A 72,089-nucleotide genomic window follows, 5' to 3' on the forward strand; every position below is an offset into this window, starting at 1 on the left:
AAAAAAAAACTATTATGAACGTCATGTATGAAATCAAACCCTTTTCATTTGTCTCCTTCGAGACTCACAAATTTAAATGTAAAATGCATAGGTAAAAGAAAGACCTTATGAATGTCCCCTTCGGGATTTAGACATCTTATGGAATCGCACAACTTGAGAATGCCCCTTCGGGCTCAAGAGGTCAAAGAACTCAAGATATCCTACATCTATGAATGGATTCATTATGGGTATCGTTACGCTTCGTACTTGTCACAGATCATAAACACGTTTCGGGTCAATCCGACTTAGTATAAGAATGTTATGAGCGTTTGAAGTACAGAACCTTCTACGAACGTTTTAGAAGCTATTTGTTTTTGGAAAATTAGAGCAACAATCATACCAAGTACCTTTCAAGTATCGTTATTCATTATAGAAACCTCTACGACCACTTTCAAGCAATCCGAGACCGTCTACGAAAGTTAGGGACATTACCACTTACAGAACTCTTTAAACTTTTCTTGTTATTCAATCATACAATAAGCTCGGCTATACTAAGTATACTCACATCAAGAAGTGAATAAGAAACATTAACAAGCTCGGAATCAAGAATAGAGTTACCCCGAGATAAGTATCATAGCTTACTTAGCTCTAGGACATGCCAAGAGAAAGAAAAGGTGAGCTTTACATACTTGTCCCACGTCCAATTAGCTACGCTCATTCGTCCAAACTTGCTAGTCTACATTCAAGAGAATTGGCATAATCATTAGACTCATCGACATATGCTTGTCTTAGTCCATCAAATGAATTCATTTATATTCTGCCGAAATTTCGGCAGCATTTCCCCTGTAAATACACCATCCCCGAGAATCTAACTCGGCCAATTTATCAACAACAAATCCGAGAATTCAACTCGGCCAAATTATCAACAAAAATACCAACAATCGTATCTCCAACATCAACAATTATTTCAAATGCATTCTATCACTCGCAATCCTTTCTACACAATTCAACGTCATTCCTCTTATATTCAATTCAACCATACCTAGTCAAGCTAACATCAATGATTTCATATTCAAGTATTAATCCAAAATCATTCTAACATGATTCAAGAACACTTCAAACAATGCAACCAACATACCAGTTCACCCGAAACCTTCCAAATTCAACAAGAACAATGACAACATATTTTCTTTCCTTCCAAATTCATAAACTACATCAACAATTCACATGCTAGCAACATTATTCTCCATAAATAAAAGAAACTACATTCAAATCACATTAACTTCTCCAACAAACCACAAACAATTTCAATACCAATTTGAAGCATTAAACCTTCATTTGGACCATAGAATCTACAACAACAACCACTAAAATACTAAGTAAAATTAATTCATCCCTTTTACACAAAACAACCATCCACACGGCTTCAACCCGACACTCATATTTTCTTGAATTTCATTCATATCTACACTCTACAACACATACAAACCATCCATAACATATAAAAGAGGAGTAAACCTTACCTTTTCCACTTAATTTCCCACTTGGCTAGAATCATGGTCTTGCAACAAATAGTGGTTTACTTGCTTCAACAACTCCTCCATGTTAATAAGGACCTTCCAATTGGTAGAAAAGCTAGAAGAAAATATTTTTTTGATCAAGATTTCCAAGAGTTCATTTTTTTGCTCCATGGCCGAATGGCCTTCTCCATTTTTCTCCAAGTTTCTCCAATCTTCTAAGGTGAAAACGATGAGTAATATGAGTAATAAGTCATCTTTTGGGGCTATTTATTTTAATTCCATGTGGGCCAAGGCCCACACCCTATGGACGGCCCACTTGGCCCCTTTTGCTCCAAGACCCTTTTTTTCTTTTTTTTTTCTTTTGGAATTCATGAAAAATTATTTCCAAATTCCAAATTTGCCCTTAGCCTTCCTCCATTTTTCTATGAGTCATCTTGCGAATTTTCCTTTTTGCCCCTAGTCTTTCTTAACATTTCCACATCAAAACTTTCATGAACAACTTGTGTGCTAAACAAGGTCAAAAATATATCCTTGCCCTTAACTTCCCGAAATTATCTTGAATTATCCGAATACGCAAAATACGGGATATAACAGTGCAACCCGATCCATGTATGATACATGTCTCTCTCTATACTCTCGCATGCTTAACCATATCTATGTACAGTACTGTGCTTTTATCTTACTAATCATCCTATACTAACTGGCCAACTGATCAGTGGTAACTGCCCGACCGGCTGCAGTCCGGTGGTAATAACTGCCCATCCGATTATCGCCCGACGGTAGAGCGCAACTGCCTGACTGATCAGCGGTAACTGCTCCACCGGCCATAGCACGGTGGTAACTGCTCGACTGGCTGCAGTCCAGTGGTAAATATATACATACATACATACATACATACATCTGCCCAACCGACCATAGCACGGTGGTAATAACTGCCTAACTGGTTGTAGACCATTGGTAACTATGATCGACATCATAATCAAACTTCTACAAGTAATCTATATGCACTTCTCATGGTCTTCGCTTAACCCGTAGTGTCTACACACTACTACAAAAAGGTCCTTTAGAGGCAATTAAAAAAGCATTTGGCGGCAATTATAATTGCCGCTAATACCTTTTTACCGGCAATTAAACTTTTGCTGCCGTATCTGGGGTCGCTAAAGGTTTTAGCGGCAATACCGAAAAATGCCGGTAAATGTTGATTTAATTGCCGCTAAAGATCATATCCTTTGGCTGTAATTGTTTAGCGACAGTTATAATCGCTGCCAAATCCATTTCCAAAATGGCCTAACCCACCATTTAGCATCCAATACAATTGCCGCTAAATCCAATAAATTGCCTCTAAAAGGACTTATTTTAATGGCTATTGTTTAGCGGCAATCATAATGGCTGCTACATCTATTCCAAAAATGGTTGAATCAATACTTTTACCGTCTATTGTTATTGTTGCTTTTTCCAATTAAATTGCCGCTAAAACTCACCTACTTTAATGGCTATTATTAACGACAAATATAATGGCCACTAAATTCATTCCAAAATGGCTTTGTCAACACTTTTGGCGTCTATTTATATTGCCACTAAATCCAAATAAATTGCAACTAAAAGTTACATGGTTTAACAACTATTGTGTAGCGACAATTATAATGGCTACTAAACCCATTTGTAAAATGGCTTTATCGACAATTATAATGGTAAATGCTCATAAAACACACTATTATAATTCATTAAAGTGCAATACACTTCATTAACTCTAGATAAACAAAAGCAAGTACTAACTCATAACACTAATGTAACTAGCGAACTAAAAGATAATATAATGTGTTTAAACTAAATAACTAAGGTCATTGTAACAATTCCTGTCAAATACTAGCAATAACAAGTTTCTAAATGCATAGCCCTCCAACAATTCCAGCAACTCTTCATAATATTGAAATTTTCCACATAGTATTCGAACATCATACTGTATGACCTGAAATAATAAAATGAGTGAATATCAAAAAATGAAATCTGACGTAAAACAAGTAGTACATATAGATCTAATATACTGTGAAATTTGTCAGACTCAAAATTATACTAAGTCTTGAAATTCTTAAAATTTTTGCCATAGTCTCACTTGTCAATAAGACTACAGATTGAGACAGCTCGCCACAAAAACAACAACAAACAACAATACCCAGGAAGGAGCATCAGATATATTCATTCAGATCCTTAGGTGTTCCTATTTGTCAACTCCAAATGCAAACACTACTTCCACAACCTCCTGAAGCCTTCCAAGCTTACATGGACAACCATGTATAGGAAGCAGCACAAACAAAGTAGCAATAACACCAATACATTGTGCACAATTCAGAAAAGGAGTACTATGTACACATATTTAAATACAAGAATAATACCGTGAGAAGATGGAATATTTTCAGCAACACTCTGTCCTTTAAACAACATATGTGGTGATTGTTGTCCCCGTTCATGGCCACTCTTGGCATCGGGAACCTAAAAAATATTAACATATTAGATAACATTATTTCTGTAATATTAAAATTCAATAAATGTCTCCAACGTATAAAATCGTTACCTGGTCATCAGAAATTCCATTGATATTCTGATGTATAGATAACTCATTAGGAGCATTTCTACTCATGGCTTTTCTCAGCCATGCTAATTCAGATAGCAACTTCTCTTGATTTTGTTTTACCAAACTCAGTTCTTCATTTTGTTTTCCGTTTATGTCCTTTAACTTTGTTACCTCTTGTTCTAACCTTTTTACAATCTCATTGGATGAGTCCTCTTCAACATTATTTCCAAAAGATCTACTACCCCATAGTACAGAAGGAGTTGGACCTAGTCCTAAACCACGAACATAACCAGTTTTTTCATTTCCCAACACTTGGCAATACACATCCCCTTCCCAAGCAACAGAGCGAGGAGGTTGCTCATTTGATCCCTCACTATTACACAACTTTTCATTGATCATGTCCTGCTCAATTAAGTAACCAAACATAAGTAAATAATAATGAAACAAAACACAAACAAGAACACATTTTCCTTTTTTTTCAATTGAACAGTAAATACTATTATTTTTGTGGAAGATAAAGTAGATTATTTTTTCTTATCTGGAGAGGTTGCAATGACACTACTTTTACGGTTAAATAAAGTTTAGAAAGCTCGGATGTGTTGGCACTATAACTTAATACACGTGAATCCTTATTGGTACTTTATTAATAAATTTTACCCTACTTCATAAAAAAAGAGAAGAAAAATCTTACAATTGTCTTCGAAGACTCCTCATCGAGTGGTCTACCATCCTTATGTGGTCTATGAGTTAATATAAAAACCTATGCTCGTGTAGGTTCAACCCCATTTTCAGCCTGGTACATTGAATGATGTCAAATAAGAACGACAAAGAGTGTCATAAAATATTATATGCTTTAATCTATAAAAGAATACCTTCTCATCCATCAAGGTGGCAATACTTTTTGATCCTCCTGTGTGTGGCATCTTTTGCTTCGCCCTATTGTTTATGTTTGTTTGGCTGCGCCTCTACCATTGAAACATAGAAAAAATCTTATAGTTTATATATAGAAATATCTTTTGCTTGGTTTATATGTTTTCAAGACTTCTAAAATTGATGATACCTTAGCTTTTTCTGAAACCCAATAGGAAACTAGACCAGTCCACTGATCCCTTGGTATACGATTCGGTTTATTCTTCAACAACACATCTTTGGTCTTAAATTTTGTCAGATAAACACTTTTTAAATCACATTTGTAATCTTTCCATTTCTTTCCTATTGACTTTATGACAAACTCTTCTCCATGGGTTGGTATAGAAAACTTCTTCTGAAAAATAAAAGAAAATGACTGTAAGATAATATCATGTAAAATGGAAATAATGTCTTATAAGAGTCATGAATTATAAGATAATAATAACTCCTTACTCTCACAAACTCTACCAATTTCTTCTTTTCGTCTTTGTCAAAGCTTCTCCAATCATGTATATGTAACGGCGTTAGTTCTGGAGTTCTAGCAACAAATCCTAGAAAGCTTTCAAGCTTGCGACCATCTTTCTTAATGGCTTGGTTACGACTATTGAACTGCACAGCGATTGTATTCCCTGGAGGCAACTTCCAAATTTCTTTTAGTAATGTGGGCCCACGAACCTTCTTTTTTTTCCGAAGTATCTAACATGGAAAAGATTCAAAGGTCATGAGTTAGTTGAAGTCATAAACTACACATTAATTATTGGAACAGTAGAAGTTTGTGATGATTCTTTTTTGTCCCCAGTACTTACTGACCAAGAACTTTACCAGAATGGTTATATATCAAGTCTTTATGTGGTCCTCCCTGTAGCATTATTTGTGTTGTGGCATTTACCATGGTAGCAATGGTGTCAGCATGATGGCCACTGATAAGTATCAAAGAGATTAATTGCTATTCGACATGAGGTACAGTAATCGGAAGATTTAGGAAAGTTATGGCTTGCTCAATAGTTTGCCTTTTTTTACTTTTTGTAATGACTTCACATCGAACAAAAAAAAAACTACTGAAAGTGTTTTACTTTATCAAGAAGGAAAATTGACTAATGTATGATTTATTGTTCCAACTGCACACTATAATAACCAATTGAATCTTTCTTCTTGATCTTATTAATAGCCAAACAAAATCAGTTAAAATAGACTGGAGAGAGTTTTTTATACCAAGGTGTATTTGGTTGGGACCTGCCGAATGAAGAAAAACAAACATATCACTATTGACAGACTTGATGCATATGATGGTGTTCATTTTATGCAGTAGCAGATACTAATATTTTGTATTTTTCAATTGAATAGATAAAGTTCGAACATTTTACTTTCAAAAACTAACGCTTAACACCAGCAACTATCATTTCTTTATCAACAACTAAAAAATCGTAGTAAAAGAACGAGGTTCACATGTATGGAGGAAATGATATGGGATGGGGCTTGGTGATAGGAAAGGACAGAGTGTAAATTTGGAAATAATGGACAGAGCTGGTCATTTTTTTTGCTGCTGGTGTGATAAAGAGGAGGACTGATGGTTGGAAGTGGAGAAAGTCTTATCATCATACTCAAATCCAATCGGAGGGGAGAATGGTGATATATATTTTCACTAATCCAGTTTTCTTTTTTGCAGGTTTTGAGTGGAAAGAAATCTGTGACAAAATGGGAAATAAGGCCATCAGGAATGCAAATATTACTACTGCTGAGGGATTGCTTACAGATGGTTAGCACAAGACTTGGTACATTTTAGTTTCATAGCTGAAGTTTATTATCCCATTGATCCTATTTCTTTACGAAATGATATGGTAACTTCATGCTATGAGATGAAGGAAACAGCTGTTGCAAGCTTGCAACTATTAGTAAAAATGATCCAAATTTACAGTTCTGTCAGCAGAACCTGGTGAAGATAAAGAATAAGAAAAAAAGTACTGAGCATCTGATTGCTATGATGATGATGATCAGAGATTAATGCAACATCCAACAAAGACCTCTTTTTATTCATTTGATCCTCCCACCACCACCATCCCACAATCCCTGCTTTTATGGGATTGTCAGCATTACCATGCAAACTTCAAATAGATAGAACCTTAGTTCCTAGAAAGTCGAAACTTCATAGATGGCTCAATATAGTTGGAACTTGAACTTACTGTAAGATTATATAGATAAATAATCTTATAGACATTGTTAAAAGCACTCAAACAGAAATAAAAAAGCAAACCACCAGATTTCTTAGAGCGACAATCTTCAACATTTAAAAGACTAGCAATTGTTGCTATCTTTAGTAAATGTCTTGGCTAAGAATTAGAGATGGTTGCTTAAAATAAATGAAAGGTTAATGAACCATAGTATGAGATTATGGTGTAGCTGAATACGAACTAGAAGATGAATGAAATGAATCAACCTTGTGTTCACTTATTTCAACTTTTTTCATTCACAATATAACAAACATTATCTACTCCATTTTTTAAAGAACTTGATCAAGATTGTTATAAACCAGGAAAAACATGTATATATGCTTAACAGTTAGAACTTACTGAAGGTTTAGTTTAAGAAGATGCAAGATGTTTTAAAGTTAGAACTTGAAAACTCACTAAACATTTAGCTAACAGAGATGTAGGCAATATAGTTGGAACATGAACTTACTGTAAGACAAAATTTTACACAGAACACATAGCATGCAGTAAAAATCTTGTTGAGTACTAACATGGCTCAATATTGATACTGATCTGGGAGCTGTCAATATAGGTGCTACTAATTCAAAACTGCAACTGCTGCTGGTTCTTCTACATATTTAGTGGATGAGGACAACTTGTGAAGAGAAGGTGCAGAGTTCAGAACTAGTGGTCTATGTAGTGCTGGTTACTGGTATATGCTGATGTGAAGAAGAGGCATATGGGAAGGGAGTTGGTGATGATTACTGTGGAGGACTAAACGATATGGTGCACTGCTGATAGCAAGTGCAACAACTACACAAGGTTTGGTACAGCAGCATTCTTGGGATGACACAGTGCTGGGATCTCAGATGTGCTGCAGTGACTATGCAATTTCTACTGGAAGAAAGGAACAGATGCAGCAAGAGGAAATATATGCTGCAGTTCATATGCAGATGATGAACTGCATCACTGGAGCAAAAAGCAACAAAGGCTGCAAGGGCTATTTGCAGCAAGGTTGTAGTTTGTCTATGAACAACAGGTACTAGCATGGTGGAAAATAATGCCACCAGATGTCTTCTGATTAAGCTCAGCTGGTGTACCAAACTTGGGACACAAAATACAAGATACACATGATACAACAAGTTGCTCAAGGACAAGAACTAAGGGTTCTACACAGCACCAGCAAGCAGTACAGATGGTTTGTCCATCTGGCACTCTACTACTGCTATTTTGGCATAGATGATACACCAAGGGACCAAACTTGGGACATCAGATGGTCTAGATGAACAGACTAGAAAACATCAAAGACCGAAGAAAATAACAGTAACAACCTGTACATACCATCTCCAATAGGATATCTATCGGACTTAATACTAGATATAAAAGTGTTACCTGATTCATCATTTTGTTGCTCCTCAGTGTCAGTTATTCTCAATTCATTAGATTGACCATCATGTGTTTCAGCTTGAGAGTAGTCTTGACCATTCATCAATTGCTCCATATAAAGTCGTACAACTTCATCATCATGTTGTTCAGTTTCAAATCTGCTTCCAGCTCTAGTTCGCATTGGTCCACCTCAAAATTGAACTAATTACTTAAAGCCTTGCTATAAAGATACTTCACAAGTTATGAGATATTTACGCACCAGAAAACAAAATTACTATCCGATGATAAGATCATATCAGTGTCTCAAAATACAAAGGCAACATCAACAAAATATAAGTAAAAGCACGCATAGAGAATTCATTCAAATATTGGATAAACCACTAATACATATATGATAATTTGTAGTTGACTAAGATGCATGTTCTCTAATATGTGACTTTAATTAACAATACAAATTATATCTTATTCACTGTTCAAAATCAAATAAATACCACATCCCTATAAGTAATTCAATAAAACTAAAAAGAATTAAATATTTTATAACTAGCACCCATTTTATTCATTATCACTTTCATCTTCAATGTCATTTCCTCCATCAACATCTGCTTCACCTTTATTTGGAGGAGTTTGAGAATCTGGCACATGAATTTCTATCCCATCAACATCGCTTCTTACCCAATCGTTACACTCATATTCTGTATCACAAACATTTTCTAATATTATTAAGTCAGTGGCATCACTTTGCATTGATGACTCAAACTGCATACTATTTTTCTCTCCCATATCAAAAATGTCTCGAGGTTTAATTGGCCTAGGTACAAACCATTCACGATCTTTAGGATCTTGCACAAATATTACTTGTTGAGCTTGGTTTGCAAAAATAAAAGGCTCATCACTTCCTCGATTGCCAGAGTCTATAAAGTGTGAGAAGTTCACAAGTGTGAAACCTAATTCATCTTCCTTAACTCCTCTACCTTTGGTTACATCAACCCAATCACACTTAAATAAGACAACTTTAAATTCTTCATAGTAATTTAACTCCATAATATCATTCAATCGACCATAATAGGTGATATTGGCAGACTTCGGAGCATTGTCACTTGTACTTGCATAACTTTCAGTCTTTGAAACGACCATAACATCACTATTTTGTGTCTTCATGAACTCCTCACATTGTTTTGTTCGAAATCGGTAGCCATTATTTATATTGAACTCATTGAATCTTCTTGCAACGTAAGCTGGCCCTTTTGCAAGGAATAGAACATCCTTTGGGATGTTAGATGTGTCCTCCAACTCCTTCACCTAACCAAATAGAAATATACGACTATAAATATCGATATAAGTACAGGGACAATAACTTAAAGATATAATTGACTTAATCCTACTACTTACCTGCTCCTTGAACCACTCATGAAACGTATCAAAATGCAAACGCTCAAGTTGATGAGGTCTAAGACGACTCTTACGATATAATCTCTTGATTTCAGCAATATGTTCACTATCATGTAACTGGAGTATATCAGTTCTGTAATCAAATAAAGTAACATACACAGATTTAGAAATTGATATACCACTCACTTTTTATAATTCTCAACCACCTCTGATTCGCAATTGAAAAGGATATGTCGATGTGCTTGCAACCATGTTTTATCATCCAAGTCAAATACATCTATCACGCCACAAGGCTCCCCAACAGAAGGAAAAAGACATCCTTCTCTATCAGTCAGATTCTCAATCTCATCATCACTTTTTCTCGACCAATAAGACCTTGAATCACCACCTTCCAAATATCGTGCGCAAAATGTCAAACACTTATTTGCGATGTAAGCTTCTGCTATTGAACCTTCTGGGCATGCCCGATTACGAACATATGATTTCAAAATACCAAAGTACCTAACAAATATAGTAATGCTATCACTTTTTATGATTAATAACTCAATATATGCGATAAATTCAATGTTGTTTTTTATACCGCTCAATTGGGTACATCCAGCGATGATGTACTGGCCCTACAATTTTAGCCTCAGTTGCCAAGTGAATAACCAAGTGTACCATAACAGTAAAGAATGATGGGAGGAAGATTTTCTCCATATTAGAATGTGTTAAGGCAATTTTTTCTTCAAGTAATTCTAACTCTTCTATTTTAAGCGCTTTGCCACAAAGAACTTGAAAGAATGTGCATAGTTCAATTATAACAGAACTCACCTTTTTATCTGTTGAACGTCGCAATGCAAGAGGAAGAAGTTCTTGCATTATAACATGGCAATCATGAGTTTTTAGCCCTGATATATTTCGTTTGCGAATGCAATGAGCGATATTAGAAGCATAGCCATGAGGAAACTTGGCATTTTTTAGTACTTCATAAAACAACTCCTTTTTTGCCGGAGACATTGTAAAATAAGTAGGAGGAAGATATGTCCTCCCACTTGCCCGACGCTGAGGCCACAAGCTGGGTCTTATTTTCATATCCTTCAAGTCTAATCGAGCTTCTAAGTTGTCTTTTGACTTTTTACCATGACCTAACAATGTATAAATCAAGTTATCACACACATTTTTTTCTATGTGCATCACATCAAGATTATGACGCATCAAGTTATACTCCCAATAAGGAAGATTGAAGAAAATGCTCCTCTTTTTCCATGTGTTTTTCCTAACCCCACTTACCTCATCAGATGATTGCCCGAGAGTAAACTTTATGCCTCTAACTTGATTTAGAACTAGTGACCCAGATAATGGACGAGGTGCAGATCTTGATTCTTTAGTCCCATCAAATGATTTTGCATCATTTCGATATTTGTGACTCGGCTTCAAGAAACGTCGATGGCCTATGAAGCAAAATTTTCTACCATGTTTGAGCCTTCTAGATTGAGTCTCTATGTTACAAGAACGGCAGGCAAATTGACCATGAGTACACCATCTAGATAGATTACCATATGCTGGAAAATCATTTATAGTCCACATCAAAGTTGCTCGCATTTGAAATGTCTCCTTAGAAAATGCATCATAGGTTGCTACCCCTGTATCCCATAATTCATTCAATTCTTCTATTAAAGGTTCCAAAAAGACATCAATGTTATTTCCGGGCCTCTTTGGTCCTGGAATAAGCATGGACAGAATAAAGAACTCTTGTTTCATGCACAACCATGGTGGAAGATTATAGGGCATCAAAATCACCGGCCATGTACTATAAACAGATCGCATCGTGCCAAATGGATTAAATCCATCAGAAGCTAATCCTAGACGAACATTACGGGGATCACTAGGAAATTTTGAATATCTGTTGTCAAAAGTTTTCCAAGCTTCAGAATCTACTGGATGTCGTAAAACTCCATCTTTGTTTCGTTCTTCATGATGCCATCGCATCAGTTTAGAAGTTTTTGAAGACATGAATAACCTTTGCAATCTTGGTTTTAGAGGAAAGTACCTTAGGACCTTGGCTGGAATTTTTTTATCTTTGTTTTTCCATCTAGAAGCCCCACAAAGTAAGCATTCATTTACTTTTTTATCAGCAAATTGATTCCTAAAAAGCATGCAATCATTGGGACAGGCATGAATCTTACTATACTTCAAGCCTAAGACTTCGATTATTTTTTTGGTCTCATATAAGGAAGAAGGCAACTTAGCTCCTTCAGGAAATGCATCCTTCAATAGACCAAGCAAGGCATTAAAAGATTCATTTGACCATCTGAACATCCCTTTTATGTGGTAAAGATGTAGCAAAAACGAAAGTTTACTAAATTTCTTACATCCAGGGTATAATTCCTCCTTTGTATCTTTCATAAGTCGTTCAAACTTATCCATCTCTGGATGACGTTGATTTCCTCCTGGATTATGAGTATTTTCTTCTACGTTTGGATCTAACTCTCCTCCATCGCTAATGTTATTGTTTGTTAACGGGGTACTACCTCCAAAAGCATCGTGTATCATTCGTCTCATATCACCACCCCTTAAAGCTTCTTGTCTGCCATCATTTTCTGCACTCTTATTGGATTTATTGAGATACTCCCCATGGCAAAACCAAGTATCATATGAAGGTATAATGCCATTAACCACAAGATGATCATATGCTGTTGCCCGATTTACTTCATAGTGTAGCACACATTCTGTACAAGGACATGGAATTGTTCCTCCATCACGTTTTTCACAAAATGCATGATCTAAAAAATTCTCTACTCCATCCAAATATTCTTTACTAAGTCTATCGCAATTGATCCAGCTTCTAATCCTAGTATTTTCCATGGAAATTCAAGAATTTTGTTACAATTCTGCATTTTCAAGAAGACAAAGAAAAATGTTGTGACGAAAAAGAAAGAAGTTAGAAAAGGTACTATATGTAACATCTACATTTAGGTACTTTATAGGATACTTGCAAGCTATGATATAATGGATAATAGAAGTACAAAAGCTATGTCATAAATTCCATTTTTAGCATACAATGAACACATTGAAATGCTGCACTAGAGGTACTACAGGTTGTCATATTCATTATAGTTAAAACAAATAACAGCTATCATATAGTAACGATGTCATAGAAATATGGAGAAAGGGATTATTATTCCTACAGGGAACAAAATGAGATGAATAACTATACGAACTTACACTCGTAGCAAAAAAACTAAAAGCTTGTTTAGTGAGCCAGTAAAATTGAAAGATAGTAGCTGCTTACGAATTTTCAAAAACACAAAAAGAAACTAAAGAGTAAGTTTCTTCCATGATTGCTAATAAGTTTCTTCCATGACTGCTATATAAAATATCTATTTATCTCAACGTCTACTTCACAATGCTCTAAATTTTATTTTTTAAAGAATAGAGCTGTCTTTACAAATAACCATCAGAAAACTAATTTTTTTTTGCCAAAAATGCAATACCTGATCAGCAACAAAGAGTTCATTTTTTGTTGATTATGCATTTTATAAGTTGTTAATGAAGTTGCTGGACAGATTTTACTTTCGATTCTTAAATGTTTAGTGGCTGGACAGATTTTACTTCACATTAGTTACCCTGATCATAACCATAAAAGGGTTTAATATATATTGTTGCTTCAAGTTCTTGAATTTAATCACTCAACAATGTTGCTTCTAAGTTCTTGGATTTTGGTTGTAAATTTTGATATAGTATTGGTCTCAAAACCTATCATACTCAATCGATGATGGTTGTAGGAATAGCCAGTGGCCTTTGTCGCTAGAGCCTAGAAGGTGAAAACGCATTTAAAAGTAGTTTTAATTCTGAAAACTAAAACATAATATTTTGATTCCTTTTCAGCTACAGAGTGTAAAACATGGCTTCAAGACATGCAACTAAGGAAGAAAAGCCGAGGTAGCTGCAATGGAAGTAGCCAATTAACTTCATGATGTGAACAAGGATAGGAAAAAACTAAGGATAAAGTGATATCTAATTCAATAATCATAAAAGCAAGTACTTGATCGTTCACAAAACCTTTTTTTATTCCTAACATAATTCAAGGTGCGCCAGCACCTAGAACACAAATTAACCATACACAACAGTGAAACAAAAGATAAAACAGTAGAAACAGTGGAGAAATAGGTGAACTAATTCAGTCAATTATCAGCAGTCAGATATCACAAAACCGCGTTGGCAAAAACATAAAAACTTTATTTTTACAAATTGACATAGTTGAACATCACAAGTCGACGTAAACACAAGTTTTGGATGAATGGAAAGTAGATTACTTCGACGGGAAAGACAAGAAAGTGAACGAGATGAATGAAGCTCCTAAAGGCGTCAAGGATTCTGTTCTGAAAACAGTTCTAGCAAAACATTCCTTTTATTTTTGTTTAGCAACAACTAGCTTCTCTTTTTTCTTTGTATTTGAAATTTTGGAACTCGTCTTTTCAAAGTCTTGCAAAAACAACGCCACCTCGCAATTCATTGAAACGCCTACCTCCTTAAAAAACATATGTTTTATGACATTAGAGAATAGTTGTACACATAGTTGAAATTTCATTATAAACACAATCTATCTGAAATCCTAGGATTCATGAAAGATAAAAAACAAATCCCTAAAAATTGATGTATAGTGACCCTTCAATTGCCAAAATTAAGAAAAAAATAAAAAGGTATAACCAAAACTTAGCAAAATAGCCAAAGTTTACACCCCCAAAATCCAGAACTTAGACAAATCGGAAAACTAACCACAAAAGACACACTTTATAGCTAATATCTGTAAAAATATTGCTTCTTCGATTATTAAAGAGGAAATTAAATTCAGAAATCAAACAAAACAAAGGTGTGACATTAGATCTGATGAAAAAGACATAACTGATGCGATTGAGCATAAGGGTTCTGATTGAGCGAGTATGAATAGGAAAAATAAACCAAAATAGACATACCCACATAAACTGATGCGAGGGAGGAGATTGAGATGCTTACCCGCGACTGGAGATTGAGATAGCAGCAGAGGAGATTGAGATAACCGCGGCTGGAGATTGAGCGTAAGGGTTCTGATTGAGAGAATTTGTTATTTTAGATTTTTTGATAATTTGGAGGGAATAGTTAATTATTTGGGGAAAGAATTGGAGGGAAGATAAAATGATTAAAATTGCTTTCAATTAGTCATTTTTAGTGGTAAATTATTTTAATTGTCGGTAAAAGGATACTTGTGACTGGCTAATATGCTTTTGTCGCTAATTTTTTAAGTTAAAGGATCAATTAGCGGCTATTGTATTATTGTCGCTAAATAATTGCCGCTAAAGGCCCTTTTTGTAGTAGTGACATAATCATATAAGCCTTATAAGAACATCTCTGGCCATTAGTACTTCTTCCCACTTGACTAGACTATAACCAAATCCTAAGATACAACATGAACCTCTCTTCGAGCATTAACTACCTCATTAAAGATCCTCTGCTAGTACTCTACTCATTTCCTATAAGACATTCCTTAAGAACCTATTCCTAAATTCGTTGGATTATTATTATGGAACCGTCATCATGAACACGTCTCACTTTGGAGGAACAAAGTCATAACATGAGATCAACATCAATGAATAACATTAATAGCCATGAAACAAGCTCAAGGATATCACAAGAACATCGAGAACTGTAAGCTTTGGTACTTTTAGAAATGAGTTTATTGAAGATGTCATATATAGGTTCACAACAAAGGAATCATGCCTTAAGAAAGAAAGGTTTAGCCTTAACATACCTGGAATCTTGCTCCTTGACCTTCCCACTTATCTCCTGACTTGTAATCTACATATAAAATCGTTCATACTATTATTAGACTCACCATCATACACTTGTATTAAGCCTTTAATTAAAATCCCTTTAGAATCTGCCGAAATTCGGGCAGCATCTCCCCTGTTTATATGCCTAACCCGAAATCTCAATTCAGCAATTAAATTGCAATGTCCATAATTCTCTACTCCGATGTCGTATGATGAACGGTTTGTTGCGTTGGAAACTAGACTCGACGAACTTCATTTTAGGCTTTTGCTTTGCTTCAAAACTTCTCATATACTAAAAGATATTCTTTCTCAAAGTTGGCCCAAAATTTTCCCTTCATATTTTCCACAAAATTCAAGGTCTCAATAGCTTATTTCTTCAACTCCATTTGGTCGTGAGACTTCCTAGAACTCCTCATATATCACTTTATCCATAAGTATACCTAATAATTATGCCATTCCTTAAACCCGAAAGATGGATCATCTTGATCATAATTCCATGTACTTGTACTTAAACTTAGCGAACGTTCATCTGGAAGTACGGGGTGTAACACCAAATATCTGGAATACTGCTGCCCCAGACCCCTTCTATACTAACTACTAGCACCGACAGATCTAGCCCTCTTGCTCTGTCCTCTATGAATATCACACTCACTCCTCTGTGGCTGTTGCTGCTCTTCTAAATTTTGGGTGTGGCCCTGAATACGGGAAATGTCCATCCCTTCTTGCAATGAAGCTGTCAAATAATCTTTGAACAAATGTGGCCTTAAGCTACTCATAAATCTGTGCACTCTATCTAGTTTGCGCATACCTAGCTAACCAATTAAAGTGAAGGCTATACTCCCGGGCACTCATATTCCCTTGCTTCAAATTCAAGAATTTATCTGCTCTGGCCCGACGAACCTCGGGTGGCAAATAGTGGCGGATGAAAGCATATACGAACTCTTGCCGAACTGGGGGAGGTGAATTTTCCTTTCTTGAAGATATCCAATTATTACACCAAAGAACCGCCACATCCCGGAGTCTATAAGATGCCAACTCCACGGATTTAGTATCGGAGGCATGGATGATTCTCAACGTTCTTAGCATCTCATCAATAAAACCTTGCGGGTCTTCATCCGGCTTTGACCCGAAAAATTCTGAAGGATTTAAACTCATGAAATCACGGGCTCTAGCACTAGTCGCTCTGTCACTTGGACTCGTACTCTGCCATTGAGCCTAAGCGGCAACTAGCTATGTCAATAGCTGAATAACTTCGGTCATTTGTTGACCCGAAGTACTCGGCGGAGTGACTGGAGGCATAGGAGCCGGAGCTGAAGCCCCTTCTTGTTCTTCTAAAATCGGCGGAGTGTGGGAGGTATTGGATGAAGCCTCATTTTGGGATTCACCTTCTTCTACATTCGTTGGCAGCTCCCTTTCCATCCGCCTTTCTGTCGCAGCCTTGCCCTTCTAGGCGGCGGTGGCTTTTCTCTATACCGGCATCGCTGAAATCATAACGCACAATTAGGAAGGAGAAAATCTTATAACATGGCTCTATGGCACGATCTAATAAGAAGAAGAATGGCCATTTTTCCTAAATGCCCCACATCCTCTTGTTTATAAGTGTGGCGCGCTTCACACCCATAAATGAGACTCTGCTGGACACGGCTCGTAGATACACCCTAGGACTGAACTGCTCTGATACCACTTTTATCACGACCCAACTAGGGGCCATGACGGGTACCCGGCGCTGACTACCAAGCACCACTCACTATACTGGTCATCATACTCATCCCGAACACATATAATCTTCAAAGTAATACGTAAATGTACATAGGCCCTCACGGCTGCAAAAACAATATACAAGAATATACAATGTAGTCACCATGGGATATCTACTACCTACACATACGTATCTACGAGCCTCTACTAGAGTACTGAGACATAAGGACCCGTCGTGCCCAAATATATATATATACACACACACACACAAGATAATATCTCAAAAATGGCACCTGCGGAATAATGGAGTGCTCCTGTAAATCTGCTGAGTAGCTCCTAGGATTTTGGGCCACCTCCCTGTATGCCCATGCCCTCTAGACATAGTGTATATGCCGCCTGCCTTAGCAGTGTCTGCCCAGCCATGCAGGCATGGTGTAATCTCATCATCATATACTTATTATAATGCATGCATAAAAACTCAAGGATAAGCTATAACCCTATCGGGGTGACGTAAGGTCGAGAACCCCCGATTCCATTATGGAGTAGTCATACATCATCACGCCTCACCCTTGTTATATCCCGTATTTTGCGTATTCGGATAATTCAAAATAATTACGGGAAGTTAAGGGCAAGGCTATATTATTGACCTTGTTTAGCACATAAGTTGTTCATGAAAGTTTTGATGTGGAAATATTAAGAAAGGCTAAGGGCAAAAAGGGAAATTCACAAGATGACTCATAGAAAATATGGAGGAAGGCTAAGTGCAAATTTGGAAATTGGAGAAATAATTTTTCATGAATTCCAAAAAAAAAAAATGGTCTTGGAGCAAAAGGGGCCAAGTGGGCCGTCCATAGGGTGTGGGACTTGGCCCACATGGATGCAAAATAAATAATTAAAAGAAGACTAATTGGATCATATTATTCATCTTCATCCATAGAAGTTTGAAGAAACTTGGAGAAGGACCAAGAGACCTATTCGGCCATGGTGGAGGAAAAATTGAGGTCCAAAAATCTTAATCAAAAAAATATTTTCTTCTAGCTTTCCTACTAATTGGAAGGTCCTCTTTAACATGGAGTAGTTGTTGGAGCAAGCAAAGCACTTATTGTGCCAATTACAACTCTAGCCAAGTTGTGGAGTTAAGTGGAAGAGGTAAGATGTGAATGTTTTGTACATGTTGTAGTGTGTGGAAATGGATGGAAACCATGAATTTGGTGTTTTGGGGTGGTGGCCGTGGATGTGTTGTGTTGTGTAGGAAAGAATGAATCAATTTTACTTAGTGTTTTGGTTGTTGTTGTAATGGATTCTATGATGAAAATGAAAGTTTAATAATTCTAGTTGAAGTTGTAATTGTTGGAGAGTTGTTGTAGAAGCTAATGTGATTTTAAAACTATTTCTTGCGTTTATGGAAAATAATGTTGCTAGCATGTGAATTGTTGGTATAGTTCATGAATTTGGAAGGAAAGAAAATATGTTGTTATTGTTCTTATTGAATTTGGAAGGTTTCGGGTGAAGGGGTATGTTGGTTGAATTGTTTGAAGTGTTCTTGAATCATGTTAGAATGATTTCGGATTAATACTTAAATGTGAAATTATTGATGTTAGCTTGACTATGTCTGGTTGAATTGAATATAAAAGGAATGTCGTCGAATTGTGTAGAAATGATTGCTAGTGTTAGAATGCATTTGAAATAATTGTTGACGTTGGAGATATGATTGTTGGTATTGTTGTTGATAATTTGGCCGAGTTGAATTCTCGGATTTGTTGTTGATAAATTGGCCGAGTTAGATTCTCGGGGATGGTGTATTTACAGGGGAAATGCTGCCGAAATTTCGGCAGAATATAAATGAATTCATTTGAAGGACTGAGACAAACATATGTCAATGAGTCAAATGATTATGTCAATTTTCTTGAATGTAGACTAGCAAGTTTGGACGAATAAGCGTGGCTAATTGGACGTGGGACAGGTATGTAAAGCTTACCTTTTCTTTCTTTTGGCATGTCCTAGAGCTAAGTAAGCTATGATACTTATCTTGGGGTGACTCTATTCTTGATTCTGAGCTTGTTAATGATTCTTATTCACTTCTTGATGTGAATATACTTAGTATAGCCGAGCTTATTGTATGATTGAATAACAAGAAAAGTCTAAAGAGTTCTGTAAGTAGTAATGTCCCAAACTTTCGTAGACGGTCTCGGATTGCTTGAAAATGGTTGTAAAAGTTTCTATAATGAATAACGTTCATAAATTTCATAAGCGAACTCGGATTGTTTTAGAAACGTTCATGGGGGGTTCTATAATGAATGATGTCCATAACGATATTTGAAAGGCACTTGGTATGATTGTTGCTTTAATTTTCCAAAAATAGCTTCTGAAACGTTCGTAGAAGGTTCTGTACTTCAAACGCTCATAACTTTCTTATACTAAGTCGGATTGACCCGAAACTTGTTTCTGAGTCTTCAGGCGTCGGTAAGTATACTTATACATCGAGTCTTAAAAGTTGATTTATGTGCATTTAGTTTCCCACTACTCTGGTCGTGCATATGGTTGTTAACTTTCTTATGCTAACTCGGATTTTCTTGAAACGTGTTTGTGGTTTACTAATGATTTCAAGAAAATTAGTTTCGTACTAAAGGAAACATAAAGTTGATTTTCAAAACCACTCCGTAGAGGGTGCGAGATTTTACTATTAAGATCTTCAAAATCACTCCATAGGGGGTGCGAGAGTTTACTATTTAGATCTTCAAAACCACTCCGAAGGGGGTGCGAGATTTTATTATCTAGATTTTCAAAACCACTCCGAAGGGGGTGCAAGATTTTACTATTTCGTTTCGATTACGACTTATGTTTACACTCCATAGCATTATTTCTTTGTATTGATATTTGTGGATTAGGTTGTGTTGACACCATCATCATTAGTATTATGTCGCAAGTAGCATGCCCGAAGGGGCCAGGGCTAGTATTATTATGTCACGAGCGGCATGCCCGAAGGGGCCAGGACTACTATTATTATGTCGCAAGCGGCATGCCCGAAGGGGCCAGGACTAGTATTATTATGTCGCAAGCGGCATGCCCGAAGGGGCCATCATTATTATAATGCCAGACGCGGCATGCCCGAAGGGGCCACCATCATTATTATTATGTCGGAACTGGCATGCCCGAAGGGCCCAGGACTAACATTATTATGCCGGCGGCATGCCCGAAGGGGCCATCATCATTATTGTTATGTCAGAACCGGCATGCCCGAAGGGGCCAGGACTAGCATTATTATGCCGGCGGCATGCCCGAAGGGGCCATCATTGTTACTATGCCGGAAGTGGCCGTCCGAAGGGACTAATATGATACTATATTCACATTGTGTATTCTAGAATTTGGGTATGCTATACTTATATAGTGTATGCTAGAATTTGTGTAAGGCACTACATGGCATGGTTCAAAATGATGTTCCAGGTTACTCCGGGTTGCCTCTAAACTAGTTTACTGTTACGCCTCTCCTTGTTTATGATTCAGTGATGCTTTACATATTCAGTACATATTCCGTACTGACCTTATTTATTCGGGGGCTGCGTTTCATGCCACACAGGTACACCCAGGTGAGTAAAAGACTTTGCTAAAGGTGTTCCAGCGGGATTGGCGAGCTCCATCTCAGTTCGGAGTGTTGCCGGGTCAAAGTACTTATGTCATGGTATTTTGTATGTGTTAGAGACTTTGCAGACAATGTCCTGTGGATAGAGCGTCGAGAAGTGCGAATCATTTGTAAATGTTAAAAGAGTTGTATTTTCAGATGACTTCAGTTGGTTTAAAGTTCGTAATTGATTGAAAGTTTTCATAATCTTTATAAAGACAATGATCTCTATTTGGAAAAGTTTCATGTTTTAAAAGTTTTTGAAATGACAGATTTTGGTAAAGCGAACGTTTAAAGGGTTCGCTCGACTCTGATGAGAGTCGGGTGCCCATCATGCCCTATCAAGATTAAGGTGTGACAACCTTGAAGGAACTATCATTATAAGGTGAGTGTAACAACAATGAATAACGTCAAGGAATCAATAGCTCTAGAATCTTTTGACGTAGACTCATCACCATCATTACCATGTTCATAACATATCTCTTATCTTTATCTCATGAGAAGCTCTTTATAACATAGACTCATAGTTTCTGGAATGTAAGAAGGTCATGAGAAAAATAAAGGGAATCATGTCATAGGAATCATGCCTTAGAAAAAGAAGGGACTAGCCTCACATACCTTTTCGCCTTTCTAACTTGCCGACTAAACGCTTCCTTCCAAGTTCGCGATTCTACATTCAAGAGAAATCGTGCTAGAATTAGATAATCGGAAGTATACTTAAGCTTAAGCTAAGGCTAACGAAAATTGGGCAGCATCTCCTTTATTTCTACAACTTTCTCCATATGATATAACAACTCCCAAACATCCATAACAACATTCATAATATTGTAATCAACAACTTCTTCAAGTTCAGCGTTATTCAATTCCAACAAGTTCTTACCAAAATGATTCATGACCATAACTATGGCATAACACCGTATGTGTTCTCATGTTATACTTCCTTAACGTCATTTGTATCATCTACAACAAGATTTTACTCATAATATATCAAGGGTCATGATTCATGTTAAACTACTATTCAAGAATACCATTATTTTCACATTTGAGCTCCATATTCTAATTTCTCCCATAATCCAAGTCTTTCAACCCCTCAAAATTCTTAATATCATGAAATGATCATAAAACTCACCTTTGATTGTGTAGGGATGGGCTTTTGATGAATATACTTCACTTGGAGAAAACCCTAGCTCCACTTCCAAAGAATTTCTTGACTTCCAACAACCCTAGAGAACTCCCTTTCACTTGATTTCCTTGAATTGATGATATTGATCTTTGATTTCCCTTGAGTCCTTGTAAATGAGTGAGTGGAATATTCTAGAGAGTTAGAGAGAAATAGAGAAGATGGAGAAATAAGAAATTAGAAGTAAGAACATGTTTTTGTACTTGAAAAATGCTCAGCCTGTCGGGTGTTATACAGATACTTATACGGTCCGTATAACATTATACAGTCCGTATAAGTGACTGTATTTCACCATCATGGAAAACATCTTTCATGTTGGTTATACGGACCCTTATACGGACCGTATAAGTGGTTGTATAACCCCACTTTTCTGAAATTATTTCCGTCGTTTCGTTTGATCTCCAATCCTTATGGAACCTTCTTAGCACTTATTTAATACTACATTAGCAATCTAAGGAGCGTTATAACTCTTCTTCAAGACATCATTAAGTCAACCTTAGTTTGGTACTTTACAAAACTCTTCCAAAACACAACTTATACTTAACATTCTTCAACGGACTCTCTTCTCTTGCTTCAAACGTCTTTGGAATCTTAATCAGAACCGTTAAGTACTACTTCTTACTTGTAGAAACAGCATATACTTCTCACCATGCATTAGTCTATCTACCATACAACGACATGAAATTTTCCGAGGTGTAACACAACGATAAAGATTAAAGGGGTGAAATGGTTAACTATTTAAATTACTCAAACTCCTTGGATTGAAGGGAATAAAGTATTTGCTAATTTTGACTTTTTTATAATTTAAACCATTAAATAAGTGATTATTAGTTTAAAACAAAATACTGTTTTTCTCTTGATTAAATCTAACAAGCATCTCATAAATGTCATAAAAGTACCAATTAATTTCTAAATAAATTTGTGATGTCATAAAAAACCTTTCACCAATCCAAAGGAGTAAAATATTGATCTGAACAATTTATAAAAATTATTTAAACCCTTTAATGTGCATAGCTCATTTTATTTATTTTCCAAAGACTCTGAGTAATTAAAATAAATTACAGGAGGTCAACAATTAGGTGTCAACAGGGCCTGCCAGGAAAAGCATAGGAATGCGCACCATCAAGGCCACTCTGGCCTGACTGCGCTTCTCCCCTGAAGACCTGGGAACCACCCCTACCAGACTGATATCCACCCCTGGACGAATGTGAACCACCATGGCTTGACTGAGCACCGCCTCTCACTAAAGAACCACCCTGGCTACCAGAAGATGCTTGAGTCCTCGGGGTGCGGAACTGGGAACCCTGCTGAGTCCCACTATGTCTAGGTCGGGTGCAATCACTGATGAACTGACCGGGATCACTACAAATATAACAATATTTGGGGGCTGGAGGCTAATACACAGAGACCGAAGAATCGGATGGACCACCTCGGTCGGTTGGTCGAGAGCAAGAACCTCCATGAGACTGCCCGGTCCCATAACCGCTTTGTCTAGAAGGGCCACTAAAAGATGCCTGCAGTGCAGACTGAACAGGATAGCTGGGGGGTGACGGATAGGTCCTAAAAGACTGACCCCCACGCCTATAACTGGAACCACTGTACCCACCATGCTAACGAGGCCTCTTCTCTCTAGACCCTCAAAAAGATCGAGCCTTGGAAGACTCGACACCTACAGAATGATCCACTACTGCCTGGAAGGAAGACCACATGGCCACAAGTTGAAGACAAGCAATATGAAGTGAAAGCACAAGTCCACCAACAAATCTACAAACCCACTATTCCTCTGTCGGAATCAATTGTGTCACATATCGATCTAAAAATATGAATGGAGCCTCATACTCTGCCACTGACATACCTCTCTACTGTAAATGATTTAACTCTTCCCTGTGTTGATCCCTCAAAGTAAGTGGCACGTACTTCTCCAAGAAAGCCTAGTGAAACTGTGCCCAGGTGAGTGGAGGTGAACTAACAGGTCTGCCCTCAATAAAATATCTCCGTCACGTCTTCACATCCCCGCGAAGCTAGAAAGACACATAATCCACACCATGAGACTCCACAATACCCATCTTGTAGAGCCTCTCATGCATATCCATAATGAACTTATACGCGTCCTCACTAGGCATACTAAAGAATCTAGGCGGCTCCATCTTCAAGAATCTGCTAACAAGCTCCTGATCCCCAAGTGTCATGACCTGGCTGCTATTAGCCTAGAAGTACCCTCAGGGGATAGTATACCATCAATGAGCAGGGCCATGGCAGCAAGAGGCTGCATCCTTGGTGTCTGCCGTTGCTTAGGAGTACGTATTCCTGCTCTGGTCTGTGAACCACCTCGAGATGAAGAAGGATGGGGGCCATAGTTTCCTGGAATACTGGATCGGCCAAGTTGTTTGCTCTCTCGCAGGCTGGTGCTCTGGCTGATGCTCTAGAGAAGCTGATCGAGTGCGCCTCTGTCCAGCCTCACGAGCCCTGCCACTGGATGGTGCAGCACCACGACCTCCAGCTTAGCTGGGGCCTCCAACTCGGCCTTAGCCTCTAGCTTGTCCTCATCCTCTCGTGTTGGCCCAAGCAGTGGCCTCGAGCACCTCGTCCCTCGCGATCATAGCTCATGTTCTCACCATCTGTGAGAGAATGGAAATAAATTAGATACCAATTCGAATGTTCCATATGCCAATTTGAATAAAGTAGCATAAAAGAATGAAGGAATTTGAAGTTTCCTAAATTTCCTATAGCCTCTCGTAGATAAGTACGGAGCTAATCGTACCGATCCGCAAGACTCTACTAGCTATGCTCTTGTACTTATAGAGCAGGTGACCTAGGCTCTGATACCAACTTGTTACGACCCAAAAGCACAAGTCATGCGGGCACCTACTATTTCCCACCTTGGTAGGTGAACCCTTGCATAAATTATTCATTAAACCACAATAAAGAAATTAAGAAAACAGAACTGCAAGTCTCAAATGTAGATATAAATAAGGATAAGGAGGTAAGTGCGGAAATAATACATACAATCCCATGGAATCTGGTCTAAAGCAGTACAAGAGCCACTACTACATTACTGACAAGTCTAAATATGAAATACATAAGTCTGAATAAGTGAAATACTATCTCGGAGAAAATAAGACAAGTAACAAAGGAGGAGTCATCCGGGCAGCGCATCCATACATGTGCTCACCCTGGATACACATCAGCAAAGGCCTCGAGAACCAGTCATGAGGAGAGGGTGTGGAACCTGTCGCGTACTCTGCACTCATAAAAGAATGCAGCAAGGTAGTATCAGTACAAACACTAGGTACTGGTAGGTATCATAGGACGATAAAATTTAGCTAACATATACATAGTACGAGACTGAAAGATAGACATGCTCACAATCAAGTAAAACACAACACTGTCCAAGAATAGCAACTCAAGTACGGAAAGATCAAATAGCCGAATCATAGCCTATGGTGAAGCAACTAAACACAAGTTTGCCAAGTTTCCTACAATTCCTCAGGATAACCACAACATAAGTACAACCAACATATCCGATCAATAGATGTAAAATAAGATGATAATAATGAATGCATATGCAATAAAAGGATATGCAATGGCCAATGTACGTTGCAGCCTGCAACAAGATCCAATATAAGATGCGGAACGTGCAACCCAATCCAATATATGTTGCGGAACGGGCAACATGGTCCAAATATATGAATATATGTGTTGCGGCGTGCAACCCGATCCAAATACATGAGTACGGATGAGAATATATCAATCCCAATAAGAATATATCAGTACCAATCGTGCCACACATGGACACATACCACAATATCAAGAATGAGTCAAATCCTTCCTCTATACCCGATAATTCCTAATAAATGAGAGATACGATTTCACAATCATGATAATGCAACTAAATGTCACGCCCTAAAGCCCACCCTAGACGTGACTGGCATTCGACGCTATGAACAATAGTGGAAGAGCCTAAACATTCAATATCCAACACTAGAATCTGCAAGGTTCACTACTCAATTATCAGGAGTTATAGATAAATGCATTCTAATCAATATATCAAGATTAAAAATCAGTGGAAGTATTTAATGTTATATAACTTAATCAAAACATAACAAGTGCCCAAAGAGTTACGAACAACTCTTCAACTACCCACAGAATGAATGTAACTATGGAGCTTTTAAGAATAAAGAATGACCGTCTAATCATCGGGACACAACCCGGAAAACTAATATAAATAAATGGAAGGGATAAATAGAGGATGACCCACGAATGAGCTTGTGGGATCACCAAATCAACAACAACAACAAGTTATCCTGGCGCTTTAGTCTCCACGAACCTGCTCTTCTTCGTTACCTAACATACAATAAAAAACAACAATGATATGCTTTAGTACTTCGTACTCAGTGAGTGTCTCGGGGACAATTTCACATATAAAAATCAGATAAAATAATAAGTAAAGAAATCAGTTCTGGAAACCATGTGAAATCATTGTTAAACAGTTACTTAACTTGGTTGTCAAAATGAATGAGAACCCATTTTTATCAAGTTTACAACTTTCGATTATGTCCTTTCAATTTGCCAGATTATCATCAGTAATGCTTTCATAAAGAGATAAAGATATCGCACATGCCAATACAGGCCAAAGAATGAATCACATCGAAGGGACGACCTTTGAGGTTCCCTAAAAATGACTGCGCACCACACCGGAATATTAGACTCTCGGTGGCTATCCTTCTTCCCGAATAGCTAGGAATAAATCGCACCCGGGTAGCAAACCTACAGTGGCCACTCTTCCTCCCAAATGGCTAGGCATTACCATACTAGGATCCATAGTAACTACCCTTCCTCCCGAGTAGCTAGGCCAAACACAACAACAAAGTTCAAAGCATCGAAGCCGAATCACAATTCATCTCAAGGTAGTCACATCACCAATTAGCATTTTAGTTCATCATAAAACACCATTACCAATCCCTTAGCCATTATTGGTTATTATCTCATATAGAGGAAAATGATTAGAATTACATATACATGTATAATGTATAATACAATCAAGGTTTAATTTGGGTCTGTCCCCTCATGCACACCAACCCCAATCAAAGCATGAAATAGGGTTTTAAAGTATGAAAAGTTCGCCTTATTATTCAGTAAAGAACTTTTGAAAGGGAGACACACATCCAAGATAAGGTTTTCAAAAGAGACATATCTTAATTAGCCTTACGTAATTCAACAATTCACTTTTACAATGAAGAACACCCAAAACCCTAGCTTGTGTCACTTTGAGAAAGATTACCTTGCAACCGTAGGTTTTTCATTCAAGAATTATGTGTTTAATGCTAGGATTGACTAATAATGTTAAATATATTATCACCTTAATGCTTGAAGACTTGGAGGGAAGATATTCGTCCTTAGGGTTTATGAGAATGTGAATAAGTGATAAAATTAACTGAACCCCGATTTATATACGCATTGCTGGAGGCGGGTGAAATATGCACAGAAATACGGACCGCATTTCAAAATACGGGCCGTATTCTTTGGCCATATTTTACGTTAACAAAAGAGTGGACCCTATAGGGAGGCGAGTGAAATACCCCCAAGAAATGCGGGCCGTATTTCAAAATACGGGCCGTATTCTTTGGCCGTATTTTTCGTTAACAAAACAGTGAAGTCTAGACTCTCCAAGACGCTTTCACACTTAACCTGGATTTACAAAGTGTTACATTATCCCCTCTTCAAGATCATTCGTTCTCGAATGAGAATCGTAGCCTAACAAGGATTCACTAAACCACAAGTTGTTTCAAATAAGCGCAAACAATTCGCGTAAGAATAGCTAGAAACTTTAACTCATGCCTGCAATAGGGAACAAGTGAGGATATATTTTCTTCATGTCCTCCTCTGCTTCCCATGTTACTTCTTCGATATCATGGTTTCGCCACAAGACTTTAACTAAAGCTACATATTTTGTTCTCAGCCTTCTAACTTGACGATCTAGAATTTGAACTGGTTTTTCTTCATAAGATAACCCTTCATTAATTTCAATCTCTTCATGGTTCAACATATGGGAAGGATCAGGTTTGTACAACCTCAACATTGAAATGTGAAACATAGGATGCACCATGGCCATATCAGATGGTAACTTCAACTCGTAAGCCACCGTCCCTATTTTCTTAACCATCTCATAAGGGCCAACGAAACGAGGACTAAGCTTTCCCTTCTTACCAAACCGCATTACTCCCTTCATCGGCTCCTGTCGCCTTATGTCCGTATACGACCTCTATCTACTCTGAGCTGTCTTGAGTCATTTTATAATAAGATTAAATTTCTCGATTGCTTCATGAACTGATTTAGGATCCAACAATTCTACTTCAGGTGGTTCAGACCAACCAATTGGAGACCAATGACGCCTCCTATAAAGAGCCTCATAAGGAGCCATCTGAACACTCACTTGATAACTATTGTTGTACGCGAATTCCACAAGAGGTAAATGTTCAACCCAATATCCTCTGAAATCTATAGTACAGGCTCGCAACATATCTTCCAAAGTCTGAATAGTTCTCTCTGCCTGCCCGTCAGTTTGGGGATGAAAGGCAGTGCTCAATTTCCCTCTAGTTCCCAAACCTTCCTGAAAGGATTTCCAAAAATGAGCAGTGAATTGCGTACCTCAATCAGATATGATGGATGTCAGAATCCCATGCAATCTAACTATCTCTTGTAGGTATAACTTGGCATACTCCGCCTAGTATATGACGTCTTCACAGGGAGAAAATGGGCTGACTTTGTGAGTCTATCCACGATCACCCAAATCGAATCAAATTTGGCCTTTGTGTGGGGGTAAACCCACAATGAAATCAATATTGATAACCTCCCACTTCCACTGCAGAATCTCGATATTCTGAGCCAGACCTCCAGGACTTTGATGTTCAGCCTTAACTTGTTGACAATTCAAATACTTAGCCATAAAGTTGGAAATATCAACCTTTATGCTCTTCCACCAATAGTGTTTTTTCAAATCCTTATACATCTTAGTGGACCCCGGATGCACATAGTATTTAGAACTATGCACCTCTGCCATCAATTCTTGTCGAAGTCCGTCAACATTAGGAACGCATAACCGCCCTTGCAACTATAGGACACTATCACCTGTCCCAACAGCGAATGAAGTGTACTCACCCCTTTCCACTCCATCCCACTGTTTCATCAAAAGTTCGTCGTCATACTGCTTGGACTTGATCCTTTCCACAATGTCAGACCGTGCCGGCGTGATTCCCATTAACTCACCATCTTCGGTTTCATCAAGTGTGACACCAAGACTAGTAAGTCTTCAATTTTCCCTTCCCATAAGAATGTCATGTGCACGCAAATATGCTAACGTGCCCGTAGAGTTTCTACTCAGAGCATCAGCAACCATATTTGCTTTACCCAGATGATACAAGATATTCAAGTGGTAATCTTTCAACAACTCCGACCATCTCCTTTGTCTGAAATTCAACTCTTGCTGCTTGAAAATACATTGTAAACTCTTGTGATAAGTGAAAACATCACAAGGCTCACCATACAGGTAGTGACGCCAAATCTTCAAAGAAAATACTACAGCAGCTAACTCCAAGTCATGAGTAGGGTAATTCTTCTCATGCTGTTTCAACTGTTGCGACACATAAGAAATCACGTTACCATTCTGCATTAACACACAACCCAGCCTAATCCTAGAGGCATCAAAATACACCACATAGCCATCGGACCCAGAGGGTAAAGTCAGAATAGGAGCCGAAGTCAACCTTACCTTAGGCTCCTGGAAACTCTTTTCACAAGCTTCAGACCACTGAAACTTAGCAGCCTTTTGCGTCAACTTAGTGAATGGCGAGGCTATTGACGAAAAGCCTTCCACAAACTTTCTGTAATAATTTGCCAAACCCAAGAAACTATGAATATCAGTCACTCTCGTGGGTCTAGGCCAATCCTTCACAGTTGAAATTTTCTGAGGGTCAACCTTAATACCGTCGCAGACACCACATGGCCTAAGAAAGCCACAGAATTGAGCCAGAATTCACACTTAGAGAATTTTGCATAAAGCTCGTTCTCCTCAAATGTTGTCAAGGTTATTCTCAGATGATTTTCATGATCCTCACGACTCTTTGAATACACCAAAATATAATCAATGAAAACAATGATGAAACGATCCAGATAAGGTTTAAACACACGATTCATTAAGTCCATAAATGCAGCAGGCACATTAGTCAACCGAAAAGACATTACTAGAAACACGAAGTGCCCATAACGAGTACGAAACGCTATTTTTGGAATATCCTACTCCATTATTTTCAATGGGTGATACCCTGACCTTAAGTCAATCTTCGAGAAGAAGTTAGCACCCTGAAGTTGTTCAAATAAATCATATATCCTAGGCAAAGGATATTTATTCTTAATGGTTACCTTATTAAGCTGGCGATAGTCAACACACATCCTAAGGGAATCATCTTTCTTCCTAACAAACAAGACTGGAGCACTCCAAGGAGAGAAACTTGGTCGGATAAAACCTTTATCTAACAAGTCCTTTAATTGGTCTTTTAATTCCTTTAGCTCTGCTAGAGCCATACGATATGGAGGAATGGAGATTGGTTGGGTGTCGGGAATAACATCAATCCCAAAATCAATGACTCTATCAGAAGGACTACCAAGAAGATCTTCAGGAAACACTTTGGGATAATCACTAACTATGGGAACAGTTGCAAATCCAGGCACTAGAGCTTTTGTATCATTAACCGCAACCAAATGGTAGATACACCCCTTAGTAATCAATTTACGAGCCTTTAGATAGGAAATAAACCTACCCCGAGGCTTAGCAATTTCAACCACCAAAACAATAATAGGTTCATCAGGAAAGGCAAAAAGAACTAACTTATGGCGACAATCCACATTATCATAACAGGCGGACAGCCAATCCATCCCCATAATGACATCAAAATCCACCATCTCAAGTTTATCTAAATCAGCCATAGTCTCATGACCCTTAATCACAACAACACAATTTCTATAGACGCTAGAAGTAATAACAAGAATACCAAAAAGTGTATTGACACCAAAGGGTTTCGACAGCAGTTCAGGTTCCATACTAAAATCGAGAGCAAAAGTATGGGGTCACATAAGATAAGTTTGATCCCGGATTGATCAACGAATACGCATCAAAGGAGCAAACAGTAAGAATATGTCACGACCCAAACCGATGGGCCATGAATAGTGCCCGAACTGGACACCCGTATACGAACCTGCTTAGTATGATCAGACCGAAACTGGAAACAATATGGCAATCTGTAAAAGCTCGCTGTAAACTCATCATATCATACATCAAATAGAACCTATCTCTTGAGAAGCCACAGCTAACCAAACATAACAAAATATGCAAGCCGATAAAGCTGCTACTATGCACGGGAATATCCAAAACGAACTACATCTGCATAGCTGATCAAACCGTATATACGTAACCCTCATATGTCTACAGACCTCTAAGAGTATAACAAAGCCTATGTCAAAGGATCTATACCAAAACAACGCGAGCTCCGGAACAATAGAGCCCTCCAAGTAGCTGAGCTGAAGTCCTAAACAGGAGGATCACCGAACTGAGTGTCTGTACCTGCGGGCATGAAACGCAGCCCCCGAAGAAAAGGGGTCAGTATGAATAGTGTACTGAGTGTGTAAGGCATGAAATCAACATGTACATAAAATCCTAGAAAACATTTGAGACATGTCAATGAATGGGCAAAATAAATGCATCAGTACAGCTATATCAAAGAAACACATATATCCATAGAAATATCACAACAAAGGCCACATCGTCACCCCTTGTTAATTGTGCCATATATATACACACCACAACAAAGGCCACAGCGTCACCCCTTGTCAACTGTGCCATACATATACACATCACAACCAAGGCCACAACGTCACCCCCTGTCAACTGTGCCATACATATACACATCACAACAAAGGCCACGGCGTCACCCCCATCAACTGTGCCATACATATATACATCACAACAAAGGCCATAGCGTCACCCCCTGTCGACTGTGCCATATATACACACAACAAAGGTCACAGCGTCACCCCCTGTCAACTGTGCCTTATATATATACAACAAAGGTCACAACGTCACCCCTGTCAACTGTGCCTTATATATACATGAAGAATGAAAATGAGTGCAGTGCATAATCAAAATGAAATAATAGAACTCTGTAATGTCACAAAATAGCTATATACATATATTATATTCATGGCATGTATAAGAGTTCAACTAAAAACTTTCGCTCTGTCCCACCTTGAAGGAACAATTTATAAGGTGAGATCAACAACAATGAAATTAATCGAGAAAATCATGAAATAGCTTAACATTTTTACATCATCGTTGAAATCATATTTGAGACCTTTGAGCATAAAATCATCCCCAACGTAATCCTCATAAAAACATTCTCATTTTTAACATCATAAGAAGCTTTAAGAGTCATAAACTTCTAGCTTTTGAAATCAAGGAGGTTATGGAAACACTTATGGACTCATACCATAGGAATTATGCCTTTGAAAGAAAGGGACGAGCCTTAACATACCTGGAAGCTTACTTCTCGACTTTTCCAACTTACTTTCTGTCTTGTAAGATATACAAGATCATTCGTAGTCTCCTAATCTACATATAAAACCATTCATACCATTGTTAGGCTCATTATCATATGCTTTTCTTAAGCCTTCAAATTAAACCCTCTTAAACTTTGCCAAAATTTGGGCAGCATCTCCCCTGTTTATATCCCTAGCCCGAAATCACAATACCAACAGAACAAAAACAACAACAACAGCGCTAACATCAACAACATCATCATCAATACCAAAATATACTCCATAAAACATCCCACACGATGTTTACTCAATTTCTCAACCAATCAATCGACTTTACGAAGCTTTAACAGCTAAATCTCCTTGATACAATTTGTAATATCAATAATACGGAATATCCTTACCTCAATCAAGGTTGGAAGAACTTGAAATATTATTTAGCTTCAATTGGCTCCTTTGATCCGTCAAGATTTGATGTATAAAACAAGAACTACAAAACCCTCTATGCTTCCCGAGCCTCGGATGTAGTCCTGTAACTTTAATTCGCTAAAAAAATGATTCTTCAATGTTTCTTGGGGCTCTTGGGCTCTTTTTGATGGAGAGGAGTGGAGAAAAATGAAGCCAAAGACCAGATTTTTGGTCTTAAATAGGAGCTCAAGGTCGGTACTGTAGCAAGTCGGTTACTGTAGCAGTTACTATAGCACGCGATTCTGCTCTGTCAGCCTAAATTATAACCCCTATAATTCTCTACTCCGATGTCGTATCGACGAGTGGTTTATTGCATTGGAAACTAGACTCGACGAACTTCATTTTAGGCTTTTGTTGCACCACAAAACTCCTCATAATATAAAAGATATTCCTTCCCTAAGTTGGACCAGAATCATCGTACGAAACCTTGCCCATCTTTTCTCCAAAGTCATACTACTCAATTTCTTCTACTCATTTCCTTATAGTATCTTCCGGTATTCCTTATATACATCCTTTACTCATAAAATATACTTAATAATGCTACGCTTCATATATTCCAAAGTTATCTTACTAAGCCATAGCTCGACATACTTACGCTTAAATTTAACAAGTGCTTCTTCAGAAGTACGGGATATAACAGAATACCTGTAACCACAGCTTCAGAGGCTTCAGCTGCCATCCTACGAATCAACCCATAAAGTCGAGCTGTCCCTCCATGCATATTTAATTCGTGGAACCAACCTACATACAAAATGGGTCAACTTATGTTTCTCAGTCGGAATCATGTACAGTGCATATTTTGACAGACGGTGAACTCTAAGCTGTATTCACGAATAGATTTTGTACCTTGCTCAAGTTTCTCAAACTTGGTAGCCATAGAAAACCTCTCTTCATCAGACATAAACCTCTCTATGAACGCCTCCTCAAATTCAGCCCAATTAGGAGGTACAACATCATTACCTCTTTCAGACTCCCATACCTCAAACCAAGCATGAGCAACGTCTTTTAACTGATATGATGCAAACCTTACAGCTTAAGAACCCTGCGCATTCATTGCCCCCACTGCCTTGAAAGTATCATCCATAAAGTGTTGGGGGTCATCCGACTCTCGTGACCCGAAGAACTTTGGTGACTTTAGATCCAGAAACTGCTTAAGCCTACCCCCACCATGAGATTCCATACCTCCATGCTGATGCAGAGCTGCAACTAATACAGTTAGCATCTGGATCACCATCTGCATTGACCCAATCTCAGGCACAACCGCAGCAGGAACAGGCGGTGCTTGAGGTGGCGCCTGGTTCCCAGCGTTATTCTTATTACCACCATTTGCTCCCACCAAATTTCGAGTCCCTGTAGCGCGTCCTGGGTTACCAGTTTCAGATTGAGTTAGGGCTAATTCTACAAGGCACGAATTAATGAGCGAATTACAATGATCCTAACAAGACTTCAAGCTCTACAGCACAATCTAGAATTAAAAAGAATAGGAAATACCTATAAATGTCCTGGGAGTTTCTCGGTCATGTAGGTGATCAGGCTGCACAAGGAAAACTCCACTAGACACAGCTCCACAGACACCGACAACAATCCTAGGACGTATCTAAACCTAGGCTCTGATACGATGCTTGTCACGCCCTAAAACCCACCCTAGACGTGACCGGCATCCGATGCTATGAACAACATCGGGAGAACCTAAACATTCAATATCCAACACTAGAATCTGCAAGGTTCACTACTCAATTACCAGCAGTTATAGATAAATGCATTCTAATCAAGATATCAAAATTAAAAATCAGAGGAAGTCTTTAATATTATATAACTTAATCAAAACATAACAAGTGCCCAAAGAGTTACGCAACAACTCTTCAACTACCCACAGAATGAATGTAACTATGGAGCTTCTAAGAATAAAGAATGACCGTCTAATCATCGAGACGCAGCCCGAAAAACTAATATAAATAAATGGAATGAATAAATAGAGGATGACAATCGAATGAGTATGTGGGCTCACCAAATCAACAAAAATAGCAAGTTCTCCTAGCGCTTTAGTCTCCACGAACCTGCTCTTCTTTATTTACTAGCATACCATAAAAAACAACAATGGTATGCTTGAGTACTTCGTATTCAGTGAATGTCTCGGGGATAATTTGACATATAAAATTAGATACAATAATAAGTAAAGAAATCAGTTCTGGAAACCATGTGAAATTATTGTTAAACAGTTACTAACTTTGTTCAATATGCTTGTCAAAACGAATGAGAAACCCTTTTTATCAAGTTTACAGCTTTCGGTTATGTCCTTTCAATTTCCTAGATTATCATCAGTAATGCTTTCATAAAGAGACAAAGATATCACACATTCCAATAGAGGCCCAAAAATGAATCACATCGAAGGGATGACCTTTGAGGTCCCCTAAACATGACTGCGCACCACACCGAAATATTAGACTCTCGATGGCTATACTTCCTCCCCAATAGCTAGGCATAAACCGCACCCGGGTAGCGAACCCAAAGTGGACACTATTCCTCCCGAATGGCTAGGCATTACCACACTAGGATCCATAGTGACTACCCTTCTTGCCGAGTAGCTAGGCCAAACACAATAACAAAGTTCAAAGCATCGAAGCCGAATCACAATTCATCTCAAGGTAGTCACATCACCAATTAGCACTTTAGTTCATCATAAAACACCATTACCAATCCCTTAGCCATTATTGGTTATCCTCTCATATAGAGGAAAATGATTAGAATTACGTATACATGTATAGTGTATAATACAATCAAGGTTTAATGTGTGCTTGTCCCCTCATGCACACCAACCACAATCAAAACATGAAATAGGGTTTTAAAGTATTAAAAGTTTGCCTTATTATGCAATAAAGAACTTTTGAAAGGGAGACACACATCTAAGATATGGTTTTCAAAAGAGACATATCTTAATTAAGCCTTACGTAATTCAACAATTTACTTTTACAACGAAGAACACCCAAAACCCTAGCTTGACACTTTGAGAAAGATTACCTTGCAACCCTAGGTTTTGCATTCAAGAATCATGGGTTTAATGCTAGGATTGACTAATAATGTTAAAGATGTTCTCACCTTAATGTTTGAAGACTTCGAGGGAAGATATTCGTCCTTAGGGTTTATGAGAATGTGAATAAGTGATAAAATTAACTGAACCCCGCTTTGTATATGCAGTGCCGGAGGCGGGTGAAATACGCCCGGAAATACAGACCGTATTTCAAAATACGGGCCGTATTCTTTGGACGTATTTTAGGTTAACAAAAACAGTGGACCACATAGGGAGGCGAGTGAATTATGCCCAAGAAATACGGGCCATATTCTTTGGCTGTATTTTTCTTTAACAAAACAGTGAAGTCCAGATTCTCCGAGATTCTTTCACACTTAACCTGAATTTACAGAGTGTTACACTAAGCATAAAGTCTAGTAAATCACACACGTGGTGACAAGACAATAGATCACAATAAGGCGACAAACAACAATCAAAAAACAATACCAACCTAGGTAATCGATCGCACTTACATACCCGAAGGTGTAATATGCTTTCTCCTATAATCACTAACTCTACATATGCTTCGCTAGTCAAAGTCTAACTATAAGGTAAGCCGTATCCTACCTGGTTGTCGAGCGGGAGCCATGAATAATCACACTTTCCCCTTGCCATTTCGAAGAGCTTCAAGGTACTTAAAGTCTATTCATAATTGAATTCTTAGTTAGAAATAAGGAAGAACAATACCCATATTGCTACACTATCGTTTGAATCAAAATCAATTATGAAAAAGGGGAAAAAAGGCTCACAAGGGCAAAACGGGTATTTCAAGTGTGAAATTGGTAACCCAACATTTTAGAAGTTCAATTCCACTATTTAATTGCTAGATTTACTCAAGGATAAGTCAATTTCTATAACGACCCTTCCGGTCGTTATGGAAAATATAGGATCACCCCACCAAATAAAGCCTTTCCAAGGGTACAACGAGCCAGTAGAACAAAATTTTGTAAGCTTAAGAGCTGAAACTTGACTTGCTTGTGATTGTTAATTAATTTTGATTGAGTCCGTCGGGGGTTGTCATAGGAAATTAGAACTCCAATGGGAATTTCGAGGCCATGGGTGGATTCGTATGATGTTTTTATGTCTATGTGCATGTTTTGTTTGTGTTTGTTAGGCCTTGTATGAAATGTTGAGTGAAAGGGGGGAAAAATGGTCAAAAAGTCGAGCGCATTGCCAGAAAGGCACCGCTATGGCGGTGGGAGTACCGCTGTAGCGATGGGTGGACCGCTGCTAGCGGCCAACTATTTTCTCTATGGCCAATGTGGCGGGCGATGTCCCACTATGGCGATACTGCAATAGCGGTAGATGGACCGCCACAGCAATGAACGAATTTCTCGGGGTCCGCTATAACGGTCACTTGGCCTCTATAGCAGGACCGTTGCAGCGGTGAAACGACCGCTATAGCGGTCGACGAAAAATAGTATCCTATGTTTTAAACAGTTAGTCTCACATTCTTTATTCACAATACTCCAACACAGTTTCCCACTGTCATGACCCAACCGGAGGGCCACGACGGGCACCCGGTGCTAGCCCACCCGGGCACCTCTTAGCATACCCTTTTCATTTACATCTAGGTGAGCCACATATTAAACATAATTTCTATCCATCAATCATACTATTTTCATTGGGCAACGATACATATATACATAGCACCATTAATAGCAGTGGCCATAGCGATGTACATAAGCCGACGAGGCTAACAAAATGACATCTGAAATATCAGCCGACAAGGCCAAACACATCTAACCATATACACATGTCTACGAGCCTCTAAGGAGAGTATGTCACATCATATAGGCGGGATAGGACCCAGCTAGACCCATAAATATGTACACAAAAGAATCAATACCAAAAGCTATAGCTCCGAATGAAATGGAGCTCCGCTATGCATTCCCTGAGAAATATAGCTATGGATCAAGCCTGTCTCCCTGGACACCTGCGGGCATGACGCAGCATCCACAAACAAAATGACGTTAGTACGAAGAATGTACTGAGTATGTAAAGCATAATCAGTATCAGTATAGAAGCATAATAAGCAACATAAGAAATAGCGTGAGATGGGAGATAGTAGTATCATCGTCATAAGCACTTACTTGCTTTTCATAGGGACTTTCCATTTCTAATGTGAGATTGTGTGCATACATCCGTATCCGTATTCGTACTCATGTCCGTACTCATTTACATTTCGTATCCATAGTTGTATTCATATGCATATTTTTATTCGTATTCGTATTCACACTCATATCTATATCATATACATAGCATACCCAACCACGAAGGTTCGGTGTTTCGCGTACCCGACCATGGCTAGGTTCGGTTATCGTACATACCTGACCCTACCAAGGCTCAGGGTTACACATACCTGGCCCTACCAAGGCTTCAGGGTTGTCCGTACCCAACTGTAGTGGTGCACGCGCATTATATATATATATATATATATTATATTTTCTACCCAGCCATATAAGCTCGGGGTTCCATAATAGCCATACTTAGGCACATATACATAAAAGCCCATAAACATCTTTAGCGTCATCACTATTATCATCGTCATCATTATCATCATCACCATTATCGTCATTACTATTACCGTGGTCATCATTATTGTCATTACTATTATCGTTGTCATCACTACATCTATCCTTATAGGATTATTCGTCAGAGGAGGAATTTAGTACAATCGTAATATATCAAGAATCATGAGCTTAGTAGCTTTTGAAGATGGCATCATTTGGAGGACATCATAGGCTTATAGAAGATTAGGTATTTGGCCAAAGAATCATGCCTTATGAAAGAAGGGTTAGCTTTACATACCTTTCCATTCAACTATTCTATCACTTGCACGTTCTCCTCCAATGCTCACGTTTCTACCTTCATTAGAGTTATACTATTATTAGAAAGATCGATAGCTAGCATACATGACCAAAGCTAGATAAAATTGGACAACATCTCCTTTATTTATATGACTTCCTCCATATCATATATCAACTCCCAACATTAATAACAACATTCACAATATCATAACAATAGTCTTCATTTAACTACATTATCCATATTCCTCAATTGACTTCAAGTCATCCATATTCATGGTCATAGCACACTATAACATCCACTCATATACAATGTCTATCCCATGTTCTTAATGTTATTTATAACATGATTATAATCATAACATATCAAGAATCATTACCCAACCCAAACCATTACTCAAAAATGATACTATTTCCACATTCATGACCCATTTTCTATCTCCTTCTACAAGCCAAGTGTTTCAACTTCTCAATACCTTAAATAACATAGTAGGATCATAAAACTTACCTTAGATGTTGTAGGAATAAGCTTTGGATGGAAATACTTCACTTGAGCCAAAACCCTAGTTCATCTTCAATGAAATTTCTTGGCTTGGATGATCTTTAATGAGTTTCTTACACTTGGTTTGCTTAGTTTGATGAAGTTGATCATAATTTTCTCTTGTGTTCTTGTAGATGAAGAGTGGAGAGGGTTTCTAGAGAGTTCTTGAGGTGTTGGATGAAAAATGAAATGAAATAATGACTTGGTCCCTTTTTAATAGCGTGAAATCTGATATGTCGGGAATATTATACAGACACTTATACGGTCCGTATAAACTTATACGGTCCATATAAGTGACCGCGAAATTGTCCCCTTTTCCACTCGATTCTGTGCTCATTATACGGCACATTATACGGGCCGTATAATTTTATACGGTCCGTATAAGTGATCTTAAAATGACTGCTTCAACATCTCGCCTCTGTGACAATTATACGGCACATTATACGGGCCGTATAACTTTATACGGTCCGTATAAGTGACCGTATAATCTCACCAGTGAGGGATTTTACTGTCACAATCCTGTGGACCGTATTATGGTCCGTATAACATTATACGGACCGTATAATCGACCGTATAACTCATCTCTTCACTGATCTTTTTCTTGTCACTTCATTTGATCTCCAATCCTTAGGGAACCTTCTTAGCACTTGCTTATCACCTCATTAACAATCTAAAGGACGTTATAACTCTTCTCCAAAGCATCATTAAATCATCGTTAACTTGTTACTCATAAATCCTTTCCGATACACATCGTATGCCTTGCCCTCTCTTGGCAAACTTCCTCCTATTACTCTGAATGTCTTTGAAATCTTAACTAGGGTCATCAAATGTCATTTCTTACTTATTGAAATACCGTATATTCGTGATCTTCGTTAGTCTATTCACTGTGCGTTAATGGAAAATTTTCCGAGGTGTAACACCCGCAAGCACCTAGGGTGAAATTCCAAGCTAGGGCAAGATATCTCTTGAGAGGTAAGTCTAATCTATCCCTTTCTATCATTCCATATCATCTTCATGATTTTCATCCTCTTTATGGGTTTGCAATGGTGGAATTTGTAATGTTAACCCCAGAATTAATAAACCTTCTATACTTGATGGGTTATGGTAGTTATCACCTATTTATAATCTAATGGCTTGGGTTAACTCCTCTTAATCATGAATTGAGTCCTTAGAGCCATAAACTAAGTGAATTGAGACCTAGGATTCTATAAAAATGGTAACTTGACCATGAAGACTTCTTGTAGTGGGAATGTTGATATAATATTGTTATAATTTGATGATTAATGCTTACTAAGGCCCTTGATAGGTCCCTTTACACCTAGGAAATCATTCACCCATTGGAATGGGGGTAAAGCGAAGGGTAATCTTAAATTGGTAATTGTGACTCATTGAGCCTTCTATTTCTAGACTCTGAGCGTTCTGAGGCTTTAATGAAGGGAAAATCTGTAGCGGAGTGACTTGCTTTGTTCCAGCTCTACGTTTGAGGTAGGTTACTGTTTACTTGAGTTAGACTTTGATTAGTTGAGTTTATGAGTTGTAAATTTTATTGGAGGAAGCATGTTTAGCCTTCATGCATGATATTGTATGTTAGAACTCCTATATGTGATTGATTGAGTGACTGTGTGGGCTTCGTGCCCTGTTCATGTGTGTTGAATCTACAGTTGATATTATTGTGATGAGAAGTTAATATGACCTTCTCGGTGTAATTGTGATGTGAAATAATGATTTGAGCACTGATAATGAGAAGGTAAGAAATACTGTCATGTAAAGGGATATGTAAAGGCACAAATATGACCTAGATTATGGGCTCGTGGTCCGAGGTTAGTTCCGAAAATGAGAGTTACATTGAGATGGCCCGCGTTCGGGGTTTGTTCCGGCGGAGGTTTATGTTTGGGTCCGAGGAGTGAGTCCGGAATGAGTGGTACGTAGACACTATGGGTCCCCTGCAGGTCATGACTACTGACAAATGACATCGGTTAGCATGTATGTACAGTGAGTATGGTTATTGTGGTTAACTTATTCCTGTTTTGTGGCTTCCATTGATTATGATTCTTAATATCTTGGGTGACTTGATTTGTGATTATCTTTGTTGAACCTGTTATGGTTTATTGATTTCGTGTCTGTTGGCTGGCTTGTTTATTCTACTAATTTTATGAGATATGTATGATACTAATCTTAGTCGGCCTATGATATCTACCGGTACATAGTGTTTGTACTAATACTATCTTGCTTTATTCTTTTGAGTGCAGATTGTGATACAGAGACTGCTACCCGCCCTCACATCTAGCATTGAGGACGTCGCTGATAAATTTAGGGTGAGCTTTTATCCATGCCATGTCACTCGAAGATCTTCCTCTCATGATGTTTTTTCCTATTCTGGACATTATCAATATTTATTAGACAGATTTCATTCCTTAGACATGTTTTATATTAGAGTCTTGGTACGATGACTAGGATTTTGGGGATCTTGTAATAGTTAGAACTTCTAATAGTCGATCTCGTCATACAAGGACATGTCTAATAAAATCTTGCGGATCGATACAGAAACATCTGTACTTTTCTTCTAGAGGCTACAGGACACTAGGAAAATTCCCTTTCCTTTCTTTCTTTTTTTCGTGCGACTTGATTCCAATTGGTATCTAACTGTCCTTCAGTCTCTCGCAGATGGGGAGAACACGCGCGACAGTAGTTAAAGGTAGAGGTGGAGGCAGAGGAGCTGGCAGAGGGGCGGCCCCAGCAGGGGGCGGCATCCCAGTGGTTGACCCTGTGCCTCCGGTGGTTCCTAATGAGACAGCGGGAGATACAGCCGCACCAGCCTAGCCAATGGCAGTACCAGTTCCGCAAAGAGCTGCAGCTGCTCAGGGTATGCTAGATGTTATGGCACAAGTGCTAAATTGGTTGCATGGGTTAGCACAGGCCGGAGCTATACCAGCCGGTCCAGCAGGCAGGGGCGAAGGAGTAGTAGCCCCAGGTCCGGATAAAGTTCAGGCTTTTGGGGTTCAGCATGCCGCAGATGTGGCACCTCGCTTGGAGGAAGTTTCAGGTTTTGAGGCCTTTCCCGAGGCCAGTTGCAGGGTCGATAATTTCTGGAGAGGAGCATGATCTGTTTTGGAGGTTCACTAAAATGAACCCTCCTATGTTCTATGGTACTGAGTCAAAGGATGCATATGAGTTCATCATTGACTGTCACGAGAGGCTCCATAAGTTAGGAGTTGTGGCAAGTACGGTGTAGAGTTTGTGACCTTCTAGTTCTTGGGTGATACCAAGCTATGGTGGAGGACCTATGTGGAGTGTAGGCCAGCTGGGTCTCCTCCGTTGACTAGGGTTCAGTTCTATTTTGTGTTTTTGGATCAGTATGTTCCGCGTAATCTGAGGGACTGAAGGAAAGATGAGTTCACTAATATTGATTAGGGGAACTCATATGTTGCTGTGTACGAGTCTCGTTTTGACTTCCTGTCCCGATATGCTATTCAGTTGTTGCCTATTGAGGGGGAGAGGATCAGGTGTTTCATGAAGGGGTTTAACACTGGACTTCAACTATCAGCTCTTTAGCTTGTAGCCACTGGGGCTTCATTCCAGGAGGTAATGGAGCATGTCCGTGTTGTTGAGGGCATTAAGTAGGAGAGTCATGCGAAGTAGGTAGAGAAAAAGGCCTGAAGGGGTGGGATTTTCAGCAACTCCTTCTCAAGGGGTCAGAGTTCGCATGTATATTCAGGGCATCCACTTCAGTCCACGATGCAAGTGTCAGCTGGGGGCCCATCAGGGGCAAATTATCAGGCTTCCGGTCAGCATGGAGGCTATACTGCTTCATCAGCTTCTGTTCAGCGACCTACGCTACACCATGCTTGTTTCGAGTGTGGTGAGACAGGGCATATTAAGAGGTATTTCCCCAGACTTAGATAGAGTGGGCAGGGGACTCAGTATCAGGCTCCCCGAGCTCCGTTTGCACCAGATCGAGAGGGTAAGGATCTCGCACCGGTAGGGGGACGGCTACACCGCGGGTAGGTGTGGTGCCCACCCTAACCGAGGTGGTCCTCTGGCAGGTAGAGGCGGAGAGCAGCCCGGCAGGGGCGAGGCTCATACTGTTCATCGTAATCACGATGGTTCATAGGCTACAAGAGGGCACGGTCATTGTAAGCATTCCCAGGTAGACCCGAGGCTGAGGCCTCCGATGCGGTTATCACAGGTATTATCTCAGTTTTTTACCCGATGACTTCTGTCTTATTTGATTCGGGCTCTACTTTTTCTTATGTGACTACATATTTTGTCGTGGGTCTAGATATGATGTGTGATACCCTTGATGCCCCTATTTATGTATCTACTCCGATTGGGGATTCTGTGGTGGTGGATAGCGTCTACCCTTCTTTTACGATTACTTTTATGTGGTATAGTACTTGGGCGGATTTGATGATCCTAGACATGGTAGATTTTGATGTTATTTTGGGCATGAGTTGTTTGTCCTCACATTATGCCATTCTTAATTGTCACTCTAAGACCATTACCTTAGCTATGCCAGGGGCACCTAAACTTGAGTGGAAGGGTAACCTTAGTCCCCTCCATAATAAGGTTATATCCTTTATTCGTGCTAGGAAGCTAGTGGAGAAGGGTTGTTTAGCTTATTTGACATATTTTCATGACACTAGTGCAGATACTCCATCTCTTGATTCGGTTCCAGTGGTACGCGAGTTTGCGGATGTGTTTCTCGCAGACTTGCTAGGTATGCCACCAAATCGTGACAATGATTTCAAGATTGACTTAGACCCAGGGACTCGTCCTATCTCTATCCCACCTCGTAGGATGGCGCCAGTAGAACTCAAGGAATTGAAAGAGCACTTGCAAGATCTTCTGAGTAAGAGGTTTATTCGCCCGAGTGCCTCTTCGTGGGGTGCTCCTGTATTGTTTGTTAAGAAGAATGATGGGTCTATGCGCGTGTGTATTGATTACCATCAACTAAATAAGGTAACTGTCCGAAATAAGTATCCCATTCCTCGTATTGATGACTTGTTTGATCAGCTACAGGGAGCTTCTGTGTTCTCCAAGATTGACTTAAGGTCAAGGTACCATCAATTGAAGATTAGGGCAAAGGATGTCCCTAAAACAACTTGTCGGACTAGGTATAGACTCTATGAATTCTTGGTTATGGTGTTCGGGCTTACTAATGCCCCAGCTGAGTTCATGGATTCGATAAACAATGTGTTTAAGCCCTTTTTAGACTCTTTCACAATAGTGTTCATTGATGATATCCTGGTGTACTCTAGAAGTAAGGAAGAGGATGAGAAGTATTTAAGAATTTCTCTTGGGGTATTGCGGGAGAATGAGCAGTATGCTAAATTCTCCAAGTATGAATTCTAGTTGTCTTTTGTGTCCTTTTGGGGCATGTTATTTCGAAAGAGGGTATTATGGTGGATCCTCAGAAAATTCAAGCAGTTAGGGAATGGGCTAGGCCCACATCAGTGACCGAGATCGGTAGTTTCGTGGGTCTGGCTAGCTACTATCAACGGTTTGTGAAAGGGTTTGCCTCTATTGCTTCTCATTTGACCTGCTTGACTCAGAAAGAGGTACCGTTTTAGTGGTCCAACGAGTGTGAGGAGAGCTTTCAAAATCTCAAGACATTGTTGACTACGGCACCGATTCTAGCATTGCCTGTGGAGGGCAAGGATTTTGTTGTTTGTTGAGATGCTTCACGTTCTGGTTTGGGTGTTATTTTGATGCAGGAAAAGAAGGTGATTGCTTATGCTTCTCGACAGTTGAATGTGCATGAGAAGAACTATCCTACTCATGATCTAGAGTTGGCAGCAGTGGTATTTGGGTTAAAAATCTTGAGGCACTACTTGTATGATGTCCATTTTGGGGTGTACACAGACCATCGTAGTTTGTAGCATGTGTCGCTCAGATGGATCTGAACTCTAGGCAGTGGAGATGAATGGAACTGCTGAAAGATTATGACATCACCATTCTGTATCACCCTGGTAAGGCAAATGTAGTAGCTAACGCGTTGAGCAGGAAGTGATCTAGTATGGGAAGTCTGGCTCGTTTGATTTCTTTGGAGCGTCCGTTAGCTAGAGAGGTTCAGAATCTAGCTAACAGTTTTATGAGACTGGAGATTTCTAGCACAGGCGGGGTGTTGGCTTGTGTTGAGGCTCGATCATCGTTTTTAGAACAAATTAAGGCTAAGCAATTTAAGGATGCTAAGTTGTGTAAAATACGTGACAAGTTATTGTGTGGTGAGGACAAAGAGGCTGTGATTGATGAGGAGGGTGTGCTGCGAATTAAAGGGCGAGTATGTGTGCCACGTGTTGGCAATTTGATCAAGACCATTCTTACAGAGGCTCATAGTTCGAGGTATTCTATTCATCCTGGTGCTACTAAGATGTATCGCAATTTGAGGCAACATTACTGGTGGACTATGATGAAGTATGATATTGTAGAGTTTGTTGCTCAGTGTCGGAATTTCCAACAGGTGAAGTATGAACATCAGAAACCTGGGGGTACACTTCAGAGGATGCCTATTCCTGAGTGAAAGTGAGAAATAATAGCCATGGATTTCATGGTTGGTCTTCCGAAGATGCTAGGGAAGTTTGACTCTATCTAGGTTATTGTTGACAGGTTGACTAAGTCTGCCCACTTTATTCCGGTAAAGATAACTTATGATGCGGAGAACTTGGCTAAAGTCTACATTTGTGAGGTGCTTAGGCTTAACGGGGTTCCTATCTCTATCGTGTCGGATAGGGGCACCACGTTCACATCCAGATTTTAGGAGTGTTTGCATGAGGAGTTGGGTACAAAGTTGGATCTTAGTACAACCTTCCACCTTAGACTGACGGGCAGTATGAGCGTACTACTCAGGTTCTTGAGGATATGCTTCGTACCTGTGCGATAGACTTTGGTAGGCATTGGGATCAATCTTGCCTCTGGCCAAATTTTATACAATAATAACTACCATTTGAGTATCGATATGGCCCCATTTGAGGCGTTGTATGGAAAGAGATTTAGGTCTCATATTGGATGGTTTGATGCGTTCGAGGTGAGACCTTGGGGTACCGATCTTCTGAGAGAGTCCCTAGAGAAAGTGAAGGTGATTCAAGCCAAGCTACTGGCAGCGCAGAGTAGGCAGAAGGAGTATGCAGACCGCAAGGTCCGAGATCTTGAGTTTGAAGAAAGAGAGCAAGTGCTGTTGAAGGTCTCACCCAAGAAGGGTTTGATGAGGTTTGGGAAGAAGGGCAAGCTTACCCCAAGGTACATTCGGCCGTTTGAGATCCTCAAGCGTGTGGGGGAGATAACTTAAATGTTAGCTTTACCTCCGGGTCTATCAGGCGTTCATCCGGTATTTCATTTTTCGATATTAAAGAGCTACCACAGCGACGGTTCTTACATAATCTGTTGGGATTCAGTTTTGTTAGATGAGAATTTGACGGGTGAGGTAGAGCCCGTTGCGATGTTAGACAGGGATGTTCGCAAGTTGAGGTCCAAGGAAATAGCCTCCGTGAAAGTTCAGTGGAAGAATCGTCCGGTGGAGGAAGTTACTTTTGCAGTGTTGATGCATGATCCCTGAGAGATTCGACTTTATTATCAGTAGAATCATAGTATTGTTTTGATAAGGATAACGCAAAAGGTTAGTGACGAAGCCGTCTTGGCTTATGTGGATTGGTGAGGATCTAGCCAGCGTCTCACAATCTTGATTCTCGAGTTCAACTTTGCATATTGTTATAGCCTGCAATATTCTAAGAGCAACTGTCAGTGGACATAACGAAGGGAAAGGAATCCAATTTGAAAGCTGATTAGAAATGAAGCCATTTTTGGCTTATAGAGTTGAGGTGATGATAGGCTCAATAACGCCTTTGGTTGGGCTTGACGTCGACTTGAGGCTCGTTGTTTTGTACCTTCCTTGTCCCTGTGCTCAAAGAAAATTTCTTTATAGTAAAAGTGATTGACTTGTGTTGACCTCACCGAGCGTGTCATGATAGACTGAAGGAAACAGGAATGTGATCCCCGGGATAAGTATTGAGTGAGTCGAAGGCTAAATAGCCGATATAGGACATCACGTAAGGCACGTTCCATTTTTTTTTAATTTCTATAAAAGGATGAATCGTTCATTCGAAAGAAGCCACTTACATTCTTATTTGGATTGTCATAAAGGAAGGAGTTGTTCATTTGATTGGGCAACTCTAATGAATGAAGATAGCAGAATCGTCAAACTGTTTTGAACTAGGCGGGGGCTTCCAGTCCTTGGGCACTTAGTTCAAGATATTTGTGCTTGAAAATCTGAATAGCTTGACTGATTCAAAGACATACCCCAGATTTGCTCGGAGAGTCCATATTTTGAAACAGTGGAAGAATGAAGTTTTTGAAGATTGGATCAAAGACGTACCCCGATTCCTTTTCGGGGTTTATGGTTTGAAACAGTGGGGAGACCGCACCTTTATATAGGATTGCTTAGGTATCTTGCTGGAACAAGAATCAAGTCTAATGTAGTTCGGAATTCGAAACTGACATTGTCACGACCCAACCCGTGGGCCATGACTAGTGCCCGAGTTGGACACTCGTTTACGTACCTGTTAAATATAGACAACTGATTCTTAAGAACAATATGGAAACTTTGCAAAAGAACCTCAAAGGTTCACCACGTCATCATACAAATGTGTCCCGATAACCTGTCTCCTGAGGAGTCATAACTAGTTAAAATATAAAATGATACGCAAGCCGAAAAGGCTGCCACTACATGTCAATATGATACGATACGCAAGCCGACAAGGCTGCCACAACATGTCAACACCATACATAAGCCGACAAGGCTGTCACAACACATCAATATCATACATAAGCCAACAAGGCTGTCATGACATGTCAATATCATATGTAAGCCATATAGACACAGCTGAACAAAACTTATACACAACCCACATATATGTCTACAGACCGCTAAGAGTATCGGTAGTGAAATATGACTGGACAGGGCCCCGCCGTACCCCTGGATAAACATATACATATATATCATATCATCTGTACCAAAAGTCTAGGCTCCGGAACAACGGAGCTCTCCAAGACAGCTGAGTAGAAGTTCTATGCTGAAGAGTCACAAAACCGACTATTTGTACCTACGGGCATGAAACGCAGCCCCCCAAAGACAGGGGGTCAGTACGGAATATGTACTGAGTATATAAAGCATGAAATACAATAAAAAGGATCAGAACTGAAATAGGGAGTACAGGAAACAGGTATGATAATCAAGAAATCACTGTACCTGTGCCTTACGAAACAAAATCATGCATATCATTATTATATACCATACCCGGCCCATTATGGGACTCGGTGAATAAAAGCATATTATCATATCATCATATCATCATATTATCATATCGTCATATACATATACCGTACCCGGCCCATTATGGGACTCGGTGAATAAAGTCATATTATCATATCATCATATACATATACCGTACCCGGCCCATTATGGGACTCGGTGAAGAAAGTCGTGTACACGTATACCATACCCAACCCATTATGGGACTCGGTGCCATAATCATATCATCATATACATATACCGTACCCGGCCCTCTATTAAGGGACTCGGTGAATAATGAGTGACACTGTGCATGATTTGCTTGCGAATCATTTGACGTATAGAAATACGGGGTATAACAGACATATTTGGCTTGTCTATCTGAATAAGCACAGGCTTGTCATTTTTGGATGTCAGACATTTTAGCGTAGCACATGGGTGGACTAAAAAAGGTTGTAATCTTTAATTTTTTAAGGAGTTGTGATTTGGATTTTGTAATATCATGATAGTGTAGAGAATGCGTGAGCTAAAAAAAGTGTTGATTTGAATTTTGTGAGATCACGATAGCGTAGCACATGGATGGGCTAAAACGAATCACGACTTAAGTTTCGTTACCAAAACCTCTCGATGGTCCCCATGAGTCAATCAAAAGAGATGAAAAACTCAAGAGGGAAATGTGTTAGTTCATTAATCATAATAAGAGATGTAACATCTGTTTTACTTGAAACATATTGTCCAAATTTTGGCTCACATAGAGATTTTTCGAGATGACCCGGATGGACAAGATTTTGCCCATTCGATTGATTTTTGTGCGATTTTGGTAATCTTTGTATATGACAATGATCTTTTAGGATGACACGGTCAACGAGTATTGGATGATGACTCGACCATTTTGGACTTGAAGTGTTTGGACTTTGAAAGGGCAAAGTATGCCCTTAACGATCTTTTGGGTCTATAAGAATGATTTTTTAGGAGTGAAGTAGTTGTCGGCAATTTGCGATGGCTGGGCTACTTGTCTAATAACTTTAGAGGTTGCGAGGATTGAGGGGTGCGGCTCTTAGGAATATTGAGTGTAAAAAATGTCTTTTTGAAATGACGTGGTTCACGTGGACTGGATGATGATCGAATGACCTTTTAGAAGTTTTAGAAAACTTGACTTTTGACGTGGTGTTTCGAGATTTTACTTTGGGGTGCGTTTTGACGACATTCTAAGATTTTGGGAACCGAACTATGGACTATTCATGTTTGAAGCAAAACAGATGTCTTTATATGCATAAATCAAAAATAGGCATGGCAAAGCAGAGTTTACAACACGTAGCATGTAAACAATATATATCATGTAATCAATAGATCAACAAAAATATACTATCGTTTGAAGGATGGACGTACCATTAAGAGGTTCCGTTTGCCCCAACATATACAACATTGATAAATATCGAATGGGGATACATAATCGGGGAATGGGGTATATAAAATATCAATCCCGCGCAGGGGTACAACTCCTAAACTAAAAGGTAAAAACCCAAACCCAAGGGTAAATGGTTCATATAACGGCATGTACAACCTTCAATTTTTCACATAGTTTGATGCGGGCGGTCTACCTATCCAATTCAGGTATGTCTGTGATACCCAAACAAGTCTATGGTCCGTATGCGCAATACAAGTAGGAAGTTGCCTTCACTCTACACTAGTTATTCTAGAGTGGTTTTTCAAGCAAATGACACAGGTTACCCGAGCGGACAAGCTGGGGGTGGGCTCTCTAAGGCTGTGGGATGACTACATGCCCATTCGACCTTACAGACCTCCAAAGAATATATCAAAAGGGTTTTTAGTGAAGGTACGACCGCAACTCATCCCGCATCGTCACCCTTAGAAAAAATGTAAAATAAATGCCAGGAGTGGTGGAGTATGCATGCATGAATGACAGTTATATTTTGCAGAAATTTAAACACATAAACAATTTATATCACTTATTCAATTTATATCATACAAACACACAAACTATTGGAACCCTTATGGTTAGAACATTAAATTATCCCCAGCAGAGTTGCCAGCTGTAGCGGTTCGATATTTTTTCCGGTTCGTGTTTGCACTTGCCTCATTTATAAAGGAAAGTGTCCCGGGGAAGTACGGTTGTCAATCGTACCGGGAAAAAGGAAAAAATATACTTCTACGTGGATGGTACTCTAAATGGATATTATTTTAGAGTCTCCACCTAATTTTTAGGAAATTAGGAAAATCAGTTCGAAAAGGGTTCATTTAAAACAGTTAAATTTTAAAAGAATCCTAATCTAACCAAAGTTCGGGTGAGGGTTCTGGTGATCCCCCGAGGAAGGTGTTAGGCATCCCAGTATTAAAGATCCGCAAAATAAGGTTAACCTACGGGTTCTAATAGTATGCCTTTGTAGATATAAATTGCTTGTGACAAAAAACAGTTTTGTTTCATATTTCCGCAAATAGAAATTAGTCATTCATGCCAAAAACACTCCTTTTCAAGAAACAAAAATTGGTAGAGTTTTGCCCAAAATTGGATGTTTTTTGGATTTCGGACTAGAACACCTAGGTTAAAACCCGAAAGCATTAACCCAAGTAGAACCCTACGTAAGCCCATCTGAGTTTAGAAAAAATGTTTTTAAGTACAAAAAATAGTTTTTGAAAATAGTTTTTACAGGCATACTAATATATTACATAGGTTAGCCATATTTTTAGAACTTTTATCAAATTCTTGATTTTAATCTTTATAAAAAAAAGTCTCAAAATCAACTCATTAGCCTTTTTAATAGTCAAAACAGTTCACCCAAAATGATAATCTAAGTTTAACAAAATATCTTTTCCAACTCAAGTTTCAAATTAATCATAGTAGTCTTAAAGTTTGCCTATAAGTTCAAAGTCATATCAAAGGTATCCAAAATCCTCAAAATCATCCGCAATCCTAAATTTGCCCAAACGGTTTTTTTTTTTTTTAAATTTTGAAAATCAATTTTAGCAACTCTTAGGCGTGATAATCTCATTCAGGGTTCCAACAAGCATATATACATATAATCAAATAAATAATATAAAGAGTAGTAATTCCTTAGTCTTTCCATGATAGGGGTTGACTCGATCTAGAAATGTTAGTGGGCCTCGAAAGATCCACCAACAAATTGGGGAGGTCACAAAAGATAGGTGTACAAAACATTAGTAATAGGGCGAGGTCAATTATTTAATTTACAAAGCAAAAAAAAAAAATGATTACAATACTTTTAAACCAATCCCATAATTATTATACTTATAAATGAAAGGACAATTTATGCAAAAGGCCATATAGTTGCTATGAATTAGTAACAAACTCACAAGAACTAAGGTTTTTTTTAATATATATATATATATATATATATATATATATATATATATATATATCAAAAGCTAACAAGAATGAATAAATCACACTAAATCTATCAACACAATGTCAAAATTCTAACTTAAGCTACTATTCTTCTTATTTTTATCAATTTTAATTAACCTAAAATCAATTAATATTGTCAAAAAATAGTAATAAATCCACAGGATACTCACTTAATTATGTAAACAAAGTTAGGCTAGCACATAATCCTTTTCAACTACACAATCATCATAAATAACATATAATCATAACTTAAAATGAAATAAGGGATGGAATCTCCTTTTCTTATTTTTATCGATTTAACTAACCTAAAATCACTTAACAATGTCTAAATTAAACTTCTAATTTATTTTCACTTTTTCAAATAGTAATAAATCCATAGGATACTCACTTAATCATGTAAACAAAGTTAAGCTAGCACCTAATTGTTTTCAAGCATCATAAACAATATATAATCATAACTTAAAATGAAATAAATGATGGAATGTTTTCTTATTTTTTATCAATTTAACTAACCTAAAATCACTTAACATTCTTTAAATCAAACTTCTGATTTATTTTCATTTTTTCAAATGGTATCAAATTCACATAATATTCACTTAATCATCAAGTAAGAATAAGCTAGCAAACAATTATTTTTAACTAACACAAGTATCATAATAAATATATAATCATAATTAGAAATGAAATAAAGGATAGAATGAGACGTTACCTTTTGATGGAGCAACCTAAAGATCAAAATGAGGATTGGTTCAATCTACCTCAAGCACCAAACACTTCACAAATCTTTAAACCCCTTTTTAATTTTTTTTCTCTCTCTTTTTCTACATGCATATCTTATATTTGTATCTTTTGTTGGTAAACTTTGAATATATAAATCAAACTTTAGGTTTTAGGATGTCAAATTTGAACTCTTTTTTTTTTCGTATTTTTCGTTTTTCTCTTTTTTCTTTTTTTTCCTTCTTTTTTTTCTCTCGTTTTCCCAAAAATAGAAGAAGAAGATTCCCTTTTTTTTTTCTCTCAAAAACGTCGCCCAAAAAAAAATGATCTGAAAAAAAAATGTTCCCTTTTCTTAATGTCCATCCCTTCTATTTGTAGGCAAGCCAATTTAGAATTTCATGAACAAAAATAGGTCATGTGGCCATAGCTTTCCCCCCCAAAATCCTTATTCAAAATTTTTTAAAAATCATCCAACTAAGCAATTAGACTTCTATGGACAAAAATAGGCCACTTGGCCGTACTTTTCCCCCCAAAATCCATATTCAAATTTTCAAAATCATCCAACTAAGCATTTAGAATTCTGTGGATAAAAATAGGCCACTTGGCCATACTTCCCCCCCCCCCCCCCCCAAAAGACCTTATCCAAATAGTACCAACAAAGATACAAATGGATAAAATCCCCTTCTTATTTTTAATAAAAATGTAGCATACTTTTTATATAGTTTTAGGTTAATTAGTCTACTACGTCCCTCGTAAAATAATGATGGCAAATTGTGCAAAAGAAAGTGACCGCCTAAGGTGACGTTTGTGTGCATCATGATAGGTTCAATAATGTAATTTCATAAATTGAAGCTTCGGTGTGAGTCGTAGCAGTCTTGAGTTGTGCATCGTATTTTGAGAGTGAAAGTGAGGTGGTCCTTGGTAGTAAAGCATGCATGCCTATAGTTCAGAGTTAAAACCATTGTAGACATTATTACTCTAGGATATCTAGGTGATAGTTCAGTCATTGTTGTCTAATACTTTCTTAAGGACAAACAAAGACTTTAAGTTGGGGTGTTGATGTGCAGTGAAATTGTGGCACATTCGATACCTTTTTACGAGAAGTTTTATTGTTTTTAGGCAAGTATGTGTTATTTTGATGTGTTTTTGTCGTGTTTCAGGTAAATCATAGAGTTGTGGTTCAGAATCTAAAAGTTGCTGAAATTGCATAGAAGTTGACTTTCACGGCCTGTACAATATTATACGGATTGTGTATGTGGTCGTATTAAAGAAGGACAAGGCAACAAAATGTCAAATTTGGAAGATGCTAAGATACGAGCAACTTATACGGACCGTATAATATTATACAGGTCGTATAGTTGGGCGTGTCGAAGGATTTAAGACAAGACAGAGAGCTGTGTTTGAAGAAGGAGTTTCATGGTCGAGTTATACGGGTAGTGTAAGTTTATAGGGACCGTGTCATATCAGCTCGTGTTTTTCTCTGAAGAAGTGAAGACTGAAGGTCGTACTATTTTATATGGGCGGTGTAATGTTATACGGACCGTATAAGTTGCTGTCTAGGACTTAAGTGCAAATTTTGTAATTTTGCGTTTTTGAAACCTATGAATAGTCCAATGTAGGGTTTTATTTATTACCAACTATTATACTTTGACTCTTGACTTAGAGCATTGAATATTCCTTTGTTTTTGGAGCTTTTAAACATCAATTCAAGTATTATTAATTTCTCTTTTCATCAAAAGTAAGCAATTATGAATTCTTCAATATTTTATTTCTTGTTATTGGTCATGAGTAACTAAACACCTTATTAAGGTTGTGAACCCAAAGATGGGTGTTTTTTGATTGGGAATTGTGATTGATATATGCATAATGGATTGTTAGGGTTTATTGATTCTTCGTTCTTCATACATCAATAATGATTGCAAACATTGATTAAAGCCATAAACTTTATTTAACTTGGGAAAGTACTTAGATTTTGGTAAGAATAAATAACAAGAACTCAAGGCGTTAACCCTTGTTTAATAAATTCACTTAGAAATAAGAAGAATATACTTGGCATAATTAACCGTTCTTCATATCAACTTTCTTATATTTGGAAAATCATAGAAAGAAATAATCTTTATTTATTGGAAAATAGTAGAGATTCACATAGAGGTTAAGTGCATTCATATAACGATCCATTAGAAGTATATCAAGCTCAATACCCATGATCATATATTTTATCATACGAGGACACAACCTTGGTTTCTTTTACCATATATTACAATCCAAAGCAATTAGTTATCAATTATTCATAAACAACCAATTTTCTACAAAAATCATCGGAGTAAGACATTAGACCTAAATTAAGCATTCTACGATTTTAGTAACCTTTTCACATCATATTCCATGTGGGATTCGACCCCAACCTTGTTGCGTTACTATATTTGACATCGTTCACTTTACCCTAATAAAAGGTGTAATTCAAGCGTATAAGTAATCTCTTAAGATTGAAAATTTGCTAAGTTAAGGAATCTTTAAGTGTTGGGTTGACTTTTGGCATCATCGGGTGTATTTGTATTATTTGGGAATTTTGTTGGTTCCATTAGGTTCGGAACGTAAAATATAGGCCGTTTCAATGTTTGGTTCAGTTCCCAAGGGTCTTAGGGTCATTTTAGTCATTTGGTTGGAAAGTTGATTTTTGCCCGTTCGGGGTTTACTTGGTTAATGTTACACCTCGGAAATTCCGTATGTGTTGCTTTGTGAATGGGTTGATGTGAACGTAAGGTGATTATGAAATCCTTACGAATGATAAGCAAAGGATTAGATAGTTTGAGGTGCATACAATAAGATTTCGAAGTTCTATGAATATGTGAATTTTAGTTTGTTAAAGGAAGCGAAATGTAAGTCGTGTTCGGAAAGGTTCCGTTATGATTGGGCTAATGTTCATGTGATGATGTCTTGAAGGGCTGCTATAGAGCCTAATGTGTGGTTAATGAAGTATTATACAAGTGTTAAGAAGGTTGTATAAGGATTGGAGATCAAACAAAACGACGAGAACAACTTCGGGAAAACTGTGAGTTCCACGGCCAGGTTTCACAAGCCGTGAAACCTTCCACGGACCATATACTGGTCCGTGGAATACCCAGCAGAGATGGTGGCTGGTCAGTGGTGAACCACGACCACTTCCACGAGCCGAGAAATGTTCCACGGACCGTGAAAGTGTCCGTGGAACGCCCAACAGAGTTGACTTCTAGGTCAGTGGTGAACCACGACCACTTCCACGAACCGTGGAATGTTCCACGGACCCTGAAGTGGCCGTGGAAGTCCCGACGGACTGATTTTCAGTGATTGTATAAATGAATGCCTTGGGTTCTTTTATTTCATTTTTCATCTTTCACAAGTGTTGAGAGCTAAAAAACCCCTCTCTAAGCATATTTCACACAAGTCCAAGAGAAGTCAAAGATCAAAGACAAAAACCAAGTGTGTATGTGTTAGGAAGCTTCCAAGGGTTAGAGTACCACAAAAGATAAGGAGAACTAGGATTTTGCTCAAGTGAAGCATTTTCACCCAAAGCCTACTCCTACAACATCTAAGGTAAGTTTTATGATCTTTCCATGTTTTTTAAGGTATTTGAAAGTTGAAACAGTTGGATTGTAAAAGGATGTAGGAAATGGGTCTTGAATGTGAGAATAGTGATGTTTGTGAATAGTAGTTTGGGTTGAGTAGTGATTCTTGATATGCTATGATTGTAAGCACGTTGTAAATGATATTGAGAACGTGGAATATACTTTGTTTATGATGTGGAGGAAGTCGTATAAATAAATGAGATGTTGTCCAATTTTCCCTAGCTTTAGTCATGAATGATAAGCTATCAATTCTCTAATGTTAGTATGCACTCTAATGAAGGTAGAAACGTGAGCATTGAAGAAGCACGTGCAAGTGATAGAATAGTTGAACGGAAAGGTATGTAAGGCTAACCCTTTTTTCATAAGGCATGGTTCTTTGGCCAATCATCTGAATCTTCTATAAGTCTATAATGTCCTTCAAATGATTCGATCTTCCGAGCTATTAAGCTCACGATTCTCGATATGCTATGATTGTACTAAGTTCCTCATATGACGAGTAAGCCTATAAATATAGATGTAATGAATGACGATAATAGTGATAATGATATTGATGACGACTATAATGGTAATAGTGATGACGATAACGATAACGATGATGATAGTGATGTTAATAATAAAGATGCTTATGAGATATTATGTATATGTATCTATGTTTGACTATTTTGAGACCCCGAGCTTATAAGGCCAGGTAGAGTATATATAAGATTATGTAATGCGCGCACACCTCTGCAGATGGTATGGATAACCCTGAAGCCTTGGTAAGGCCAGGTAGGTATAACCCTGAAGCCTTGGTAGGGCCAGGTAGATGTAACCCTGAAGCCTTGGTAGGGCCAGGTATGTGAAACCTTGAGCCTTGGTTGGCCAAGTATGTATGAAACACCGCACCTTCGTGGTCGGGTATGCTATGTAATGCTATTTATATGCTATGGTTATGTACATAATTATGGGCATTCGGGGTCCTGTCCCGCCTATGTGATATTACATGCTCTCCTTAGAGGCTCGTAGACATGTGTATATGGTTACATATGATTGGCCTTGTCGGCCTATATTTTGGATTTCATTTTGTTAGCCTCGTCGGCTTATATACATTGATATGGGCATAGATATCAATGATGATATAAAGGTATTGTTGTCCAATGAGACTAGTATGATTAATGAATAGAAATATATGTTTGATTATGTGGCTCACCTAGATGTAAGTGTAAGTGTAAGCTAAGAGGTGCCCGGGTAGGCTAGCACCGGGTGCCCGTCGCGGCCCTCCGGTTGGGTCGTGAAAAAAGTGGTATCAGAGCAGTTCTATCCTAGGGTGTATCTATGAGCCGTGTCCAGTAGAGTCTTGGTTATGGGTGTGTTGCGCGCCACACTTATAAACAAGAGGCTACGGGCATTTTAGGAATAAATGACCTTCTTTTTTCATAAGAATCATGCGATAGAGCTATGATATAAGAACTTCTTGTTCCTTAACCATGTGTTGTGTATTTCAGAAATGCCTGTAAAGAGAATGGCTACAGCAGCCCAAAAGGGCAAGACGGTGGCAGAAAAGCGGGCTGAAAGAGCACCGCCACCGGTAGTAGAGGAAAGTGAGTCCCAGTGTGTGGCTCAATCTCAGTCCTCCCGTTCAGTACCTATATTAGAGGAGCGTGTGGGAGCCTCAGCCCCAGCTCCAGCACCTCTGGCTCCCCCACCGGATGCTTCAGGCTAAGACGTAAAAGAGGGCATTCATTTGCTTACTCAATTGGTTGCTGCCCAGACTCGGCGGCAAGGTACAGGGCAAGGTGATAGGGCTGTTAGTGCAAGGGTCCGTGACTTCATTAGTTTAAATCCTCCGAAATTCTTTGGATCAAAGCCGGATGAGGACCCTCAGAATTTTATTGATGGGATGTTAAGGACGCTTTGATTGATATATGCTTCGGACACCGAATCGGTGGAGTTAGCGTCATATAGATTGAGAGATGTCTCGATCCATTGGTACATGGTTTGGATGGCTTCACGGGGAGCCAATGCACCTCTCCCGGTATGACAAGAAAGGATATGGGTGACCGAGTGCACCGATTTGTGAAGGGCCTGGCGCCACATTTGATGGATAGGTGCTTGACAGTGTCCCTTCAGGACAATATGGATATTTCACGCATTCGGGCCCATGCTCAAAATTTGGAAGAAAGTCTACAACAGCAAAGAAGTGAACGCGAGCATGATAGGGGACATGGCAAGAGGGCCAGATCTTTGGGTCCGATGAGCGAGTTCAGAGGTGGGCACAAGCAATAGTTTTCTAGGCATTAAGGCTATTCTATGACCAGTGCACCTCCACGGTTTTCAGGCCAGAGATTTGATAGATCCACTCATTCCGGGCTGAGTTAGAGCTTTTCGGAATCTCAGTTTAGAGGTAATTCGGGTCAGGCAAGGTCACACGTGCCACGATGTTCCCAATGTGGGAAGTTACATTGGGGTCCATGCCGATCGGGTTCGGATGTTTGCTATTCATGTGGTCGACCAGGCCATAATATGCGTGATTGCCCCTCAGTTCATGGTAGAGGTAGGACCCAGCCATCAGGGTCGGTAGCCGGGTCATCAACATCTGTACGCCCTATGAGGCCAGGTTCACATGCGCTAGTCGGCCATGGTAGAGGCAGAGGGAGAGTCCCTAGTTCTAGCGGTCCCCAACACCGTATTTATGCCTTGGTTGGACGCCAAGACCTTGAGTCTTCTCCTGATGTGGTCACAGGTATATTATCTGTATTTTCTCATGATGTATATGCTTTGATTGATCCAGGCTCCACATTGTCATATGTTACTCCGTATATTGCGGGTCGATTTAGAGTCGAACCGGAGTCGATCAAACCTTTTGAGGAGTCTACACCCGTTGGTGAATCGGTAATAGCTAGCCGAGTGTATAGAAACTGTATAGTTGTGATTTGGGATCATCGTACTATGATTTACTTGCATGAGTTAAAAATGGTAGACTTTGATGTTATTATGGGCATAGATTGGTTGGCTTCTTGCTATGCCAACGTTGATTGTAGAATGAAAATGGTTCGTTTCCAATTTTTGGGAGAACCAGTGTTAGAGTGGAAAGGAAATACTGCGTCACCAAATGGTAGGTTTATTTCCTATCTAAAGGCAAGGAAAATGATCACAAAAGGTTGTATTTATCACCTAGTTCGGGTTCAAGATGTAGAAGCTGAATTGCCCACTCTTCAGTCAGTTCCCGTGGTGAATGAATTCTCGAATGTGTTTCCGGAAGAGCTTCCAGGCCTTCCTCCTGAGCGGGAGATTGATTTTGCCATTGTTGTGCGGCCAGGCACTAAGCCCATATCTATTCCTCCCTATAGAATGGCTCCCACAGAATTGAAAGAGTTGAAGGAGCAATTGAAAGACTTGCTTGAGAAAGGCTTTATTAGGCCTAGTTCATCCCCGTAGGGAGCACTCGTATTGTTTGTCCGAAAGAAAGATGGCTCCTTGAGAATGTGCATCGATTATCGGTAATTGAATAAGGTGACGATTAAGAATAAATATCCTCTTCCGAGGATTGATGACTTATTTGATCCATTACAAGGCGCCAAATGGTTTTCAAAGATATATTTGAGGTCCGGGTATCACCAAGTGAGAGTTAGGGAGAAAGATATCCCAAAGACAGCCTTCAGAACAAGATATGGCCATTTTGAGTTCCGGTTAATGTCATTTGGGTTGACTAATCCACCGGCAGTATTTATGGATTTGATGAACAATGTGTTCAGGCCCTTCCTAGATCTGTTTGTGATTGTATTCATCGACGACATCTTGGTATATTCTAGATCCGAGGCAGAACATGCGGATCATGTGCGTGCTGTCCTCAGAGTTCTACAGACTCGAGAGTTGTTTGCCAAATTTTCTAAGTGTGAGTTTTGGTTGAACTCAGTGATGTTTTTGGGGCACATTGTTGTAGCCGATGGTATTTGAGTGGATACCCAAAAGATTGAGGCCGTGAAGACTTGGCCAATGCCCACAACTCCTACGGAGATTCATAGCTTTCTGGGCTTAGCAGGTTATTACAGGAGGTTTGTTGAAGGTTTTTCTTCTATTTCTGCACCACTCACAAAGTTGACCAGGAAATCAGCAAAGTTTCAATGGACCGATGTCTGTGAACGTAGTTTCCAAGAGTTAAAAGAGAGATCGACTTCTGCCCCAGTCCTGACACTTCCAGAGGGATTGGAAGGATATGTTGTTTATTGCGATGCTTCAGGCGTTAGGCTAGGCTGTGTGTTGATGCAACATGGTAAAGTGATTGCGTATGCATCATGGCAATTACGGAAACATGAGAAGAATTACCCAACCCATGATCTAGAATTGGCTGCAGTGGTTCATGCTTTAAAGATATGGATACATTATTTATATGGTGTCCACGTGGATATTTATACAGATCACAAGAGTCTTCAGTATATCTTCAAGCAGAAGGAGTTGAATTTGCAGCAACGACGATGGTTGGAATTGCTAAAGGATTATGACGTTGATATCCTATATCACCCCGGGAAGGCAAATGTTGTGGCTGATGCTTTTAGCCGCAGATCTATGGGAAGTTTGTGTGATGTACAACAAGAGAAGAGAGAAATGGCTCGTGAGCTCCAGCAGTTAGCTAGCCTAGGAGTTCGAGTAGTGGACGCAGGTAGTAGGGGAACTACCATTCAGAATTCAGTAGTCTCGTCGCTAGTAGCGGAAGTGAAAGAGCGACAATACGTAGATTCCATGCTAAGGCATTACAGAGATACACTCCCTCAGAAAGAGGAGTCATCATTTGAGATTGCAGGAGACGAAGTTCTCCGATGCCGAGGCAGATTATGTGTTCCCAATGTGGCAGGTTTACGCCACCAAATATTGAGAGAAGCTCATTGTTCCCGTTATTCTATTCACCCCGGAGCAACGAAAATGTACCATGATCTTAAATATATTTATTGGTGGAATGGGATGAAGAAAGATATAGCGGAACTCATAGCTCAATGTCCCAACTGCCAACAAGTGAAAATCGAGCACCAAAAGCCGGGCGGATTGTTGCAAGCTATAGAAATTCCAACTTGGAAGTGGGAAGTAATTAACATGGACTTCATTACAGGCTTACCCCGTTCTCGACGTAAGTATGATTCTATATGGGTGATTATGGATAGACTCACGAAGTCGGCTCATTTCTTACCGGTCAGAACGACATATGTAGTGGAAGATTATGCAAAGCTTTATGTTAAAGAGATAGTGCTACTCCATGGTGTTCCAGTATCTATTATCTCTGATAAAGGGACTCCGTTTACAGCCAATATTTGAAAGTCCTTCCAAGAGGGTTTAGGGACCCAAGTGAGCCTTAGCACGGCATTTCACCCGCAGACTGATGGACAAGCTGAGCATACCATTTAGACTCTTGAAGATATGTTGCGGGCATGTATGATAGATTTTGGAGGAAATTGGGATGATCACTTGCCACTCATTGAATTTGCTTACAACAATAGTTATCATTCTAGCATTCAAATGGCACCGTATGAGGCTCTATATGGGCGAAAGTGTAGATCCCCAATTGGGTGGTTCGAGGTAGGAGAGACTAAGTTGATGGGGCCAGACTTAGTCCAACAAGCCATAGAGAAAGTCAAGCTCATACAAGATCGATTATTGGCAGCTCAAAGTCGTCAAAAGTCCTATGCGGATAATCGTCGAAGGAACTTAGAGTTCCAAGTGAAAGATTGGGTATTCTTGAAAGTGTCACCAATGAAGGGTGTAATGAGATTTGGCAAAAAGGGGAAGCTTAGTCCCCGGTACATTGGGCCTTATGAGATTGTGTGCAAAATAGGCAAAGTGGCCTATGAGTTAGATTTACCTCCTGATTTGGAGTCAGTTCATCTAGTTTTCCATGTCTCGATGCTTCAAAAATGTGTTGGAGATCTTACTAGGATCGTGCCAATAAATGATGTTAAAGTGACAGAGAAGTTGACTTATGAAGAGGTACCCATTGCCATACTAGATAGGCAAGTACGGAGCCTCAGTTAAGGTCTTATGGAGAAGCAGTAAACGAGAAGAAATGACATGGGAAGCGGAAGAACTTATGCGATCCAAGTACCCACATTTATTTCAGCCCTTAGAAGAAATCCAAGATGAGATATCAAGATCATAAGGTATGTATGTTTTCCTTTTATGCTTTTGGGTCGTGTGTGGCCAAGTTCTATTGCGATTATGTTGTGGCGTTGCGAGGCATTGTTATTATGGGTTGTTGTAACAGGATGGTAGCGTCATGTTACAGGGGAAACTCTGGTGAAATTTTTATAGAATTCCCCGAGAACCTCACATTCGAGGACGAATGTTCTTAAGGGGGGAAGAATGTTACACCTCAGAAATTCCATATGTGTTGCTTTGTGAATGGTTTGATGTGAACTTAAGGTGATTATGAAATCCCTACGAATGATAAGCAAAGGATTAGATAGTTTGAGGTGCATACAATAAGATTTCGAAGTTCTATGAATATGTGAATTTTGGTTTGTTAAAGGAAGCGAAATGTAAGTCGTGTTCGGAAAGGTTCCGCTATGATTGGGCTAATGTTCATGTGATGATGTCTTGAAGGGCTTCTATAGAGCCTAATGTATGGTTAATGAAGTATTAAACAAGTGTTAAGAAGGTTGTATAAGGATTGGAGATCAAACGAAACGACGAGAACAACTTCGGGAAAACTGTTAGTTCCACAGCCAGGTTTCACGAGCCGTGAAATCTTCCACGAACCGTATATTGGTCCGTGGAATACCCAGCAGAGATGTTGGCTGGTCAGTGGTAAACCACGACCACTTCCACGAGCCGTGAAATGTTCCACGAACCGTGAAAGTGTCCATGGAATGCCCAGCAGAGTTGACGTCTAGGTCAGCGGTGAACCACGACCACTTCCACGAACCGTGGAATGTTCCACGGACCGTGAAAGTGGCCGTGGAAGTCCCGACGGACTGATTTTAGTGATTGTATAAATGAATGCCTTGGGTTATTTTGTTTCATTTTTCATCTTTCACAAGGGTTGAGAGCTCAAAAACCCCTCTCTAAGCATATTTCACTCAAGTCCAAGAGAACTCAAAGATCAAAGACAAAAACCAAGTGTGTATGTGTTAGGAAGCTTCCAAGGGTTAGAGGACCACAAAAGATTCCATTGAAGGAGAACTAGGGTTTTGCCCAAGTGAAGCATTTTCACCCAAAGCCTACTCCTACAACATCTAAGGTAAATTTTATGATCTTTCCATGTTATTTAAGGTATTTGAAAGTTGAAACACTTGGATTGTAAAAGGATGTAGGAAATGGGTCTTGAATGTGAGAATAGTGATGTTTGTGAATAGTAGTTTGGGTTGAGTAGTGATTCTTTATATGCTATGATTGTAAGCACGTTGTAAATGATATTGAGAACGTGGAATATACTATGTTTATGATGTGGAGGAAGTCGTATAAATAAAAGAGATGTTGTCCAATTTTCCCTAGCTTTAGTCATGAATGATAAGCTATCAATTCTCTAATGTTAGTATGCACTCTAATGAAGGTTGAAACGTGAGCATTGAAGAAGCACGTGCAAGTGATAGAATAGTTGAACGGAAAGGTATGTAAGGCTAACCCTTCTTTCATAAGGCATGGTTCTTTGGCCAATCATCTGAATCTTCTATAAGTCTAAAATGTCCTTCAAATGATTCGATCTTCCGAGCTATTAAGCTCACGATTCTCGATATGCTACGATTGTACTAAGTTCCTCATATGACGAGTAAGCCTATAAAGATAGATGTAATGAATGATGATAATAGTGATAATGATATTGATGACGACTATAATGGTAATAGCGATGACGATAACGATGATGATAGTGATGTTAATAATAAAGATGCTTATGAGCTATTATGTATATGTATCTATGTATGACTATTATGGGACCCCGAGCTTATAAGGCTGAGTAGAGTATATATAAGATTATGTAACGCGCGCACACCTCTGCAGATGGTACGGATAACCCTGAAGCCTTGGTAGGGCCAGGTAGATATAACCCTGAAGCCTTGGTAGGGCCAGGTAGATGTAACCTTGGAGCCTTGGTAGGGCCAGGTATGTGAAACTTTGAGCCTTGGTTGGCCAAGTATGTATGAAACACTGCACCTTCGTGGTCGGGTATGCTATGTAATGCTATGTATATGCTATGGTTATGTATACGATATAAATATGAGTATGAATGCGAATAAGTATATATGTATGACTACGAGTACGAATATGAAACAGATACGGATACGGATACGGATGTATGTACACTAATATGCGCTAGAAATGGAAAGTCCTTATGAAAGGCAAGTAAGTGCTTATGACGATGATACTATTCTCTCCCATCTTAAGCTATTCCTTATGTTGCTTATTATGATTCCATATGGATATTGATCATGCTTTACATACTCAGTACATTCTTCGAACTAACGTCCTTTTGTTTGTGGACGCTGTGTCATGCCCACAGGTGCCCAGGGAGGCAGATTGGATTCGTAGCTACATTCTCAGGGACTACATAGCGGAGCTCCATTTCATTCGGAGCTATAGCTTATAGGTACTTATTCTTTTGTGTACATAATTATGGGCATATCGGGGTCCTGTCCGGCCAATGTGATATGACATACTCTCCTTAGAGGCTCGTAGACATGTGTATATGGTTAGATATGATTGGCCTTGTCGGCCTATATTTTGGATTTCATTTTGTTAGCCTCGTCGGCTTATCTACATTGATATGGGCATAGATGTCAGTGATGATATAAAGGTATTATTGTCCAATGAGACTAGTATGATTGATGAATAGAAATATATGTTTGATTATGTGGCTCACCTAGATGTAAGTGTAAGTGTAAGCTAAGGGGTGCCCGGTTGGGCTAGCACCGGGTACCCATCGCGGCCCTCCGGTTGGGTCGTGACAGTTAACGAGACCTTTGTTAGGAATTCCGAGTACGCGAGTGAGTTCGTAGAGCATTTTTACATATGTCTACATATTTGGTTTGTATCGAGGAGGTTCCGGGAGAGTCACGAGATTTCGGTTGAGAGAGTCAAAAACCAGATTTTTCTTGTTCTAGTGTCGGCACGAACGGGGACCCGTCCCTGCGGATGCGCTCTGGCGAGAGGAGGCCCGTAGGAGTGAAGGACAGCTGGGTTGACCTTGATCCACCCCTGCGAAGATTTTCCCGCAGATGCGTGTGCGCAACCGCGAGCTGAGCTCTATCGCTGTGAGTTTTGGCTATTTTGTGGGAATGCGCCATGGAGGGTCTCTTCCGTCGGTGCGCAGGTGCGCAATTCGCTGAGCAGAATATGGTTCTTTTTGTTTCTTCTTCCTTGCGTCTTTCATTCTAAACCCCTTGAGTTGAGAGCAATTTTGGAGGCGAATTGAAAGGGAATTCAAGGAAGAATCAGTGGGTAAGTCTCCAAACTCTATTTTATGATTATTTTCATGGTTAGAATCAAAACCCCATCCTTAGAATGTTGATTTTAAGAGAAATATGGAAAGATTTTGGAACCCAACCTAAGAATTGGTGTTTTTAGAAATCGAGCATGAATTAGTGATTATTATTGGATGATTTTCAGTGTATGGGTTATATCAAGTATGAGGAACATGATTCTAGGTTCAATTTACTATTTTGCCTATTGGGTTAAGAATCCGAATTTTAGGGCTAAATTTGGCGTTTTGGATTATGTAGCTATATGGGTGTTGTTGGATTCATGTTCTAACGCATAATCCTTATTTGATTAGACTTTGTTCGTTTAGAGACTATGCGGAACACCAACGGGCTTCGTAATTCGAGATTCGCCAACTCCAGGCATGTTAAGATCTTGAACTTTTTCTTGAATGTGTGTTTTGGCTAAAATAAACCTAATAAGAGGGAATTGGGGTGAATTAAGGGGGTTCTGATACTCGTGAGGTGACGAGCACCAGTATCAGATACCGGTCATCATGTAATGGGTATTTGTACAATTTCAATTGTATAGTTGGTCTGAATTCCATGCTTTGGGCACTAGTTGATAGAATATTACGATCCTTTGGACCTGTGATTGGGGTCCGATGCCTGTACTTTATGTCTCTTATTGTTATTGCCTGTCTTATCTGTTTGTATGCATATCACTCATATATCCTCGTTAAAGTAAAAGAGGGGGGGGGGGGGGGGGGGGGAGGGTAAAAAGGTGAAGCCTTTATGATATTGTAAACATGAGGATGGATTCCATGCTTATATGCTTGTACTTGACTTGATGTATTATTCGTACGTTCTATGTATTCATGCATACGATTTGAGGATATGATTATTAGCCCGAAAGGATCTTGTTCTGGACAAGTGATGATGCTTTAGCGAGCTCCGTTGGCAAATGGGTCTAGTCGGCTATGTGACAGGTACTTGAGATATCATACGTGGAAACCGTGATCCAAGGTTGCTACCGGAGCGGTCCGTGATCCAATGATTTTCTGGAGCGGTGATATATGGGCCTCACGAGCCCCCCATGGGTCACGATTCATTAATAATCGAACGTGTGTATATCGGGAAGTGGAAACAAAGGCCTTGCATTGCATTTGCATCTCATTCATCATACCTTATGTTATTGTTGTGATTGATGGAGTTTGACTTTCCTTTTCTTGGATTCTATTTGGTATTGAGCTTAATCGTTAAAGTATGGTTATCTTATATTTTGTACTAATGGTGGACAAGTGTGGTTATGGTATTGTAACCAACCCTCGTCTCCGTTCCGAAAAGGGTCAGTCAACGATGTTGCTGAGTACCCGTCGTATTTGTACTCACGCTACACTTGCTACGCCTTTTTGTGTGCAGACTCGGATCCTAGCACAAGTGGAGTTCAGGACTACCAGGCAGCATGCTAGAGCCTTGCTCGAGAGACCGGGGTGAGCTCCTTGGATTTTGGATGGCTCCGGATTCTCTTTATCATTTATTTTCTGTCTTTTTCAGAACAGACGGTTTCTTATGTATTCAGACTATTTCATACTCTTAGTAGTCTTTGTGTTATGGTGACATCATATTTTGGGAAGAATTGTAATAACTATTTAAGTATTTCTATTTAAGATTGTTAAGACATGAAATTGACTTCCATGATTTATTCCGCTTTTAGTATTTCCACTTATTTTGGGCTAATAATGGTTGGTGTTGGCTTACTAGTACGGTGAGACTAGTGCCATCACGACTTGGTAATTTGGGTCGTGACACCATAATCCCTTCTTTAGACACAACATGCCCCAATAAGGCCACAGAACTGAGCTAGAACTCGCACTTAGAAAATTTGGCATGCAACTTCTTCTCCTTCAACAATCCAAGTACTATCCTCAAGTGCTTCTCATGATCTTCCTTACTTCGTGAGTACACCAAAATGTCATCAATAAAGACAATCACAAACGAATCCAAGTAAGGCATGAAGATCCCTTTAATCAAATCCATGAAATTGGGGGCATTGGTAAGCCCGAAAGATATTACCAAGAACTCATAGTGACCATAGCGGGTCCTGAAAGCATCCTTCAGAATATCCTCCGCTCTAATCATCAACTGATGATACCCAGACCTCAATTTGATCTTAGAGAAGACCGACGCACACTGAAGCTGATCAAACAGGTCATCTAAGCGGGGTATTAGATACTTGTTCCAAATAGTAACCTTGTTCAACTGCCTATAATTAATACACATCGCATAGAACCATCCTTCATCTTCACGAACAATAGGGGAACACCCCAAGGGGAAACACTAGGTCTAATGAACCTCTTGCTCAGCAAGTCCTGTGACTCCCTCAAGTCTGCCGAGGCTATACGATATGGTGGAATAGAAATAGGCCGAGTGCCTAGTTCGAAATCAATGCAGAAATCAATATCACGATCAGGTGGCATACCAGACAAGTCTGTAGGGAAGACCTCGACAAACTCGCTAACTACAGATACCGACTCCAGGAGAGGAGTATCCACGCGTGTATCTCCCATATGCGCCAAGTAAGCCAAACACTCTTTATCCACTAACTTCTTCTCTCGGAGGAACGATATAATCTTCTTGGAAGCAGGGCTAGGAGTACCCTTCCACTTTAATCTTAGAATGCCTGGCATGGCTAACGTGACTATCTTGGCGTGACGGTCTAGAATTTCGTGATAGGGAGATGACCAATTCATATCCAAGATGACACCAAAATCTACTTTATTGATGATCACCAAATCTTCCCAAGCACCATAACCCATGAATGTAACTATACAAGATCGATAGACTCGATCTACCATCACAGAATCTGCGATCGGAGTAGACACACGAATAGGCACATTAAGTAGATCACAAATCATATCCAAACCTTAGAGAAATATTTGGACACATAAAAGAAAGTTGAGTCCAGATCAAATAATACCGAAGCTGCCCGGTGACAAACCGAAATAGTACCTGTGATAACTGCATTAGAAGCCTCTGTCGCTGGTCTGGCAGAAAAGCATAGCAATGAACTTGTCCGCGGACTATATGCCTCGATGGCTACCCTAACCAGACTGAGCTCCACCTCTCGTTGGCTGAGAATTTCCCCTGCCGAGTTAATGACCACCTCTCCCAGATTGATTACTGCATCTTCTAGGTTTTGAACCACCTCTACCCGAAGATCCACCTCTGCTAATCAATGGTGCTAGAGCCCTAGGAGTCTAAAATTGAGCGCCCTACTGAGCTCCATTCTGTCTGGGTCTAGGACAGTCTCTCGCAAAATGCCCGTGGTCACACACTCAAAGCAATCCCTAAGGAACCGAGGCTATGACATTGAAGCTGAAGAACCAGAATATCCTCCATGATCTGAGGGTCGAGGTTAAGGACCTTGAGAAGTCAGTCCAGAACTAAATCCACTCTTCCTAGAAGGGCCACCAGTGGAAATATAAAGTGCTGACTGAATGGGGCAGCCAGAATGTTATTGAACACTCTTCCCCAAATGGCCCCCACCTTTAGAAAAAGAACCACTTAAATTGCCGAACCAGCGAATCCTTTTGTCTTTACTCCCACATGAGCCTGAATCCTCGCCGACTCTACTTCTGTAGCAGGATCAACCACATGTTGGAAAGAAGACCCAGAAGCCACTAGCTGTAAGGTCACCAGTTTCAACGGAAGCACTAACCCCTTGACGAACCTCCTCATTCTCTCGACCTCGGTGGAGAGTAACTGAACTGCATAACGAGACAAAGAATGAAATCTGGACTCATACTCTGCGACTGACATCCCTCTCTGCTCTAGACTGTTGAACTCATCTCTCTGCATATCCGTCAGAGTCCGAGAAACATACTTTTCCAAAAACACCAGATATAACTGTGTCCAAGTAAAGGGACGCGACCCAATTGGTCGACAGTCAATATAGGACCTCGACCATATCTTGTGTCCCCATGCAACTGGATAGAAACATAATCGACCCTATGCGACTCTACCACACCCAACTTGTGAAGCCTCTCATGACTATCAACGATGAACTCATAAGCATCCTCTCCAGAGGTACCATAAATTCCTGCGGCTTCATCTTGGTAAACCTCGCAAATAGATCCTACTCCTCGTGAGTCATAGTCAGGCCAGTAACGATCGTAGAAGCAAAAGCAGGCGGTGGAATCTCATCAATATGGGGTGCCTTAGCTGCGACAGATTGTGCCCCGTACGTCCGGTACTCTTCTGGGATCTGTCCTCCAGCTCTAGTCTAAGACCCATCTGGTGTAGTTTGATGAGTTAAATATAAAGAATCTTAAAGTGAGGTACGATGTCCATGAGGTTAATGATCCTATGTATGGTTCCATTGATGCTTTTCCTTGTGTACACTCACCTTAAAATGTTAGTCCCCTCAAGGTGAGACATTATGATTATGATCACTCCATAATGTAATCAGGGGTTCACAACCTTATGCCACCCCGACATAGCCATAGTTTCCTTCAAGTTCTAATGTATATTTTGATGATAAAGATATAATGATGCTAAGTTATGATAAGGTCATGATAAGTCTATGATGTGCCCACGATGATACAATTCCACCGTGCCCAAATGGCCGGATATGTCACTGCAAAGACGGGCTGCTTATGATTCCACCGTGCCCAAATGGCCGGACATGTCATCGCTAAGGCGGGCTGCTTATGGTTCTACCGTGCCTGAATGGCTGGACATGACCACCACTAGTGGGCTGCGAATGAGTACACCCGTCCTAGAGGGCCGGACATTACCACCACTAGTGGGTGGCGTATGATGGTTACCCAGACGCGGGTTAACGATGATGATATATATGATATAGGGATGTATGTGCTGTGATGATATATGTAATACGATTATATATGATATATGTATGAAATGCATCCATTCTTATGACTTCATCTTCATCTTATGACTTATGATTCCTCTATTGTATTCATTTCATTCATGCCTTACATGCTCAGTAGAATATTCATACTGAAGTCCGTTTTCTTTGGATGCTGTGTTCATGCCCACAGGTAGGCAGGGAGGTGATCCAGACTCGTAGGAGCTACTAGCAGACTTTGAGAGCACTCCATTATTCCGGCGGTTCCATCAATTTATTCTTTTGTGTATATACATGTTTTGGGCATGACGGGGTCCTGTCCCGTCCCTATGTCTAGCACTCTAGTAGAGACTTGTAGATACGTATGTGTGGGTAGTATGGTCTCATGATGTCTTTATTGTATGTACATTATTTTGGTAGCCGAAGGCCTTATGTATATAAAGGTAATTATGTTTCAAAGAGAAAAAAATGATTTTTTTTCTTATGACTTGAGTATAAGATTAATGAATGAATGCTTGATGAGTACGATGGGTAATGGTATGAGCGGTGCTCGGTGGTTAGCCCCGGGTACCCGTCATGGCCCCTAGTCAGGTCGTGACAGTATTTTGAGTTGAATCTTGTTGTAAACGATACAAATGACGTTAAGGAAGTATAATATGAGAACGAATACGATGTTGTGTGATACATTTGGTTATGGATGATTTGAAATGTAATTGGGAGAATTTAATGAGGTATAGTTTGATAAGGATTGTTGATTATGATATTATGAATATTGTTATTGATGTCTGGGAGTTGTTATATCATATAGAGAAAGTTGTAGAAACAAAGGAGATGCTGCCCAATTTTCGTTAGCTTTAGCCTAAGCTTAATTACGTTTCCAACTATCTAATCCTAGCACGAATTCATTTGAATGTATAATTACGAACTTGGAAGGAAGTGTATAGTCGGCAAGCTAGAAAGACATAAAGGTATGTAAGGCTAGTCCCTTCTTTTCTAAGGCATGATTCCCTTTATCTTTCCATGACTTTCTTACATTCTGGAAACTATGAGTCTATGTCTATGAAGAGCTTCTCATGAGATAATGAGTGTATGTCTAAAGAGTCCAAAGCCTATGTTATGAATACGAAAATGATGATAATGAGTCTATGTCTA

General features: G+C 39.2%; 2 protein-coding genes across 2 annotated transcripts; both read right to left on the bottom strand.

The window, feature by feature from the left end:
* Positions 1-3,182: 3,182 nt before the first annotated feature.
* LOC132639574 (uncharacterized) lies at positions 3,183-24,505 on the bottom strand. Its single transcript, XM_060356013.1, has 13 exons — positions 24,426-24,505; positions 23,354-23,595; positions 14,943-15,114; positions 10,131-10,445; positions 9,945-10,050; positions 8,559-9,854; positions 5,434-5,676; positions 5,132-5,335; positions 4,944-5,036; positions 4,763-4,864; positions 4,072-4,473; positions 3,893-3,989; positions 3,183-3,468 (listed from the first exon to the last, which is right to left on the bottom strand). Exons 1-6 carry the CDS (start codon positions 24,503-24,505, stop codon positions 9,108-9,110), a joined length of 1,662 nt encoding a protein of 553 aa, XP_060211996.1. The 3' UTR covers positions 3,183-3,468; positions 3,893-3,989; positions 4,072-4,473; positions 4,763-4,864; positions 4,944-5,036; positions 5,132-5,335; positions 5,434-5,676; positions 8,559-9,107.
* On the bottom strand, positions 3,718-6,380 carry LOC132639573 (uncharacterized). Its single transcript, XM_060356012.1, has 8 exons — positions 6,359-6,380; positions 6,116-6,213; positions 5,434-5,676; positions 5,132-5,335; positions 4,944-5,036; positions 4,072-4,473; positions 3,882-3,989; positions 3,718-3,774 (listed from the first exon to the last, which is right to left on the bottom strand). Exons 1-8 carry the CDS (start codon positions 6,378-6,380, stop codon positions 3,718-3,720), a joined length of 1,227 nt encoding a protein of 408 aa, XP_060211995.1.
* Positions 24,506-72,089: the final 47,584 nt, after the last annotated feature.

Source organism: Lycium barbarum, chromosome 5 (genome assembly GCF_019175385.1).
Source record: "Lycium barbarum isolate Lr01 chromosome 5, ASM1917538v2, whole genome shotgun sequence".
In the NCBI taxonomy this organism is placed as follows: Eukaryota; Viridiplantae; Streptophyta; class Magnoliopsida; order Solanales; family Solanaceae; genus Lycium; species Lycium barbarum.

Coding starts and splice junctions, on each gene's coding strand:
- LOC132639573 (XM_060356012.1), bottom strand. CDS start 6,380: ATGATAGTTGCTGGTGTTAAGC. Junction 4,474..4,943: donor CCACCTTGATGGATGAGAAG/GTATTCTTTTAT, acceptor TTAATTGAGCAG/GACATGATCAATGAAAAGTT. Junction 3,990..4,071: donor ATGGAATTTCTGATGACCAG/GTAACGATTTTA, acceptor AATATTTTTTAG/GTTCCCGATGCCAAGAGTGG.
- LOC132639574 (XM_060356013.1), bottom strand. CDS start 24,505: ATGCAGCCTCTTGCTGCCATGGCCCTGCTCATTGATGGTATACTATCC. Junction 23,596..24,425: donor TCTAGGCTAATAGCAGCCAG/GTCATGACACTT, acceptor TTATATTTGTAG/TGATCCCGGTCAGTTCATCA. Junction 10,051..10,130: donor GTGGTTGAGAATTATAAAAA/GTGAGTGGTATA, acceptor GTTACATGATAG/TGAACATATTGCTGAAATCA.